Raw genomic sequence first — 72,089 nt, 5'->3', positions numbered from 1 at the left:
TATAGATACACTGGAACATGTTCTTTTGAGGAATTCGTCTAAATCGTTAAGGTAAATAGAAAATAAAATCGGAGAAAGGTTGTCTCCCCGACGGACTCCACATAAGCTTGGGAAAATAGGAGACAGTTGCCCATTGATATAAACGCATGATTTTATATCATTATACATGTTTTTATGACTGTGAGAAGTTTACCCTGTAAACCAGTTTGTATTAGCTTATGCCACAAACCAGCTCGCCAGACAGAGTCAAATGCGGCAGAAAAATCAATAAATGAGCAAAACAGTTTCTTTTTATGTTTTGTATACCCACACAAATGTATAATCATGTTGTTAATACTGAATATGTTCGAACTTGTATAAAGTGGAATAATGATTTGCATGCCGAATTTAGGCAAAATATAATTACAAAATTACCTGTAACATTTTATCTGTATTTGTTAAACTTATGAAAATATTCGGAAAAAGTATCGTTCGAAAACCTACTATTTAAAACCAAGTGTTGTCAAATTCATTGAACTTTTACAAACAGTTAATACTAATGTTCTCCTACTGTATTTATTCATGAAGCATTTGTTATACGTTCAAATATTTTTAACAATATAGTGCAATAATAGAAATGGATTCAAATTGTTATTTGTTGGATGAATAACGTAGCAATCCAACGTCTTTTGATATTGTTATTGATGCATGCATATGTCTATTAATTTTCTTTTTCATTTCTATACTTAATATGCAATTAATTGATTAGAAATGATTATGTCACGTGATATTTAATGTAAATTAAACTTATCATGTTACTAGAAACAATATGTTAACGTTACCTAACAAATATATTTGAAATCTGTAAAAATATAATGGAAAGGAGAGTGTATAGGATTTCGCACTTTTTCTCAGTAATCTGATCGGCTGGCTAATCACGGTTACCATTTACAATATCATAATAAAAGTTATATTTCACAAGATATTTTTAAAATAACAACAACAAACAACATGTTCTAATAGAAGAGTATATAACTTCACTTCAATTAAATCTTTTAACTACACTTTTATATCTATCAGGTCATGCCTTTTTAACTTGGTCAGCAGTTTCCCTCTTTTTCTGTTTTGCCAGCTATCTGGTAATTTAAGCCTTTTAGTACGGGCTGAAACCGATGACCCATATTCTATTTTTAACCGATCAGATTGTTTCAAGTGTTTGAAATAACATGTGCGCGAAATTTATTATCCGATATCAAATTTGATTAATTACGCGTTCATTTTGAAACCATATCATTGTAATTGCGTCATTATGCAGCTTATTTTTACTTCTTTCAAACACAAAACATTTTTTTGGACTAGGGCACTTGTGGCCTAGTTCATAGCCATTACCGCGATGTCTGCATTTTCATCTGGGGGTTCACTGACGTAATGTATTCATACGCTGTATTTTGATTGGATTGCCGTTAGCAAACTTGAATAATCAAATTAGTACCGGAACTGATTACAATGAAAAAAAATCCAATAAAAATAGTTCTCCTAACAATTTAAGCTAACCGTATGTTCTTTTAATGAAGCACAATAAAGTCATACGTAGCGAGTGAGTTAATAGGGTTAACTACATGAATGTTCTTGCATACGGTCAGATTACATAGTATGAACATATTGGAAAAGTACGCATCGAAATTTTCCCGTTCAATGCTCTGTATTGATAGATTGGTACCCTCTTTCTCTTTATCCGAAAAGAAACCAGTATCAGATAACCGCGGTGCCCATCGCGCATTCGAAATGTCTTGTGAATTCATACGTAAAGCGACTAAAGTGTGCGGTCTAAGTAGAAAACAATCAGGAAAGTTTGTTTAAAAAGTATTGTTAATATCCTTTTTATAGAATGTTGGTATTTATTTATAAAAACGATATCCATTGTTAAAAAAAATCGAAGTCGGTCCCTGTTCTTTTTTTTGGACATAATTTGCATGTTTCCGTGATATTTTCTTTTCGATACAAAGTTTATTTTTTAACTAATCATTGCATGGCACTAAGCACTTTTTCAAACAAAACATGATTTTTGGTATTTATTGTTCAATTTAATGTTAACTAAAACCCATATGCCGCGTACCTGTATAACTTTATATTTTTGAGGAAAAGTAAATCAGGGTACCAGTCTACTGTATTGACCTCATTAACTCTGATCAGAGCGGCCGAATGATTCAGATATGTATGTTATCACTACTTCCGGATGTTGATGATGTGAATTTCATACGTGTTTTATTGAAGAAATTTATCAATAAAGCCGCCATTGAATGATTACCACCATCAAACGGATTTATTTTCATCTTACCGTGGGTAGCATTTTTAATTTGACACAAAAATTTTCAAGCAACACAAGTTCGTTTGATAAAATCAAGTGATTTCAATTTTGCAAAATGGAGATAAAAATATCAAATATGCGCATACTTATTTATGAAGATTCATTCAACATGAAGCCAAATGTATTCATATGTGCACAGCATCAGGCTTATGAATAAGATGATTGTTTACCTATGTGCATAGAAAAGTCTTGGAGCTACTCTCAGTGTAAGTACATTTTGTTCAATGACATTGTGATAAACCATCGCTGTAGGTAAAACAATCTTGCCTGCTCAATTTTGATTTCCTCTCGTATAATGCACCAGTCCATTGTTACCACGGCCCCTTGGGGATATACCGGGTGATGGGGAAGTGCTGTGTTTAAACCTTACAGGTGTCCTCGTAGCTAAAGAACTTCAGCGAACACATTATATATTACCTTTTTGGACTTGTTCAATGTGTTTTAAACATAAATTTTTTATCTACATTAAAGTTATGGAAGCCTGAACTAGTGTCCTCGCAATGCCGGGAGATTGCGGTGGTTATGTCTTCCCGCAAATTATATCAGGGAATTGCTCTTACCTTAGATCCCCGGGGTGCGGGGTTATTCACGGGATTTGACCACTAGTTCGTTCCCGCAGGGCAGGGATTTTACCGGGGACTGGCTGGACCGAAAGTCTAAAGTACCTGCAGTTCACTGTGGGGGGGGGGGGGGGGTGTACAATTGACTGATGCATACTTTACAAGTTCTTTTTCTGAAGACGCTTTGTGCTCACTTTTTGTTTTCTAGCCAAGAATAAAAATCAATAATCAGTCAGATATACAGTATGGTGATACATTGTTGTTGATATATCAATATAATTTTGTGAAATATTTGAGGGAAAGGTATTTGGTTATATAATTTACAAGTGTAACTTTTGAGTTTTATTTAACTATGCCGTGCCGAATATTGTGGAGATAGAATTGAATTAATTTGTATTAATAAGTTGACTTGTGGCGTTTAGGGAACAAAATTAAAATCAAAATATTCAATAAAGTTCCATTATCACCCATTTATGTTGTGGAATAGTGAAGTAATGAAGATTTAACCTCACAACAGTCTTTCTCAAATACTGTCCAGGCTTTTTTATGCTTAAGAATAACTAACCTGGCAATGTAAGAACAGAAATCGTCTTGGCATGAGATTGGATCACAAGGATCATTATGCACCAGTCAATTGAAACCACGGCTCCCACATCCGGGGGTTACCGGGGATAGCCATGTTCTTACCTTTCAGTAGGCCCGGCAGTGCCGGGTCTTCCCGGAAAATACAGTGTGGATGGGGCTTAACCTATTAACCTAATGTCCCTTGGGTGCGGGTGCATTTGGTGGGGACTTAACCACTAGATTATCTCCGCAGGGCCCGGAATTCCCCGCTATTCCCGGACCGGGGGGGGGGGGGGGGCATGGTTACAATTGACTGATGCATTAGCTTGTGTATTCAGATTCAGGGTTTTGGTACGCGGTTGAAAAATTAACTAATTGTCTAATTGCATATTAAAAGTTAAGAATATATATTTATTTATATAAGTTATACATTATAATCCAAATCAAAGATACATTGTACAATCCAACGCAAGAAATGTTTGTTTATTAAAGTAAATAAAGCAATCCCCATACCAAGGAACTGCAGTATTGCTTAACCAGCTTAATCGACATTATGAGTTCAAATTACTGCAATTATAGGCACATCTAGTTTTCAGAATTATTCAAACTCTGATTTAGCAACCTAAAAAATTTGTGAAAGTATTTGCCAAATGTACTGCAACACCTGATACATGTTGCCTACAAATCCAACAAATTCTTTGCATTCCAAATGTCCTGGACCAGTACTATTCAATTTGAAGTGCCTGAAAAGAAAGCTTCTTGATTCTACATTCAACATCTTCTTTCTGTATGACATATTGGGCCAGGGAATCATGAACCTACAACCTTTTGCAACTATTGAGATAGGGAGCTATCAGGACAATGACAGAGGACAATATATGAATGGTCAACTGCTGCATTTATTGAGTTATCTAATGCATACAAATTAAGACGGATAAAATAATTCTCATTTTTAATTCTACTTCCTTAGCATCTTGTATGTAGTCTGACATGTAGTTGTCTTTTACAATGATTGTTCAAAGTTACAATGGCCCTGTGGGTTAAAGATGCTCTGTCCATGGGGTGACAGGTTTTGTACATAATAGGGTTATAAGTACTGCATACAATGATTGTTCAAAGTTACAATGGCCCTGTGGGTTAAAGATGCTCTGTCCATGGGGTGACAGGTTTTGTACATAATAGGGTTATAAGTACTGCATACAATGATTGTTCAAAGTTACAATGGCCCTGTGGGTTAAAGATGCTCTGTCCATGGGGTGACAGGTTTTGTACATAATAGGGTTATAAGTACTGCATACAATGATTGTTCAAAGTTACAATGGCCCTGTGGGTTAAAGATGCTCTGTCCATGGGGTGACAGGTTTTGTACATAATAGGGTTATAAGTACTGCATACAATGATTGTTCAAAGTTACAATGGCCCTGTGGGTTAAAGATGCTCTGTCCATGGGGTAACAGGTTTTGTACATAATAGGGTTATAAGTACTGCGTTTTGATCCAGGAGGTTGTATTCGACTCAAGTAGGTTTTTGCAGATTCGGTTTTCACAAGGCACAGCCGAGTAAAATCAAAATCTACAAAAACTACCAGAATCGAATATGACATTCCGCCATATCCGGATCAAAACGCAGTACTAATAATCCTTTTATCATATACATTACTGATTAGATCACTTAGAAGCCACATCTTTGCATAATAAATTGCATTTTAAGGATGCACTCACTGGTCAATTTAATATTGCGCAACATACTTGTTATGACGTGATGTCACAAGAGTGGTGTATGGCCGTAATGCACTGGAGCGGAATATTGGTTAAAGTATTTTGTGATACGTATTGCATGTGGATTGATGATGGGTATATGATAAAGAATATGATTATGATTGGTATTTCATTCTCACAAGCAGTGTGATGAACTGCTGACACCATGTTATGAAATTTGATGGTCAATGTATATAATGAATATCGTTTATCAAGTATGAAATATTGAAATGTCTTTTAAATACATTGTATTTAAAAGACATTTCAATAGTTCATACTTGATAAACGATATTCATCTCATCTTAGTCTACTCAACTTGCTTTGTACAAAAGTCTGCAACAGTAATAAGAATAGCATGAGACAGAAGGCAGTGCATAATATTTATCAACAGCACTAAGTTATCATGGTAACATTTTATATTAATTGAATACAAAGCACTAATTAAGAGTGAGAAAATAATTCTTCACTTTTTAAATAAAAACTACTTCATAATGGCATTGTGTATGCAGTCTGACGTACGTGTACAATGTAGATGTCTTTTACAAAGAGTGTTCAAAGTATGGCCCTGTGGTTTAAAGCTCCCCTGAAAAAGAGGTGACAGGTTTTCTATATAGTATATAATTACATCATTGAAAATCTTCTCTGAAACTGCAAATAACAGACCTTTGTTATAAAAGAATTGACCAAATTAAAAAGTATGTGTACTTTGGTTAACATACGCCAAACACGTAAATTAATTTGTACAAGTCTGATTAAACGACTTTAAGAAATTTAAAAGAACTATGACTTTATCTGATTTAACGCTTAAGCCCCCCCCCCCCTCACTATACACACATTTAATGAGATTTTTCAAATTTCCTTTGCAGCTTGCAAGCAATTTAAGTCAAAATTTTAAGTTAGCCCATTACACAGTGACCCCTTGTGATGTGAGCCGATTTTTTTAAATGCTTATAACATGGTTGTCAACATTTCCCTAAATGAGGCCCTAGTCCATCAGTGCTTTCAGCACTTTGATTATAAATCTTCATTACAGCGCTATTTTAACAGTTACTCATCCATAACACAGCGCTGTAGCTATTAGAGCAGGTTATCAGAATTAGGTTGTTGGCCACCGCAGTTCTAACAGCGCAGGGGTTTCTACGCCGAAGAGCGCTTTAATTCGTAAGATGTTATTATGTCGATTTCACGATGGCAGATTCCGATGTACGGTTATAAAGGTATTTGAGGCTTACAGCCTAACAAAACTGTGAGTTGAAATTTAGCTATTCAAAATCAAGTCGTACCAAAATATGGATAAGATCATAAAATAAAATGAAACCCTAAACCTTTTCTTTAAAAACAATGATAACAAACGTTTAAGAAAATAAAAGTTAATGAGTGAAATTATAAGTATTGAAGTGTTAAAAAATATGATTATTAGTATATAAAACATTCGGTTAGTGCACGTGTACACTTCAAAGACCAAATGTTTTTACACCGATAAACCGCAATACTAAATAAACAGTCAATCTTTTTATACACAGGCAAAACCCAACATAAAACAAACTGTCACAATGCACGGGAATGATATGATAACTCTAAAGCTTTAAATCTAAATTCTCGATACGAATTGAACAGGGTTTTTTTAAAACAGATGTCGCGGTTTTGCTTTTCAGTGAAATTTGTTTTTTAGTGAAATATCATGTGTCTTTTACTGATATTATTTTCACTGCACAAGCGGCTCCGTGCCCGACAACAAACAATGATTAAGGCATTTCGATTTTCATACATTTATCAGGTATAATATTATGCAAGCTTGCTTAAAATGCCAGGATAATTTAAAACGTATATTCAAAAGCATGTTTAATCACTAAATCACTTTACCCTTAATCACTGTTTATACTGAAACGGCTCTTTGTTTTTTAGTTGCGAATCTGCATGAGCCATGAGTTTCACAGGTAATTTCAGTGAGAGATATTTCAAACCTTAAATCATTTTATCCGACGATACTTGAAATTGGTATCTCGAGTTACAATTGTTAATTTTCCTTTAAATATAAATCATGCTTGGAATGAGAGTTTCATATATATATGTATATTATTACAAACATCGTTAAAAATTAGAATCTTACGATTTAGGATAGAAATAACTAGCGATTTCTGATTGGCGAGTGTCCTTTAAATGTTTTTGTCATAAGGCCCCTGCTGTTCAAATAACACGTTTGGAAAAACTCCATTTCTTGCCGTTTACAAATATGACAAACATACATTTCCTTAAAATTCAGTTCAAACCCTATTGTTAAAAGAATAAACAATACAAAAGTAATGACTCATTTCCCTTAAAAAAACTCATGTTGAAGATTAAATCGTTAGTTGTTAAGAGAATCCATGTTGCATCAGACTAGTAGGCATCATTGTATTAAACCGGTTATCCGATTAAATCAATCGGGAACTGTAATTATTGACTATAGTCGGTACGAAGTTCAAACACTGCAATATTGCATGCTAAAGTGATTTCGAGTTGTTGGCTTATATCTACTATTTCGTGATTTGGCATTTTTTACCAAAACAAATGAGCCAAGAAGAGTGCGCTTAATATGAAAATGCATGACTGACGGGGCAAAAAAATGCGCCGTATTATTTGATCGCATTATCGCCCCTTTACTTGGCACATTGACGCCTTCGCTACTTGTCGCATTATCGCCCCTTCACTTGGCACATTGACGCCTTCGCTACTTGTCGCATTTTCGCCCTTTCATTATCGCATTATCGCCTCGGTAAGTGGCGGATTGGAAATTTGAAGTATAACAACAATAATTTTTGTGCATTACTCACACTTAAACAAAATATCAACCTGAAATAGCATTCTCAATCTTAAATAGAGGGCATCATTGACCAAATCCTAAGCTTTCATTAGACTAAGCTTTCAGTTATATAACGTACGTTAAACACTTAGAGCCGAAAACACGAAATGGCAAAAAACAGCCAAAATACTTTGATCACGTTTGATCACGCGAGACAACTTTTGTATTTGTGCTTCAGATATTTTTTCTCTCTATAAAAGTTAAATGAATTAGTTTTTATTTATCAATTTGTAATTAAAATCGCGTTTTGTCTGTAGACGAACTATTTTCATGTCTACGCAAAAAATCCATTTCAATATATTAACGTCTCGAAAAGGAAACAAAACTAAAATGACATTTCCAGATGTTTCCGTTGACTTCCCTAAGTGGCACAAGGGTTGTTTCCAATTTTTTTTTAATTTCCTTCATTCCATAGAACTACGAAAATATCCTGCACTAATAGTTTTTTGGAAGAAGCAGAAAATATATATGTCGTTACGGTTATTACTTGATTCCATGGAATTGGATGCATTTCTTAGTCCATCCTTCATATTAATGAATACTATTCAAGCGTTACCAAATTAACTTGATACACTTAAACCCATAAGTGGAAGTATCGGCCAGGGATGGCGAACGACAGTATTTGTACTAGCGAATATTCTGGAAAGGAGAAGAAATATGATACAGTGATAACGGTTAATTCAATTAATTGTATGTTGACGAGTCTCAATTTTCATGTGACGATTATTAGCCTCAAAACATTTCTGTATACAGTCTTTTTAGAAACAAAGTTCAAGACAGTTAAAGACATGATGTTATTCTGAACTTTGATGCACTAACAACCATGGATATTCCTAGTGTAGAACCAACGTTCGGATACAGCCCAATAAATGACGTCTATGTAATAACTCCGGCGTTAGGATCCCACAGGAAACGCTAACCACACCCCTAACGGTTAGTAAACGGTGTGTTATAAAAACTATTATATAAAAATTGGAAATGAAAATTGCCTTTAATTTTGTTTCACAAAATGGCGGACATGACGATGGCGTTTTGTGATACGCCATTTTCAACACATGACTTAAACCAGTTCTCAGAAAACTTAGCTTATTAAGCTTATTTGGTGAACAGACTGAGACGGATATGTTTGAATTTAACACACAACATGTCCCTAGTAAATAAGCATTGGATGTAACTAAATTTTAGTTAGATATACTTGCAAACATGGCCGCGATAAATCCAAAACATAGGCAATAGTGTCACTATTACTTGTATTACGTATTCAAAGTTTAATTTATTCGTTTAAATTTAAATATTAACGTCAGCTTGTTTAAACTAAATAATGTACGTAGGTACATGGACTCTTCTGAACAGTTGGGCGAGAGGCCTCTCCTCAGTAGGTATCCAAATGGGAATGATAATGACAGTTGCATTATAAATTGAACGCCCCTCGAATGATTACGTACAACATCCATCGCTGACATATAATGCCATCTGTGTCAAGAACCATCCATCCCGATACTTTTTAAGATTCTACAACATGAATTGATAAACACAAATTTATATGAATGAGCTCAAAGTTATATAATTTGAACTTAACTTACATTATAACCAATAAGAAAAGAACAGCATTATCCAAATCCTGCATACACACACGACTTGAATCTATATAAATATATTGCTGCAGCTTAAACACGTTCAAAGGCGCCTGACAGAAGGATGTGATAACAAAATCCGATGAAAGTGCCTTTTAAATGACCCGGTGATCTCTTATTGGAACAAATATCCTCTGAGAGCATTTTATTTAAGATTGTGTGTTTAAGCCTTCTTCGCAGTAGGTTGTTTGTTGTTGAATTGCAATTCAATTGCAGAAACATGGAAGGCCCTGTCAGTATCTCCGGCCTACGACAGCGGTGCAATTTGAATGTAATCTCTTTTAAAATGTTTAATATAATTAAATACATCTTTCGTCGAAAGCACTTAACTTGTTTGTCAGAATGCGTTCTTACTCCTCTCAAAATCATCACATCAAAAGTACAAAGAAAATAACATGGACAAGCCAAGTAGTCAATCTTTACAACAAGTATCTTATACTGGAACAGAAATACCAGACATGGACAAGCCAAGTAGTCAATATTTACAACAAATATCTTACACTGGAACAGAAATACCAGACATGGACAAGCCAAGTAGTCAATCCTTACAACAAATATCTTACACTGGAACAGAAATACCAGACACGGACAAGCCAAGTAGTCAATCCTTACAACAAGTATCTTACACTGGAACAGAAATACCAGACACGGACAAGCCAAGTAGTCAATCCTTACAACAAGTATCTTATACTGGAACAGAAATACCAGACATGGACAAGCCAAGTAGTCAATCCTTACAACAAATATCTTACACTGGAACAGAAGTACCAGACATGGACAAGCCAAGTAGTCAATTCTTACAACAAGTATCTTACACTGGAACAGAAGTACCAGACATGGACAAGCCAAGTAGTCAATTCTAACAACAAGTATCTTATACTGGAACAGAAATACCAGACATGGACAAGCCAAGTAGTCAATCCTTACAACAAGTATCTTACACTGGAACAGAAATACCAGATATGGACAAGCCAAGTAATCAATCTTTACAACAAGTATCTTACACTGGAACAGAAATACCAGACACGGACAAGCCAAGTAGTCAATCCTTACAACAAGTATCTTATACTGGAACAGAAATACCAGACATGGACAAGCCAAGTAGTCAATCTTTACAACAAGTATCTTACACTGGAACAAAAATACCAGACACGGACAAGCCAAGTAGTAAATCTTTACAACAAATATCTTATACTGGAACAGAAATACCAGACATGGACAAGCCAAGTAGTCAATCTTTACAAAAAATATCTTACACTGGAACAGAAATATCAGACATGGACAAGCCAAGTAGTCAATCTTTACAACAAGTATCTTACACTGGAACAGAAATACCAGACATGGACAAGCCAAGTAGTCAATCTTTACAACAAGTATCTTACACTGGAACAGAAATACCAGACATGGACAAGCCAAGTAGTCAATCCTTACAAGAAATATCTTACACTGGAACAGAAATACCAGACATGGACAAGCCAAGTAGTCAATCCTTACAACAAGTATCTTACACTGGAACAGAAATACCAGACATGGACAAGCCAAGTAGTCAATCCTTACAACAAGTATCTTATACTGGAACAGAAATACCAGACATGGACAAGCCAAGTAGTCAATCCTTACAACAAGTATCTTATACTGGAACAGAAATACCAGACATGGACAAGCCAAGTAGTCAATCCTTACAACAAATATCATACACTGGAACAGAAATACCATACATGGACAAGCCAAGTAGTCAATCCTTACAACAAGAATCTTACACTGGAACAGAAGTACCAGACATGGACAAGCCAAGTAGTCAATCCTTACAACAGGTATCTTACACTGGAACAGAAATACCATACAAGGACAAGCCAAGTAGTCAATCCTTACAACAAGTATCTTACACTGGAACAGAAATACCAGACATGGACAAGCCAAGTAGTCAATCCTTACAACAAGTATCTTACACTGGAACAGAAATACCAGACATGGACAAGCCAAGTAGTCAATCCTTGCAACAAGTATCTTACACTGGAACAGAAATACCATACATGGACAAGCCAAGTAGTCAATCCTTACAACAAATATCTTACACTGGAACAGAACTACCATACATGGACAAGCCAAGTAGTCAATCTTTACAACAATTATCTTATACTGGAACAGAAATACCAGACATGGACAAGCCAAGTAGTCAATTTTTACAACAAGTATCTTATACGGGAACAGAAATACCATACACGGCCAAGCCAAGTAGTCTATCTTTACAACAAGTATCATACACTGGAACGGAAATACCAGACACGGACAAGCCAAGTAGTCAATCCTTACAACAAATATCTTACACTGGAACAGAAATACCAGACATGGACAAGCCAAGTAGTCAATCCTTACAACAAATATCTTACACTGGAACAGAAATACCAGACATGGACAAGCCAGGTAGTCAATCTTTACAACAAATATCTTACACTGGAACAGAAATACCAGACATGGACAAGCCAAGTAGTAAATCTTTACAACAAATATCTTACACTGGAACAGAAATATCAGACATGGACAAGCCAAGTAGTCAATCCTTACAACAAGTATCCTACACTGGAACAGAAATACCAGACATGGACAAGCCAAGTAGTCAATCCTTACAACAAGTATCTTACACTGGAACAGAAATACCAGACATGGACAAGCCAAGTAGTCAATCCTTACAACAAGTATCTTACACTGGAACAGAAATACCAGACATGGAGAAGCCAAGTAGTCAATCCTTACAACAAATATCTTACACTGGAACAGAAATACCAGACATGGACAAGCCAAGTAGTCAATCCTTACAACAAGTATCTTACACTGGAACAGACATACCAGACATGGACAAGCCAAGTAGTCAATCCTTACAACAAGTATCTTACACTGGAACAGACATACCAGACATGGACAAGCCAAGTAGTCAATCCTTACAACAAGTATCTTACACTGGAACAGAACTACCATACATGGACAAGCCAAGTAGTCAATCCTTACAACAAATATCTTACACTGGAACAGAAATACCAGACATGGACAAGCCAAGTAGTCAATCCTTACAACAAATATCTTACACTGGAACAGAAATACCAGACATGGACAAGCCAAGTGGTCAATCCTTACAACAAGTATCTTACACTGGAACAGAACTACCAGACATGGACAAGCCAAGTAGTCAAAACAGAAATACCAGACATGGACAAGCCAAGTAGTCAATCCTTACAACAAGTATCTTACACTGGAACAGAAATACCAGACATGGACAAGCCAAGTAGTCAATCCTTACAACAAGTATCTTACACTGGAACAGAAATACCAGACATGGACACGCCAAGTAGTCAATCCTTACAACAAGTATCTTACACTGGAACAGAAATACCAGACATGGACAAGCCAAGTAGTCAATCCTTACAACAAATATTTTATACTGGAACAGAAATACCAGACATGGACAAGCCAAGTAGTCAATCCTTACAACAAATATTTTATACTGGAACAGAAATACCAGACATGGACAAGCCAGGTAGTCAATCTTTACAACAAGTATTTTATACTGGAACAGAAATACCAGACATGGACAAGCCAAGTAGTCAATCCTTACAACAAGTATTTTATACTGGAACAGAAATACCAGACATGGACAAGCCAGGTAGTCAATCTTTACAAAAAATATCTTACACTGGAACAGAACTACCATACATGGACAAGCCAAGTAGTCAATCCTTACAACAAATATCTTACACTGGAACAGAAATACCATACATGGACAAGCCAAGCAGTCAATCCTTACAACAAGTATCTTACACTGGAACAGAACTACCATACATGGACAAGCCAAGTAGTCAATCCTTACAACAAATATCTTACACTGGAACAGAAATACCATACATGGACAAGCCAAGTAGTCAATCCTTACAACAAATATCTTACACTGGAACAGAACTACCATACATGGGCAAGCCAAGTAGTCAATCCTTACAACAAATATCTTACACTGGAACAGAACTACCATACATGGGCAAGCCAAGTAGTCAATCTTTACAACAAATATCTTATACTGGAACGGAAATACCAGACATGGACAAGCCAAGTAGTAAATCTTTACAACAAATATCTTATACTGGAACAGAAATACCATACATGGACAAGCCAAGTAGTCAATCCTTACAACAAGTATCTTACACTGGAACAGAAATACCAGACATGGACAAGCCAAGTAGTCAATCCTTACAACAAATATCTTACACTGGAACAGAAATACCAGACATGGACAAGCCAAGTAGTCAATCCTTACAACAAGTATCTTATACTGGAACAGAAATACCAGACATGGACAAGCCAAGTAGTCAATCCTTACAACAAGTATCTTACACTGGAACAGAAATACCAGACATGGACAAGCCAAGTAGTCAATCTTTACAACAAGTATCTTACACTGGAACAGAACTACCATACATGGACAAGCCAAGTAGTCAATCTTTACAAAAAGTATCTTACACTGGAACAGAAATACCATACATGGACAAGCCAAGTAGTCAATCTTTACAACAAGTATCTTACACTGGAACAGAAATACCATACATGGACAAGCCAAGTAGTCAATCTTTACAACAAGTATCTTACACTGGAACAGAAATACCATACATGGACAAGCCAAGTAGTCAATCCTTGCAACAAGTATCTTACACTGGAACAGAAATACCAGACATGGACAAGCCAGGTAGTCAATCTTTACAACAAGTATCTTACACTGTGTGTTTAAATGTTTAAACATGCTATTTTAAAATAATTGAAATAAAATAAATCATTACATAATGAATTAAGTCCATGGCTCACTTCTTTATAAAAACCGTATTCGTCAGTAATGAATTTAATATAGACAAAGTATTAACAATTGTTGGCTCATCACTTTGGAGTTGCTATTTGATGTGTGAATAATCCCGGTTACTCTTGTTGGGTTAGCGAAGTTATCAACAAGTGAAAAGTTAGTTCTTACTTAAACCAAAGGTCAACGTAGGGTCAACGCGCATGAGTTGTTTATCTCTAAATTTCTATTGGTCAATCAAATTCTCGCTATTCAAATATTGATCCCTGAGATAAGAGCGTTCTTTTAAATCAAGTTACTGTCGATACTAGGTGTATTAAAGATTATAGAATTAATTGTAATGTTAGTTTAAAAAACAACCTACTACCCTGCTTATTCAAGGAACATGAGCTGTACGCTCCATCCACCAACATTTGCATAAAACGAATTTTGTAATTATTGTTTGATGATAATAATAGCTATCTGCTGATGTGTTGTTCGAATATTTCAGTTATGTCATTACCATCGCTCTAACCACATTAGAAGTCGCAAGACGAAAACATCGCAGTACTCCGGCGAGGTTCCCATGGACTATACGAACAAATGTGCAATTCTCATGATATCTTGCTATTGTGAAAAGGTTTTGTACGTTGACCACATCGACAATCCCCGTTTTACTTGGTATGCCATACTTGTATTTGTAAGCGTTCGGCAGCACATTGTTATCCAAATTTATCATTAACATTGCTTTACTGTGACGAAATACACTTACATTTGCTAAAGAATGAATACTTGTGACTGATATTTGATACTGATTTACATACTTGCTGAAGAGAACTAACTTGTCTTTTATTGCTGCATTAAGTGATTGCAGTACAATAAGGCGAAAACAAATCTTTGTTTCCAGTAACCGACCGACCCTGTTTTCCCTCCCGACCCTTCACTTTTTGCGTGTTCTCCGCTTTCAGACAAAATTGCGATGAATGCAGGATGTTTCAGTATTAATGTCGTGTTATTTTCATTCGGGGGAATAGGCGCTTATAAGTGGAAAAAACGTCTATTTTACAAATCTTTTACATGCGTCTTTTAACACAGACCTCAAAACAAACGAGGATCGCGTCAGTGTTGGGAATCAAACTTTTAAAATGTTCAAATGGCGAGCGTTCGTTTTTAACGTTATGCAATTAAATTGAGCAACGGAGAGGACGTTTGTTGTCAATGTGGGCACACTGCGGTGTGATTGATACCACTTTGAAAGCCAAATTCAAATCAGTGTTTCCCATTTGTGAGAACTGCCTGGATAATGGAAAACATCCGATTACTCAATACCCATACGGAAAATGATTGCTGTTGAACACAGTTAGACGATTCATATACATTATATGTGGAAATGACACCGACAATAGAAATGTGAACTTTGGTTTTGCAGAGAATGAAAACAGAACTTCTGTACTGATTCTGTATTATGTTTATACACCAGAAAATACTTAAACCTATAGAAATACTTTCAAACTGTCATGATCGAATAACAGATCAGGTTATTGTGTAATCGATGGTGTAATTCTCGCATGTATTATGTTTATACACCAGAAAATACTTAAACTTATAGAAATACTTTCAAACTGTCATGATCGAATAACAGATCAGGTTATTGTGTAATCGATGGTGTAATTCTCGCATGTATTATGTAAAAGAAATGCCCTGGTAATAAACCACATTTTCTAAGATTTTCAAATGAAATTTGGAACACAGGTTACTACATAATTAAATGCACTAATTTGGTCAGTGTTATTATATTGCTTTTATCATTACTGAAGTACGCCATTTTCCGAGCTTAAAACCAGAAATAAGCATCGGTATTCTTTCCATATTATACTTCTTTGAAAATCTTGTAATTAAGTTTACGAGAACTCTGGAATAATTTTCTTTGACCCATCAACAATTCTTTAGAAGTAGTAAATAACATTGAAAGTAGGCCTCTGTGCAATTTTATACAATTACTCCACAGTATTTAAATGGACTCCTCTTATCGAAAAAAAAACGTTTGCTAGGGAGAAACTACTTAAATTGCAGTTAATGATAATAAAGGTCTTTTTACCAATGATCGCTCAAATAAATATATCCATTGGACATGCACACATGTTATTAACTTTTGTTTTGAATAACTCTTTCCTATAGGCATTCCAATGGGTGCTAATTATTCACCTTTACTTGCTGCCCTCTTTTTATACTACTTTGCAAGTGAATAAATGTTGAAAATATCTAAGTCTTGAGATCTTGCCCTTGTTGCAATATTCAATGAACCTTTTAGATATACTGACGATATTCCGGGTTTGGATAATCCGGTATTTACAAATAACATTTACTCGATATATCCTTCACAATTGCAATTTAATAAATCTTATAAATCCAATCTTAAAGCATCCTATTTAGATCTGGAACTCGAAGTTAGGGAAGATAAATTGAATATCAATTTTTACGATAAACGTGATGATTATAATTTCAAAATAATCTATCACCCTTCGTCAGATGGAGATGTTCCTAGTTCACCACCATATGGTGATTTTATTGCATATTCGCTAGAATATGCACAGGTGTAAAAACAATCAGCTCCCGCAGTAAGCTTATAACGGAAAAACCTTTGAAACAGTGATTCAGATATCATAAATTAAGGAAACCTTTGAAAAACTCCAAATTTGTTAATGGTCATTATAATACTATATCTTAGTACAATAGTAGTCTTAAATCACTGATTGATAACAGTATCGCTCATTCCAATTTTTATGGTGTTTTTTTTTAAAGAAAATACGAAAAATTAAAATGTTTCCAACATCTAGCTGGGCAGATACTCTATGAATTGCTTGGATCTTATTTAAGCCGTTGATATAATGGCAATACTTTAAAAGGAATTGCCTTCTGGTTTTTGAGGATGAATTCCTTATAAAAAATACAAATAAAAAGTTGAATATGGTGTCCTTAATTGATTAACTTTTCAATCCTTTGACTTTAATTTCAAAATTGCAGATTCGTGTTATCTTTAAAACCGTTTTTTTTTTTTCGTTCCTTTGGCTCGTTCGGAATGTGCCAGCGTGTGACGTCATTGTTTTCATAATATTACATAGGGAAATCATTTGGAAGAAGATTTTAGCACATAAATATATTTTAATTTTTAAATGTATGCTTTTCAGCATGAAACTCTATGATGACACAGTTTTAAACCTTTTATTTGCTAAAAAAAAGCTGACTGTGTGGAATTTTTATATTTTCAAACAATAACTGCATTATATCTTTGAAAAGTTTTTGCATTAAGTTCTCTGAATTGTATTCCTTCGTCTGCAGATATAATCGGGATCCCTAATCATAGAAGTACTTGGGGTTTGCCTTTAATTTTATCATTATTTGATTATTAATCAGTTACCTTAAGTTCATGCATACTTTGATAATATTTACCATTCAGGTGTTTACTTTATTCGGGATTGTTGGGTTAAGTGTGGGTTAAATGTGAGGCTGAGCACACAAACTGGTTTAAACCCCTAGTAAATTTACATTTCACTGACCGTTTCAAGGCGGTACCTAACAATCCCTGATAAACGTTTAATCGAATATGATACAGTATTTAATTATACTTTCTTTGATACAAAATCCGACTTCATTGTGTTTATATCTGAAGAAAAATCTGTACTATTTTGAATTGTAAAGAAAGAATTAGACCTTTATACAATATATTACCACTGATAATTGAGTTTTTGTTATGCGTTTGTGCCCACACACTGGATTGTCTAGTAATTTTCTAAATAAATGTGAATTTCTTCATGTGAACATGTTAAATTTTAACCATTTTATACTTAAAGATTTATACAATAGTGAAATACCCTGATATAGGTATTGGGGTTTGGTACAGATTGAAGAAAAAAATGCCTACCTTCCCACCCCATTTTTTGAGATGTTAGCGGAAACAAACAATTACTTTTATATTATATTAAAGGGCGCCGACTAATAATGGGACAAGCACTTTATCGTAAATGTCTTGAATATGAACAAGGACAAGACCAGTCAACTAGAGACGGGCAAGAGCTCATACATTCCTGTCTCTGTGTTAATCGACTTTACTCGGACATTTTGTAGATGTGTTTCTTATGTGAATTACTAGGAAACAAATACACCTCAAAGTCCAGAGAAAAACGGTGAATGCATGGACTTGTTAAACAAACTTGCATAGACACATTTAAAATGAATTGTTTCGAATTCATGCGTGTTCTTGTGTGTTTGGTTCATTTTTGTTTGTTTTGGCCTACAAACTCATACTAAGTTCTTGTCCGCTGGGCTCTTCCATGTATATTTCACTGCATTATAAGCTGCAGTTTTATCTTCGTGAAAATAAGGAATACATTCTCGCATTAATATTGAGAATTATACAGCACGGGTTCTCTTTAAATCCCCAAACACATAGACTCGTATTTACTTAAAACAATCGATTTCTCTTCAAAGATTGTAGATGGCAATTTGTAAGACGTTTTAATGTCAGGTACAGTGACAAGGCATAAGCTACTTGAACGATCTCCAATATGCTGTGACTGAACGGCCGCAACAGTGTTAAAAAAATACCTTTGCTCATTTAATGTTACATTTTGGCGAATAATGTTTTTCGCAGGGACATCGAATTGGCACCGAAAGCATCAAGTGTAACCCAATATTTAGCCTATCCGCATGGTTGATGTCCCCTGCAACTTTCCAAGAATGAGGAACTCCAATATTGACCTATGAATTTGGATTTGACCTATGAATAGCGATTGAATCCGTTCAGTTACTACTGAAAATAGCAACAGCTTTTTCAGATTGAAATTGTACACGTTTGTCACGATTAATGACAGCGATTGGCGGTATATGTATGTGTTACTTGGATTGTATGAGAAAGTTAATATCACAGTACAACTTGCTATGAGAGTCGGGTTTATATATTCTACATGATGTTTTTCATGAATCTCCATGTACCTCCTCGGACATGTTTGTGCATAAAGGTGAGTGATTTTTTCTGGTTATTATATACAGCTGATGTTAGAATAACCTGTTGAATGCCTTTAAATATTGAAATTCGCGAGTGTGGATTATTGCAACATACTTATAATTGATTGTCATTAGAACTTGCGTATTTGTTTACCCGACTTAGATATAGTCCGTTCAAAATGGTACAAATCATAACATTTTATAGATACTGGCTACTCATTAATCGCTTATCATTGATAAAGATTGCAAACTCGGAGTTGACCAATTTAAATGACAGGTAATGTATAGTTAAAGGCGTACAATTTGCAATAAGATTAATAAGGCGATTGGATAGCAAAGATAGTAACATTGCTGCCTCGTAATATGGGGGTCAGTTATCGGCATTCTTTTATAAAATGAAACTTATATGTATTTTTTCGAGGTTTTACATTTATCCAAGGCAGAGAAAGTGGGTTATACTGTTTCATGTGGAATATACCTGACAGTTATGTGCAATTAGATTTCTCGAAGGTTCGTATAATGACCATAGTTTATAATATTTATGCTAGTATTTTTGGTGCAGTAGATGTATACTTTAAGAGTGTCTGTTATATATAATCCGAAAAAGATCATCAATGCTAAACCCACAATTGAAGCAAATGCATTTGAATAAAATGCCATATACGTAAATAATTTATGTTTGTTAGCTGATTCTGATATGTGAAGTGCACAAAATCAAGCTCAAAATTACATTACCACATTCAAACACCCGGCATTATTTCAATTACTGGTAAATCAATATAATACAAGCATCTTTATTACACTCAATTAATACATACATGACAACACGAGGACAAACAGAATGGACAACAGTGTCAACAAGAGCTTAATAATACTAATACGAAGTAGGATGACTTTGTCTCGAGAGGTGGACGTTAAAATGGTTGTGTATTTTTAAGTCGTATATGTGAATAAAAAAATCCTCTTACCATGGAAAGAGGGAGATATTATTTATTTTAGATAAAAACTTTTACAGAATAAAACGAATATACAAGAAGTTGAAACGTCAGTCAAACTATGTTCAAGAACTTAAGTAGTTCTCACATTTGTTACAGTTTTTTCATCACATGCTATTATAGTAAAAATACCAAAACAATGACCCGCCTGTTCCACCTGCTCTAGTGTGAGCCGAATACCACAAAGCAATGTCACTTCCCGCGCTATATGCAGAAATGTTGTACACGGAATGAATATAAACAACAAGCCAATTCGATTGCTTTCATTACTGAGATGATATCCTGTAAGAATATCAATAGAACACTATACTTTATCGAAATTTGCTTTTTATATGATGACGTCCTATCCGATAAGAAGACGTCATGATGTCATTTCCAGTTTAAACACCTCCGTTACTGGGTGTCTTTAAAAAGTATTTTTACGAAATCAAGATGAAATATCATGCTTTCGTTTTCAGATCAAAATATTATACTTTATTGTATGCCTATCAAATTCCTTTTCCATATCCAACCGTGAAAATACAGCACGCCGTATCAAAAAATCCGTATCATGATACTGTCGTTTTCTGATTCCGTATCATGCGAGTACCGTGTGTAATATCGGAACTACTTCCGCGTTGCTAAAATAGCGTGACCAAAAAAGTTGGTAAAACCTGTCAGATTTTAAATACATTAGATTAACTAACTTTACTCGCTCCAGAAGCATGTTAATTTTCAGGAACATGGTTCGCATGTTCTTCAAAGAACCATGAGGATAAGCACGCAGAAGAGAACACTTCCAATCTATCTAGACAGCTACTTCACACATGCTTCAGTGAACTAGTTGTTTGCCATTTCGAACTTCGTAAATTGTTGCATTTTCCATGTTTATTTTCATAAATATGAGCAGCTCGCCAATACAAAGAAGAAGGCGAATTCGCGTCATCGACAGGCAGGTATATTATAAATGGAATATTACGATTAACGGTTTTCTGGTGACCTGTATCACGTCTCGTTCGGTGAGTAAACATGTGTCCGTCTCCACCTGCGGTCTCGACAGATACGTGTTTACACACCGAATTCGACGTGATACCGGTCACCAGAAAAACGTCCTATCATAATATCCCCTATGTCTTCAAATCCATCTTCATTATAAATACAAAATGAGAAATAAATTACTTGAAACAAGAAATATCTTTAAAAATAAAAATAGATAATCTGCGATCAATTCAAGAGTGTAAGGGAGGGAAGTATAACCTTAAAGTGACACTCTTATTCCAAATTAATACATACACATGCATAACAAACATAAATTTTGAGTGATAAAACTACTCACTAAATAATGCATTTACGGAAATTATTAATTACTGATAACAAGATTGTGACCGTGTATTCAAAAGCTGAAAAATCAAAATTATTAAATGATTGATGAATGCTAAAAGACTTACAGTTATCGATTATCGTGTCATAAGGTAGAAATACCATGTTTTCTGTACCTTTCTTTCAAAATAGAACTCGGTATCCTTCATAAGAACCATTGTTTTCGACATTTATTCATCCTTTATGGAATATTTAAACATATTGTATTAATTGTGGTAAACCTTACTTTGTAGTAAGAGTGCATCTTTAACGTGTAGATATTGTTTCATTCGAATATGTTGAATATTTGAATGTTTTAAGTATTTCTGAGGTCGAAAAAAGTTTAGTTTTTGCACATTTTTCTTACACAATAATATGGCAGAATAATATCAATTGATAAACATGTTTTACATGCTAAGGCCACACCAAATTGATGTGACCTACATTTTGATCGCCAACCGGATTTTTTCAGGCAATATTTTTTTTAAAGGCTGAAAAATAATTAATTATTATTTTTCTACGCTAGAAACGTGTTTTTGTAAAGGGAAGTTACCGATGCGTGGTGTTTTTATAGTGTATATCGATCGGTTTAGCATGGGCTTTGATAAATTCAATCAAAATGGCGGCTTCAAGTATAAACAATGTGGTTCAAATTTTGGAAATTAAATCTTATTTTTGACAATAAATATGTTTAGAGCATGCTTGAAGTCATTGTTCACCGTCTCATGCACTAAAGGATCATTAATTAAAGCAATAAAACTGTGTATCTGAGACTGGTAGCTATTATATTGCGTTGTTAGAGACTCGTTTTGGATGGAAATCGGAATGATCAACTAAGTATTATTTAATTCAAGTCATAATACAAGTGACCAAAATTTTACCTTGTTACGACGATGCTGAAGATGACAGCTCAACTTAACAGGAACATGAGTCAAATATAATTTCACCAATAGCGATATAAACACTGGTCTGGATTGACCAAAACAAAGGTAAGCCTAAGTTTATCACCTTAAATTTTGTTTTCATTTTCAGCATTATCCCAGATTTTAATGCACCAGTCAATTGTACCCACTGCCCCCGCCCCGGGTATACCGGGGACAACGGGGGCAATGGGTCGTGTTTTTACCTTTCAGGTGGCCCCGCAGTGCCAAGTGAATGCGATGGTTTTGTCTTCACACTGAAGCGGGGATTGGGCCTAACCTAGGTATCCCGGGGGCATTTGGCGGGGATTTTACCAACAGTTTGTCCCTGCAGGTCAGGTATTTTACCCGGTGTTGGATGGACCGGAAGACGAAGTCCCCGCTTTTCTGGACTTAGGGAGGCCATATACAATTGGCTGGTGCATAAAAACATCTAAATGACCATAAAAGTACTCTGAACGTACCCTTGTTCTTTTTTTTATGATAAGTACATGCCATTGCATTTCCTTTGATAATAAAACAAAACTTAGTGTAAAGATTTAAATGTATATGGAGTATGATGTTTGATGATGCCTCAAATCAAAAATCAATCCTAAGTATGTCTAAATACAGTTACAGATGATGTTAAAGTGATTCAGGTAGATTAATATAAGTCGTTTTAAACTTTTTAGTAAAAGCAGGGTTATTTTTTATTATGAATGATCGCCATATTAATATAGGTTTTAATTATATTAGAAATTTGATGTATCCATATAATGTTTGTACTAAACACGGATGATTAATAGCATGTATTCCGACATTTTCCCAATGTCCATTAGAGGTTCAGTTCAAGATTGCATTTAAATGGGTTTAAGGGCAATCATATTGAACAGTCTTTCTTATTTATATTGATAATAAGAAAACAATATATTTCGCTCTTCGGTCGATTCGGGTTTAATGAAAACTAACAAAATTGTATACATTTTTTCGCTCGCTCGCTCCAATTTTTTTGGCAAAAAAACGAGGAACGAAACATTAATTTGGTGTGGCCTAAACATAATTACTCTGGCAGGGTATGAGTCAAGTTTCTTTTCAATATAAAGTACCTTTAAATATTTGCACATCCATGTAGACGTTGATACAATGGCAATAAATTTGACTGATCACAATGATGAAATATAATTTCCTACGTTTGAGTAAAACGAATTAGAAGGAAATTAATTTCCCTTGTTTATAATGTAATAACCGCCAGGTGGCGATTGATAAGCACGAGGAATTCGTGCGAATATGAATGTAAAGGCATTCAGCTTTGGGGAACCGATCCGTTCACATCGATTCAATTGATTGTTACATTTTACAAGAAAATATTTATTGTGAAAGGTTTTCAACTACTATGCAAATTCATCATATGAATGATACATATGTTTTTCATTTTTCTTCAAAGAATATAATCATGTAATATACATTTGTGTAACTTGATAAAGTACGTATACATGAATCATAAAATTATATGTTTTCTATACATCTTTGTTAAGGAGCTTATGGGTGATGATGCCCGACATCTAGTGGTACGAGACAAATCCTGTAAATCTGGATGACAAACGGGCAGAGGTTTCTGAGTTTTCCCCAGAAGGAGGGTTTTATCTCAGTTTTTCCTCGGCCGGTCGACCACGTCTGTAAGCTCCATTTTTGTCAAGCATGTTGTTAATAAGGCATACTTTGCTCATGTTGAAAGTTCATGCTGTATGTGTAAATCGCTTTCCCAAGTGCTTCACTCACTGTGACTTCAAAAATAATACCATTGAAAAGTATTGATTTTGTTGTTTTCTATAGGAGGTTATAGAATGGTATTCAGGGAAAGGCATTAATCTCCTCCCTAGAGTGTCAAAAATAGCTGTGTGAAGTTAGCTAAACATACGACATTGGACATTGGACATTCAAAATCGAATGTTGTGCTGGCACGACATTGGACATTGGACATTCAAAAGTGAAAGCCGTGCTAGCACGACATTGGACATTGGACATTCAAAATCGAATGTTGTGCTGGCACGACATTGGACATTGGACATTCAAAAGTGAAAGTCGTGCTAGCACGACATTGGACATTGGACATTCAAAATCGAATGTTGTGCTGGCACGACATTGGACATTGAACATTCAAAATCGAATGTTGTGATAGCACGACATTGGACATTGGACATTCAAAAGTGAAAGTCGTGCTAGCACGACATTGGACATTGGACATTCAAAATCGAATGTTGTGCTGGCACGACATTGGACATTGGACATTCAAAAGTGAAAGTCGTGCTAGCACGACATTGGACATTCAAAATCGAATGTTGTGCTGGCACGACATTGGACATTGGACATTCAAAAGTGAAAGTCGTGCTAGCACGACATTGGACATTCAAAATCGAATGTTGTGCTGGCACGACGTTGGACATTGGACATTCAAAATCGAATGTTGTGCTGGCACGACATTGGACATTGGACATTCAAAAGCGAAAGTCGTGCTAGCACGACATTGGACATTGGACATTCAAAATCGAATGTTGTGCTGGCACGACATTGGACATTGGACATTCAAAATCGAATGTTGTGCTGGCACGACATTGGACATTGGACATTCAAAATCGAATGTTGTGCTGGCACGACATTGGACATTGGACATTCAAAAGTGAAAGTCGTGCTAGCACGACATTGGACATTGGACATTCAAAATCGAATGTTGTGCTGGCACGACATTGGACATTGGACATTCAAAAGTGAAAGTCGTGCTAGCACGACATTGGACATTGGACATTCAAAATCGAATGTTGTGCCAGCACGACATTGGACATTGGACATTCAAAATCGAATGTTGTGCCAGCACGACATTGGACATTGGACATTCAAAAGTGAAAGTCGTGCAAGCAGTTAGCACATTTAAATCAATGTATGACATGTTTGATGAATGAATGTTTTTTTTACTGACTTTAAATTAATTTTGATTGCATGCATTATTCGGATTTTTTGTTTGTTTGAGATATTGTCTTAAAATTATTTGAAAAGGGTCAGAGATCACAAAGCAATGAACCATTATAAAATTTATTAACACCAAGAGTGCATTGTCATGACGATTCCATCGCAATATTTGAAACTTAAGCATGATTCAGATATATATGATCTCACATATGCAGAGAAAGATTCAAATGAATATACTTATGAATGGTCGTGGATTATATGTAGACAAACAGTGATAATGCTTTCAAAATGGCATATTTTTAATAAGCTTAATTGTTTACACACCACTGCTACACATCTAGTACCATTTATAAAGGAAGTGAAGATAATTATATCCACAGTATATAATGACATATGGAAAATATAGACATGCATTGATGATTCCTACAAGTATAAATGTAATCGTCCGTACATCTTTTTTATCTGGTTTTACGTAAACACAAAAAATATTGTCAATGAGTCGATAAAGTAACCTATTCCTGCCTGTCGACTTGTTTTTTTATCGACTCAGTTAGTCGAACATGCTACGTCGTCTTCATTTGGTAAAGTTTATATGAAATAATTGTGTTCGATAAACCTTTTTGATAAGTCGACAGAATTACACAAAGCGTTTTATAATCAATCGCATCGACATTAAAGAATTCAAAATGACGTCTTCATCACATACGACATAAGTTCTTATAGGTTTTACAGAATATACAATTTATACATGTAAAATGTGACACCAGCGCCATTGGACATGGTATCTTGGGCAGAACTGACAATGGTTGAAAGGGTTGAAAGGAAACAAAGCGCAAATAATTATATGAACCCAACAAATGTGCCCTTCAGTGTGTGTTTATCTACAGAGCTTTAGAATAATTATATTACATTAATGAATGTGTCTGCATTTACATGGGAATATGTATGTATATCAATCGAAAGGATTGTTTTAATACAACTCTCAATAACAATGTTGCGGACTTTCAAATACAAGTTTCTTTGTTAAATATGTATTAGGTACCTCAAAGGTATAATATTGTCGGACATGGATGTGACTTAAGGCAACATACACACAGCTAAACTTGTCAATGCATAAACCATTGGCGATAATGCTACATTTTGATGCATGGGGATCCCATATAATTTTGGTATTATTTGACAGATAATTAATGAGTAAAAATGACCTATGTCCAACAATTATTATTTGTATACTGGTTGTCGTTTCATTATATTTTTTCTCTTAATACTTACCACTTCCATTGGATGCCTAAATAATATTTGGTCACTATGAATAGACAGATATACGTTATTATAAACCATATTTTAAAAAATAAAAGCCAAGTTGAATGTCGTTATTTAACACAATAATTTGAATGGACAAATTAGAATTGCAGCCTTATCACCAGTCCAAGATTTCGGATATATATATTTCTGCCACCTCAGAAAAGTAGATTCAAAAATTTGTCCATGCGTGAAATTCTTATCTTCCCAACGGGCAAAGATAAACAAGTACCCGTATGGAACTCTTTTTTATTGCCTTCACTTTGCTGCATCCAGAACTATTTAAAGAACGATTTGACTATTAACATAATCTTAATCACTGCGCGAATATCTATGACAACCAGGAATTGTCATAAATCTATGCGCACATTATTTTCACTACGCACAAAAAAGTTCAAGCGATAAAATACATTTTTACATTATTTTGTTTAACTGCGGTGAGAGAGAAAAACATCTACCATAGTCGCTCGTGTAAGATAGGTTCATACCAACCCTCGCACAGGGTGTTCTGCGGAAACAGGTAAACCTCGTTTCCGCAAAAGACCCTACGCTCGGGTTGGGCTGAACCCATCTTACACTCTCGGCCATGGAAGATACTAATAGGCTACATAATGTGATTCTTGAGAAAAAAAATAAACTTGAGTGCTTCTACTCTTGACAAAAAATAGAGTGAGACGGTGTCCAAGTGTGCAGGTCGTGTGGTAATGGACCTAGCTGTCCGACCAGCCCGTCATACCACACGTTTCAAAAGGTTTTTGATTGAAGTACTGCACAATAGTGCGTCTCTCTGTGCATCGTGACTCCTGCAAGTTGATATATTTTGTCCAATGTCCAATGTCGTGCCAGCACAACATTCGATTTTGAATGTCCAATGTCGTGCTAGCACGACTTTCACTTTTGAATGTCCAATGTCCAATGTCGTGCCAGCACAACATTCGATTTTGAATGTCCAATGTCCAATGTCGTGCCAGCACAACATTCGATTTTGAATGTCCAATGTCGTGCTAGCACGACTTTCACTTTTGAATGTCCAATGTCCAATGTCGTGCCAGCACAACATTCGATTTTGAATGTCCAATGTCCAATGTCGTGCCAGCACAACATTCGATTTTGAATGTCCAATGTCCAATGTCGTGCTAGTACGACTTTCACTTTTGAATGTCCAATGTCCAATGTCGTGCCAGCACAACATTCGATTTTGAATGTCCAATGTCGTGCTAGCACGACTTTCACTTTTGAATGTCCAATGTCCAATGTCGTGCCAGCACAACATTCGATTTTGAATGTCCAATGTCCAATGTCGTGCCAGCACAACATTCGATTTTGAATGTCCAATGTCCAATGTCGTGCTAGCACGACTTTCACTTTTCAATGTCCAATGTCCAATGTCGTGCCAGCACAACATTCGATTTTGAATTTCCAATGTCCAATGTCGTGCCAGCACAACATTCGATTTTGAATGTCCAATGTCGTGCTAGCACGACTTTCACTTTTGAATGTCCAATGTCCAATGTCGTGCCAGCACAACATTCGATTTTGAATGTCCAATGTCCAATGTCGTGCTAGCACGACTTTCACTTTTGAATGTCCAATGTCCAAAGTCGTGCCAGCACAACATTCGATTTTGAATGTCCAATGTCCAATGTCGTGCCAGCACAACATTCGATTTTGAATGTCCAATGTCCAATGTCGTGCTAGCACGACTTTCACTTTTGAATGTCCAATGTCCAATGTCGTGCCAGCACAACATTCGATTTTGAATTTCCAGTGTCCAATGTCGTGCCAGCACAACATTCGATTTTGAATGTCCAATGTCGTGCTAGCACGACTTTCACTTTTGAATGTCCAATGTCCAATGTCGTGCCAGCACAACATTCGATTTTGAATGTCCAATGGCCAATGTCGTGCTAGCACGACTTTCACTTTTGAATGTCCAATGTCCAATGTCGTGCCAGCACAACATTCGATTTTGAATGTCCAATGTCTAATGTCGTGCTAGCACGACTTTCACTTTTGAATGTCCAATGTCCAATGTCGTGCCAGCACAACATTCGATTTTGAATGTCCAATGTCCAATGTCGTGCCAGCACAACATTCGATTTTGAATGTCCAATGTCCAATGTCGTGCTAGCACGACTTTCACTTTTGAATGTCTAATGTCCAATGTCGTGCCAGCACAACATTCGATTTTGAATGTCCAATGTCCAATGTCGTGCCAGCACAACATTCGATTTTGAATGTCCAATGTCGTGCTAGCACGACTTTCACTTTTGAATGTCCAATGTCCAATGTCGTGCCAGCACAACATTCGATTTTGAATGTCCAATGTCCAATTTCGTGCCAGCACAACATTCGATTTTGAATGTCCAATGTCCAATGTCGTGCTGGCACAACATTCGATTTTGAATGTCCAATGTCCAATGTCGTGCCAGCACAACATTCGATTTTGAATGTCCAATGTCCAATGTCGTGCTAGCACGACTTTCACTTTTGAATGTCCAATGTCGTGCCAGCACAACATTCGATTTTGAATGTCCAATGTCCAATGTCGTGCCAGCACAACATTCGATTTTGAATGTCCAATGTCCAATGTCGTATGTTTAGCTAACTTCACACAGCTGTCAAAAATGTAGTTGGGTAAACAGTAGCTTATTGACTTATGGATTTTAGTAGTGTCTAGAAAATTCCAAAATAAGAAAGACAATATTTAATGCTATGAAGCGTTAGTAAACAAAGTATATTCGAGTACAAAATAACACAATTTATGAATGACATTGGTTCAGTTTGTCTAAAAAATAAACACGAATGAACAGTTTAATATAGTGTTCCGCTATAACTAGATTCTATAAGAAAATGGTAGTAATTATATGTAATATCTAACATTTAAAAAACAAAACTCACATTAATTTTCATTTTACCATGTCATGTAATTTGTTTTTTCTAAAACAACGAATCAAAAAAGACACGAATACTTCAGATGTTTAAAAAAACAAGAGCTAATTACGTAAGGACATCATCTTTGTAATTTGCATTGCAATATTGGCCATCTCAAAAAACGGAAGCTTGTCAAAGAAAAACATATTAAGAATCCTACATGGCCATTTCCTTAAAGGAATTAAAACCCTGCAATGGACTTGTCATAAAAACGCAAAAATGCTGTTAAAGATACTCAGAGGTGAACTTTTAATGTTCATGAAATGTTCGTACGCACTTACACCTTGTTGTTTTCTTGTTTACAGCGATAAATCAACAATTGAAAGTCGTTCTTGGTTTTAAATGTCATTAACAAAACATTATTGATACCCTTAAATTGTTTCGGAATGATAAAATAAATGTTAAATAAATATTAGATGGCTAATGGGGTCAAATTTCGACACGACCAACAGTTTTTCCTCAAATTTACTATCGCACCATCAGCCATCTAATATTTATATACATGCTGACTTTGCCTTATAAGCACTAACGTTAGTATAACGTTAAAGCTACTTCTTTAAATATCTCGATACAAAAACAAATTGTTGCCAAATGTTGTTATATTATCACATGCAAACAAAGCTGTAAATCAATAAAACACATTGCTCTTGCAAGAAGCAGTTTCAAACTAAATAGCCTTCCTACAAGTATATGTGAGCCTACAGACTTCAGCCCGAGCGGAAGTTATTTCGGATAACACGTCAAGTCTGACAACGTGTTTTTTTAAGCTGGGATACATTCTATTTATCCCTCATTTTAATACCTTAAAAACCAGGTTAGAGGCTTTATTTTAAAATGTGTATGGTCAAGTCTGCAATCGCTCGGAAATATTTAGAATCGTCAAAGAAGTCTTTAAATCATAGAATTGTATTGGAAAATGTAATGTTAGCGTGTAACCTAAACTGTGCTATCATATTTGCTTTTCATTTGACACACATGGATATATAATATTTTAACCATCCCTTCCTAAAAGACGTTTAGGAAGATGCGATGGAGATTTTGTTAAATTCAGACATTCAGACATGTAGCAGGATAATGTTCATATTGTTAGAACATTCACACAGTTTTTAATAGGAGCCGGTTAATGTCTTTACAAAGACAATAAGTGAAGTATTTACAAAAGCTAAGGAAAACCAGAAGTTATGTATCGCAATTTATGGCTATCTGGTGTATTTTTCTTTTGTCTCGTTTTCAGAATTTATTTAATTTACTCTTAGAGCCTCTGACTAGTTTGTCCTAGACATAAATCCTTGAAACATAGTTATAATTTCTGGAGATCTTTCTTGATGGGTTAACGAACTGTTGAGAGTGGTCAATGTTTGGAAACATAAATTCACCCCAGGTTAAGAAGAAAACGTTTTAAAAGGTTCCATAGGATAGTTGGTTTTTTTTTATAAATTGATGACGACGCCAAGCAATTATTTAAAAAACATTCGGTCACAATATATAACATTGTGCTCAGGTGAGCGGATTTTGCGATTATGAACCGCAGCAACGTCGACCTTAGCGGCTCTGTCAAACGTCAACGTAAGATGACTGACAATAATAATTTTATTACGTCGGCAGGCTGTCACACGATAACGTCGACCGACACGGTTCTGAAGACTGTATGACGATAACGTTGAACGACGCAGTTCCGAAAACTGTCAAACGATATCGTCGACCGACGCGGCTTTGAAAGCTGTAAATAGGTAACGTCGCCGGACGCGGCTCTGAGGACTTAAGGTATATGACCACGTTCCTCCGAAAAATATGAATGTCGGCCGATTTTAATGAAACTTGGAACAAACAAGCGTCAATAACTATACTTTAACGAGGTGTATTTATTTAGTTTTTAAATCCCGTTGTTTGTTGATTTACAGCGCCACGTCCGAAGGACTCCACGCGTACTTTGACCAACCCAATTGTGTTCATATCCCCGATAATTACATCAACCCCGCAATTCATTCCTTATATTTACACCAAAAGTTCATTATTTCATTCAAGAAGTGTTAAAAAAAATCTTCATTTCATTTACGAAAACCTTTCAGTAATCCGTTCTTACCCATTCTGTAAATAGAACGACCCGACTATAACCGGAAACATTTTTTTTTCAAATGACGTCACAATAACGCGGGAAAAGATCAACCACTTGAATCACTTTTAAACGTAAAATTGAAACACTTCTGGTACCAATATATTTAAAATATAATAAACTAACACTTTTAAAAATGTTGATCTATATTTTACGGGACCTGCAGACACAATACAACCAATAACAAGATCAATAGCTTTCATGTATATTGTTATGCAATGAATTACGATCCGAACATATCCGAAGATGTTGCATTCATCGATTGATGAACGCAATTGCCGAAAGGCAGTTCAATTAAGGAATGGAAATTGAGGTGTAAATATAACACGATAATGTCGACCGACGCGGCTCTGAAGACTTAACACGATAATGTCGACCGACGAAGCTCTGAAAACTTAACACGATAATGACGACCGACGCAGCTCTGACGACTTAACACGATAATGTCGACCTACACGGCTCTGAAGACTGTAAAACGATAATGTCGACCGACGCGGCTCTGAAGACTTAACACGATAATGTCGACCGACACGGCTCTGAAGATTGTAAGACGATAATGTCGACCGACGCAACTCTGAAGACTTAACACGATAATGTCGACCGACGCGGTTCTGAAGACTTAACACCATAATGTCGACCTACACGGCTTTGAAGACTGTAAAACGATAATGTAGACCGACGCGGCTCTGAAGACTTAACACGGTGACGTCGACCGACGCGGCTCTGAAGACTGTAAGACGATAATGTCGACCGACGCGACTCTGAAGACTTAACACGATAATGTCGACCGACGCGGTTCTGAAGACTTAACACGATAATGTCGACCGACACAACTCTGAAGACTGTAAGACGATAATGTCGACCGACGCGATTCTGAAGACTTAACACGATTATGTCGACCGACGCAGCTCTGAAGACTTAACACGATAATGTCGACCGACGCGGCTCTGAAGACTTAACACGATAATTTTGACCGACGCGGTTCTGAAGACTGTAAGACGATAATGTCGACCGACGCGGCTATGAAGACTGTAAGACTATAATGTTGACCGGCGCGGCTATGAAGACTGTAAGACTATAATGTTGCCTGACGCGGTTCTGAAGAGTTTTCACGATAATGTCGACCGACGCGGCTCTGAAGACTGTAAGACGATAATGTCGACTGAGGCGGCTATGAAGAGTTTACACGATAATGTCGACCGACGCGGCTCTGAAGGCTGTAAGACGATAACGTCGTCTGACGCGGCTCTGAAGAGTTACACGATAATGTCGACCGACGCGGCTCTGAAGAGTTTACACGATTATGTAGTCCGATGCGGCTCTGAAGACTGTAAGACGATAATGTCGACCGACGCGGCCCTGAAGAGTTTACACGATAATGTCGACCGACGCGGCTCTGAAGAGTTTACACGATAATGTCGACCGACGCGGCTCTGAAGAGTTTACACGATAATGTCGACCGACGCGGCTCTGAAGAGTTTACACGATAATGTAGACCGACGCGGCTCTGAAGAGTTTACACGATAATGTAGACCGATGCGGCTCTGAAGGCTGTAAGACGATAATGCCGACCGACGCGACTCTGAGGAGTTTACACGATAACGTCGACCGATGCGGCTCTGAAGAGTTTACAGGATAATGTAGACCGATGCGGATCTGAAGATTGTAAGATGATAATGTAGACCGATGCGGATCTGAAGATTGTAAGATGGTAATGTCGACCGACGCAGATCTGAAGACTTATCACCATACTGTTGACTGTCGCGGATCTGAAGACTTAACACGATAATGTCGACCGACGCGGCTATGAAAACTGTAACACGAGGTTCTGAAGTCTGTATTGATGACTGTAACGAGATAAGTTCTTTGAATGGTCAACAGAATCAGACTTCGTTGACAGGATATTGTAATGCGCAGTTTAATTATCGTTGTTCTGATTATATCGTGTATTTATTAGTGATTAAATGCGCGTAGCCATATTTTTGGATAGGTTGATTACAAAAAGGTAAGGTATCGAGTGCTGCTTTGGATGAACGTGATGATATATTACAAAGTTTAAACCCTCACAAGTGCCAAAAATCGTATTCGAGAAGATGAACGCAAAAGAAAACATGTTCATGTTGCAATTTTCTATATAGAAAGTTGAACCATCCGTCTCAGATATTACATTTGGGATTTCCACACCCATCGATTATAATTAATATTCGTGTTACTAAAATAAAATGATTTCTGTCATGCTTTTCGATGAAATGTGGAGTTTATCGGAGAAATAACATCAGTGAAAATATCAATATGATAATGATTTGATATTTGACAAAGGCAGCATGAGTTTTAAGTTCGAACATTTGCTTTCATACAACACAAATTACAGACAAAACATAAAGACATAAATGCGATGAATGTCATCGATCAATTTATTTTTGAAATGTTATTCTTTGTAATACAAACTTCACAAAACATTACAGATTAACTGATGATTGTTTACCCCACCCACGCCTCAAGATTTGTCAACAACCTAGCGCGGTCTTCGCTGCTTACCTGGACAACCTGTCTTCCGGGTAACTAGACTCTGACAGTAAGGGGTGACTAAATATAAGCATTAAAGAATCATGATTTATGTATCCCACTCCTGAAAATACGTGTTTCTATGACACGCGTGTGATAAAATACGACATTACACTGAAATGAACAAATGTCCTCTCTCTGTATCATGAGTATGTCTGTATCATGTGTATGTTTATATCATGTGTATGTCTGTATCATGTGTATGTCTGTATCATGTGTATGTCTATATCATGTGTATGTCTATATCATGTGTATGTCTGTATCATGTGTATGTTTATATCATGTGTATGTTTATATCATGTGTATGTCTATATCATGTGTATGTCTGTATCATGTGTATGTCTGTATCATGTGTATGTCTATATCATGTGTATGTCTATATCATGTGTATGTTTATATCATGTGTATGTTTATATCATGTGTATGTCTATATCATGTGTATGTCTGTATCATGTGTATGTCTGTATCATGTGTATGTCTGTATCATGTGTATGTCTGTATCATGTGTATGTTTATATCATGTGTATGTCTGTATCATGTGTATGTCTATATCATGTGTATGTCTGTATCATGTGTATGTCTGTATCATGTGTATGTTTATATCATGTGTATGTCTGTATCATGTGTATGTCTATATCATGTGTATGTCTATATCATGTGTATGTCTGTATCATGTGTATGTCTGTATCATGTGTATGTCTGTATTATGTGTATGTCTATATCATGTGTATATCATGTGTATGTCTGTATCATGTGTATGTCTATATCATGTGTATGTCTATATCATGTGTATGTCTGTATCATGTGTTTGTCTGTATCATGTGTATGTCTATATCATGTGTATGTCTATATCATGTGTATGTTTATATCATGTGTATGTCTGTATCATGTGTATGTCTGTATCATGTGTATGTCTATATCATGTGTATGTCTGTATCATGTGTATGTCTATATCATGTGTATGTCTGTATCATGTGTATGTTTATATCATGTGTATGTCTGTATCATGTGTATGTCTGTATCATGTGTATGTCTATATCATGTGTATGTCTATATCATGTGTATGTCTGTATCATGTGTATGTCTGTTTCATGTGTATGTCTATATCATGTGTATGTCTGTATCATGTGTATGTCTGTATCATGTGTATGTTTATATCATGTGTATGTCTGTATCATGTGTATGTCTGTATCATGTGTATGTCTGTATCATGTGTATGTCTATATCATGTGTATGTCTATATCATGTGTATGTCTGTATCATGTGTATGTCTATATCATGTGTATGTCTATATCATGTGTATGTCTGTATCATGTGTATGTCTATATCATGTGTATGTCTATATCATGTGTATGTCTGTATCATGTGTATGTCTGTATCATGTGTATGTCTATATCATGTGTATGTCTATATCATGTGTATGTCTATATCATGTGTATGTCTGTATCATGTGTATGTTTATATCATGTGTATGTCTGTATCATGTGTATGTCTGTATCATGTGTATGTTTATATCATGTGTATGTCTGTATCATGTGTATGTCTTTAACATTGAATAACACCTTAAAATTCCCCATGTCGCATTAAATCTTATTATTAATAGTTTTAAGCCGTTGTAATTCACATGAGAACGAACGAGTTCATAACAAAAACTATATTAAATCATATGTTAAGGGCATCATCATTTTCATATATTTCATAATGTTTTCACAACAAAACATATGCCATGACAGACTGACTTCCTTACTAAAATAACTGTTTATTGTGTGTCATAAAACAATACCAGTGATTCTACAAAACAATATAAATGTCGTTGTTTTCTCGTTTATCTTCTTCTGGGTCTGATAAATGACATTGTCAACAAATATCTAGTTTATAATCGTAACAAGTAACATTCGTCAATACATTCAGGAAAAGAAGCACAAACTAAATGATATAAACAAAAGTTTCGGTTACTTAAAGACACAATTAATCAGCATAATATGAAGTTGAATAGTATTAAATCATTTCATATTAAACCATTGCATTAATCAAAATAAACCCTAATATTTGACACATGGGAGGGAACGCACGCTTTATTTCCCCAGCTGGTCAACTTATCCACAAAGGCTGACCTCGTTCTTTCTTCTTCGTTGATTGGTCGATACTCGCGAAGGTATCTACAGTTTTTAAGAAGTTGTAAAGATGTTGTGTTTGCTGCGGGGACTACTTTCCGTGCTGGTTTTGTAACGTCCTGCTCCGGTTGGTGAACTTTAAATAGGAGACCGCTGGAGCATGCAAAATAACATTTTTGGCACAACCGTTTCATATCACAAGTTTCCTCCGCGCATTGAAACCTCAACTCTCAATACGTATCACTGATTGAGGAAACAAACAATCGTACATTAGGGAAAATAATTTGCCATAAAGCCTAGACAATTTGTAATCAGTTATGAATGAATGTAATTTACTTTATACAAAACATGCATTTTGAAATATCACTGCGAAAAGGTCAACTGTGACAAACATCTGAACATTTTCAAAACATTTTATGAACCTAATCAAACATTATTCTTAGAACTATTAACTCTTAAATCATTATTTCGCTCGTTCACCGTTTTCAGATTTTAGAGACACAATATTCATTGCATAAAATATTACAAATCAATCTCATTCAATTAATTGTTCCACACGTACACTAGCTGTTTATATTGGTATGGCCTCAATCTCCCTAGTTTTGTTTTTGCAAGTTATCATTATGCATTGTAACGCAAGATCGAATAGCAGAAAGGTCAACATGATATTGAATCTTACTCCTCCATCTGCATACAAATTGTACGTAAATAAGTTGCATGACATGATGTAAAGATTATACTTTCCCTATGACTTGCTATTTTTTATTCTCTCTCAAAAATGCTCTCTCAAAATGGACATTTGTGGTTTATGTAACTTTATCGGTTAGATAAACAATTATACCAGTCCTTAGCTGCTTAAAATATTAAAATTAACAAAGGAAACCTAACAGTATCATACCCAAGCGTCTTCCTGTTTGAGAGGTCGGATGCAGTGGATGTGACGGGTGGGGATCGAGCCGGCGGACTACCGGGGAGGGCCGGGAACTTGGCAGAATGACGCTCTGGAGAGAAGAAAGGTACGTAGAAAACTAAAATAGCAATTAATAGAAGTAAAGTGAAATTATTCCTTCTGTTATTGCATTGCTACCTAGAACCTCATTCGAAATGTAGTAGAGAAATGGAATATATTTGTTCTACTTTCAGTCACATAATTAAAATGATCTGTTATAAGCTATACACAATGTTCAACTATACAACTATAACATCATTCAAATATTACATATTGCTTATAGTATATTTGTTTAACTTGGAAATAACCAAGAGGGCCAAAATGACCCTATGTTGCTCACCTGATCGGACAAATGATACTAAAGTTATTAATCGGATAACATACTGGACGCATCCCGCCCGTTCGTCACAGGTTAAATCATTATACGTCCAGTCACTATAGACATAAAGTGAAAACTAGCCCCAGCCGTGGCGGTCATGTCTTTATGTATCACAATCGGGTGAAGGAATTTGATATATGGTCACCTAAGAACCATTTCTGTTAAATTATCTTGAAATTGGTCAATGGTTTCTGAAGAGAAGATTTTCAAAGTTTTCCATTTAGACAAAGTGACATGTAACCATGTTTGTTCATAAATCAACATGGGGTGAAGGACTTTGACAAGAGGATCATCTTATGACTATTTCTGTTAAATTATGTTAAAAGCAGGCTATATCCCTCGACTTTAAAACCAACATTCCATTTACTGAGTATGTATATATTTTCTCATTGCGGTGTATATAAAAACATATATTATATGACATTTATAATGTATATTGGTATCAATTAAAACTGCTGTGTATATGTTATGCCCTCCATTTAGGGAGAAAACAAAAGATCTATCATCGTATTCTGAGGAGAAGTTTTCCATAAAGACACATAAAAGGAGCCCCGACCCCTGGCGGCCATGTTTCTTTACGAATAAGCATGGGGTGAATTCATTTGATAGAGGGTCACATATGAAACATTTCTATAAATTTATTTTAATATCAGGCCATTGGATTTGAAGAATAATACTTTTTCCCTTTTCGGTTGCCATGGCTACCAGAGTTCTGCATGGACCAACTTTTATTAAAGGAATCTGGAAGAGGGTCAACCAAGTAACATTCCTTTGTAGTTGGGAGTGAAAATGTCCCAGTGGTTTATGAGAAGTTGTTTAAAGAAAAACGTTGACGACGAACGGACGGACAATTACCATATCACAATAGCTCACCTTTTGCACTTTCTGCTCAGGTGATGTGAAACGAAGAAATTAAAATGTTATTTAAACACTTCATAAATAAATAAAAGAAAATTTCCTATGGAGGCTCCAAAAGACTTTTCTAGATAATTTAAAGGGAAGAAAAAAAAAACCCTGAAAATATCATTGTCTTGGAAAAAGTTAGTACATGTACTTGAAAACACATTCACATGTTATTAGTGTTTCTGTAAAATAGACGATAGAAAAATGAGTAATGTCAATTGCTTTCATTCGCGAGACCCCTTCTCCAATATATTTTGTTTTGGGCCAATTTTGCAAGTTTTAGTATTAACAAGAGAACTAATTAATCATCGATAGACGTCAGTAAAGTTCATAATACTGCTAAGAAATTGCGGAAAATCCCTCTTAAATAAAACCAATCTACAGCAATTGAATTTAAATAAAACATATCACCAGTATTATTGTAAAAAAACACAATAATCTCAATGTCTATGACAATAGTATACGTCTTGCCGCAACAATAATGATGGCACGCGTATGGATACGGTGTTATTTCTGCCTTACGAAAATAAATATACATAAAAGAATCGGTTTACATACTAACATGATTGCATATTAGCTCGTCCTTTAAGCGAAGGAAAGAAGAATGGAGTAACGGCCAAAGCCATGGTATCGTTTGGAAGTTGAATTGTTGCCAAAGGCTTGGTGTCGTTTGGAAGTGGAATTGTTGCCAAATGCTTGGTGTCGTTTGGAAGTGGAGTTGTTGCCAAAGGCTTGGTGTCGTTTGTTTAAGGCTTGGTGTCGTTTGGAAATGGAGTTGTTGCCAAGGGCTTGGTATCTTTTGGAAGTGGAAATCTTGCCAAAGGCTTGGTGTCGTTTGGAAGTGGAGTTGTTGCCAAAGGCTTGTTATCGTTTTCCAAGGGCTTGGTGGCGTTTGGAAATGGAATTGTTGCCAAAGGCTTGGTGTCGTTTGGAAGTGGAGTTGTTGCCAAACGTTTGGTGTCGTTTGCCAAAGGCTTGGTGTCATTTGGAAGTGGAATTGTTGCCAAAGGCTTGGTGTCGTTTGCCAAAGGCTTGGTGTCATTTGGAAGTGGAATTGTTGCCAAAGGCTTGGTGTCGTTTGCCAAGGGTTTGGTGTCGTTTGGAAATGGAATTGTTGCCAAAGGCTTGGTGTCGTTTGGAAGTGGAGTTGTTGCAAAAGGCTTCGTGTCGTTTGCCAAGGGCTTGGTGTCGTTTTGAGATGGAATTGTTGCCAAAGGCTTGGTGTCGTTTGGAAGTGGAGTTGTTGCCAAATGATTGGTGTCGTTTGCCAAGCGCTTGGTGTCGTTTGGAAGTGTTTGTTGCATAAGCCTTGGTGTCGTTTGGAAGTGGAGTTGTTGCCAAAGTCATGATGTCGTTTGGAAGTGGAGTTATTGCCAAAGGCTTCGTGTCGTTTGGAAGTGGAGTTGTTGCCAAAGGCTTGGTGTCGTTTGGAAATGGAGTTGTTGCCAAAGGCTTGGTGTCGTTTGGAAGTGGAGTTATTGCCAAAGGCTTCGTGTCGTTTGGAAGTGGAGTTGTTGCCAAAGGCTTGGTGTCGTTTGGAAGTGGAGTTGTTGCCAAAGGCTTGGTGTCGTTTGGAAGTGGAGTTATTGCCAAAGGCTTCGTGTCGTTTGGAAGTGGAGTTGTTGCCAAAGGCTTGGTGTCGTTTGGAAAGGAATTGTTTCCAAAGGCTTGGTGTCGTTTGGAAGTGGAGTTATTGCCAAAGTCTTGGTGTCGTATGGAAGTGGAGTTGTTGCCAAAGGCTTGGTGTCGTTTGGAAGTGTAGTTGTTGCCAAAGGCTTGGTGTCGTTTGCCAAAGGCTTGGTGTCGTTGGGAAGTGGAGGTATTGCCAAAGCCGTGATGTCGTTTGGAAGTGGAGTTATTGTCAAAGGCTTGGTGTCGTTTGGAAGTGGAGTTATTGCCAAAGGCTTGGTGTCGTTTGGAAATGGAGTTATTGCCAAAGTATTGGTGTCGTTTGGAAGTGGAGTTGTTGTCAAAGACAGGGTGTCGTTTGTCAAAGGCTTGGTGTCATTTGGAAGTTGAATTATTGCTAAAGCCGTGGTGTCGTTTGGAAGTGGTGTTTGTTGCCAAAGCCTTGGTGTCGTTTGGAATTGGGATTTGTTGCCAAATTCTTGGTGTCGTTTAGAGGGGTTGTTGCTAAAGCCTTGGTGTCGTTTGGAAGTCGGGTTTGTTGCCAAAGTCTTGGTGTCGTTTGGAAGTGGAGTTGTTGCCAAAAACTTGGTGTCGTTTGGAATTGGAATTATTGCTAAAGTATTGGTGTCGTTTGGAAGTGGTGTTGTTGCCAATGCCGTGGTGTCGTTTGGAAGTGGAGTTGTTGCCAAAGGCTTGGTGTCGTTTGGAAGTGGAATTGTTGCCAAATGCTTGGTGTCGTTTGGAAGTGGAGTTGTTGCCAAAGGCTTGGTGTCGTTTGTTTAAGGCTTGGTGTCGTTTGGAAATGGAGTTGTTGCCAAGGGCTTGGTATCTTTTGGAAGTGGAAATCTTGCCAAAGGCTTGGTGTCGTTTGGAAGTGGAGTTGTTGCCAAAGGCTTGTTATCGTTTTCCAAGGGCTTGGTGGCGTTTGGAAATGGAATTGTTGCCAAAGGCTTGGTGTCGTTTGGAAGTGGAGTTGTTGCCAAACGTTTGGTGTCGTTTGCCAAAGGCTTGGTGTCATTTGGAAGTGGAATTGTTGCCAAAGGCTTGGTGTCGTTTGCCAAAGGCTTGGTGTCATTTGGAAGTGGAATTGTTGCCAAAGGCTTGGTGTCGTTTGCCAAGGGTTTGGTGTCGTTTGGAAATGGAATTGTTGCCAAAGGCTTGGTGTCGTTTGGAAGTGGAGTTGTTGCAAAAGGCTTCGTGTCGTTTGCCAAGGGCTTGGTGTCGTTTTGAGATGGAATTGTTGCCAAAGGCTTGGTGTCGTTTGGAAGTGGAGTTGTTGCCAAATGATTGGTGTCGTTTGCCAAGCGCTTGGTGTCGTTTGGAAGTGTTTGTTGCATAAGCCTTGGTGTCGTTTGGAAGTGGAGTTGTTGCCAAAGTCATGGTGTCGTTTGGAAGTGGAGTTATTGCCAAAGGCTTCGTGTCGTTTGGAAGTGGAGTTGTTGCCAAAGGCTTGGTGTCGTTTGGAAATGGAGTTGTTGCCAAAGGCTTGGTGTCGTTTGGAAGTGGAGTTATTGCCAAAGGTTTCGTGTCGTTTGGAAGTGGAATTGTTGCCAAAGGCTTGGTGACGTTTGGAAATGGAGTTGTTGCCAAAGGCTTGGTGTCGTTTGGAAGTGGAGTTATTGCCAAAGGCTTCGTGTCGTTTGGAAGTGGAGTTGTTGCCAAAGGCTTGGTGTCGTTTGGAAAGGGATTTGTTTCCAAAGGCTTGGTGTCGTTTGGAAGTGGAGTTATTGCCAAAGTCTTGGTGTCGTATGGAAGTGGAGTTGTTGCCAAAGGCTTGGTGTCGTTAGGAAGTGGAGTTGTTGCCAAAGGCTTGGTGTCGTTTGCCAAAGGCTTGGTGTCGTTGGGAAGTGGAGGTATTGCCAAAGCCGTGATGTCGTTTGGAAGTGGAGTTATTGTCAAAGGCTTGGTGTCGTTTGGAAGTGGAGTTATTGCCAAAGGCTTGGTGTCGTTTGGAAATGGAGTTATTGCCAAAGTATTGGTGTCGTTTGGAAGTGGAGTTGTTGTCAAAGACAGGGTGTCGTTTGTCAAAGGCTTGGTGTCATTTGGAAGTTGAATTATTGCTAAAGCCGTGGTGTCGTTTGGAAGTGGTGTTTGTTGCCAAAGCCTTGGTGTCGTTTGGAATTGGGATTTGTTGCCAAATTCTTGGTGTCGTTTAGAGGGGTTGTTGCTAAAGCCTTGGTGTCGTTTGGAAGTCGGGTTTGTTGCCAAAGTCTTGGTGTCGTTTGGAAGTGGAGTTGTTGCCAAAAACTTGGTGTCGTTTGGAATTGGAATTATTGCTAAAGTATTGGTGTCGTTTGGAAGTGGTGTTGTTGCCAATGCCGTGGTGTCGTTTGGAAGTGGAGTTGTTGCCAAAGGCTTGGAGTCGTTAGGAAGTGGAGCTGTTGCCAAAGGCTTGGTGTCGTTTGGAAGTGGAGTTGTTGCCAAAGGCTTGGTGTCGTTTGGAAATGGCGTTGTTGCCAAAGGATTGGTTTCGTTTGGAAGTGGAGTTGTTGCCAAAGGCTTGGTGTCGTTTGGAAGTGGAGTTATTGTCAAAGGCTTGGTGTCGTTTGGAAGTGGAGTTATTGCCAAAGTATTGGTGTCGTTTGGAAGTGGAGTTGTTGCCAAAGCCGTGGTGTTGTTTGGAAGTGAGGTTATTGCCAAAGTAGTGTTGTCGTTCGGAAGTGAGGTTGTTTCCAAAGTCATGGTGTCGTTTGGAAGTGGAGTTATTGCCAAAGGCTTCGTGTCGTTTGGAAGTGGAGTTGTTGCAAAAGGCTTCGTGTCGTTTGGAAAGGGAGTTGTTACCAAAGGCTTGGTGTCGTTTGGAAGTGGAGTTGTGGCCAAAGGCTTGGTGTCGTTTTGAAATGGAGTTGTTGCCAAAGGCTTGGTGTCGTTTGGAAGTGGAGTTATTGCCAAAGTCTTGGTGTCGTTTGGAAGTGGAGTTGTTGCCAAAAGCTTGGTGTCGTTTGGAAGTGGAGTTGTTGTCAAAGGCCTGGTGTCGTTTGGAAGTGGAGTTATTGCCAAAGACTTGTTGTCGTTTGGAATGGGAGTTGTTGCCAAAGCCGTGGTGTTGTTTGGAAGTGAGGTTATTGACAAAGTATTGGTGTCGTTCGGAAGTGAGGTTGTTGCCAAAGTCATGGTGTTGTTTGGAAGTGGAGTTATTGCCAAAGTCTTGGTGTCGTATGGAAGTGGAGTTGTTGCCAAAGGCTTGGTGTCGTTTGGAAAGGTAGTTGTTGCCAAAGGCTTGGTGTCGTTTGGAAGTGGAGTTATTGCCAAAGTCTTGGTGTCGTATGGAAGTGGAGTTGTTGCCAAAGGCTTGTTGTCGTATGGAAGTGGAGTTGTTGCCAAAGGCTTGGTGTCGTTTGCCAAAGGCTTGGTGTCGTTGGGAAGTGGAGTTATTGCCAAAGCCGTGGTGTCGTTTGAAAGTGGAGTTATTTCCAAAGGCTTGGTGTCGTTTGGAAGTGGAGTTATTGCCAAAGGCTTGGTGTCGTTTGGAAGTGGAGTTATTGTCAAAGGCTTGGTGTTGTTTGGAAGTTGAGTTGTTGTCAAAGGCTTGGTGTCGTTTGTCAAAGGCTTGTTGTCGTTTGGAAGTGGAATTATTGCCAAAGCCGTGGTGTCGTTTGGAAGTGGGGTTTGTTGCCAAAGCCTTGGTGTCGTTTGGAAGTGGAGTTATTGTCAAAGCCTTGTGGTCGTTTGGAACTGGAGTTATTGCCAAAGCCGTGGTGTCGTTTGGAACTGGAGTTATTGCCAAAGCCGTAGTGTTGTTTGGAATTGGGATTTGTTGCCAAAGTTTTGGTGTCGTTTAGAGGGGTTGTTGCCAAAGTCTTGGTGTCGTTTGGAAGTGGAGTTATTGTCAAAGCCTTGTGGTCGTTTGGAACTGGAGTTATTGCCAAAGCCGTAGTGTTGTTTGGAATTGGGATTTGTTGCCAAAGTTTTGGTGTCGTTTAGAGGGGTTTGTTGCCAAAGCCTTGGTGTCGTTTGGAAGTGGAGTTATTGTCAAAGCCTTGTGGTCGTTTGGAACTGGAGTTATTGCCAAAGCCGTGGTGTCGTTTGGAACTTGAGTTATTGCCAAAGCCGTAGTGTTGTTTGGAATTGGGATTTGTTGCCAAAGTTTTGGTGTCGTTTAGAGGGGTTGTTGCCAAAGTCTTGGTGTCGTTTGGAAGTGGGGTTCGTTGTCAAAGTATTGGTGTCGTTTGGAAGTGGGGTTGTTGCTAAAGCCTTGGTGTCGTTCGGAAGTGGAGTTGTTACTTAATTCTTAGTGTCGTTTGGAAGTGGAGTTGTCGCCAAAGTCTTGGTATTGTTTGGAAGTGGAGTTGTTGCTAAAGTCTTGGTGTCGTTTGAAAGTGGAATTGTTGCCAAAAAATTGTTGTCGTTCGGAAATGGAATTATTGCTAAAGTCTTGGTGTCGTTTGGAAGTGGTGTTGTTGCCAAAGCCATGGTATCGTTTAGAAGTGGAGTTGTTGCCAAAGGCTTGGAGTCGCTAGGAAGTGGAGTTGTTGCCAAAGGCTTGGTGTCGTTAGGAAGTGGAGTTGTTGCCAAAGGCTTGGTGTCGTTAGGAAGTGGAGTTGTTGCCAAAGGCTTGGTGTCATTTGGAAGTGGAGTTGTTGCCAAAGGCTTCGTGTCGTTTGGAAGTGGTGTTGTTGCCAAAGGCTTGGTGTCGTTAGGAAGTGGAGTTGTTGCCAAAGGCTTGGTGTCGTTTGGAAGTGGAGTTGTTGCCAAAGGCTTGGTGTCGTTTGGAAGTGGAGTTGTTGCGAAAGGCTTGATGTCGTTTGGAAGTGGAGTTGTTGCCAAAGGCTTGATGTCGTTTGGAAGTGGTGTTGTTGCCAAAGGCTCCGTGTCGTTTGGAAGTGGTGTTGTTGCCAAAGTCTTGGTGTCGTTAGGAAGTGGAGTTGTTGCCAAAGGCTTGGTGTCGTTTGGAAGTGGTGTTGTTGCCAAAGGCTTGGTGTCGTTAGGAAGTGGAGTTGTTGCCAAAGGCTTGATGTCGTTTGGAAGTGGAGTTGTTGCCAAAGGCTTGGTGTCGTATGGAAGTGGAGTTGTTGCCAAAGGCTTGGTGTCGTTTGCCAAAGGCTTGGTGTCGTTGGGAAGTGGAGTTATTGCCAAAGCCGTGGTGTCGTTTGGAAGTGGAGTTATTGCCAAAGGCTTGGTGTCGTTTGGAAGTGGAGTTGTTGCCAAAGGCTTGGTGTCGTTTGGAAGTGGAGTTATTGTCAAAGGCTTGGTGTTGTTTGGAAGTTGAGTTGTTGTCAAAGGCTTGGTGTCGTTTGTCAAAGGCTTGTTGTCGTTTGGAAGTGGAATTATTGCCAAAGCCGTGGTATCGTTTGGAACTGGGGTTTGTTGCCAAAGCCTTTGTGTCGTTTGGAAGTGGAGTTATTGTCAAAGCCTTGTGGTCGTTTGGAACTGGAGTTATTGCCAAAGCCGTGGTGTCGTTTGGAACTGGAGTTATTGCCAAAGCCGTAGTGTTATTTGGAATTGGGATTTGTTGCCAAAGTCTTGGTGTCGTTTAGAGGGGTTGTTGCCAAAGCCTTGGTGTCGTTTGGAAGTGGGGTTCGTTGTCAAAGTATTGGTGTCGTTTGGAAGTGGGGTTGTTGCTAAAGCCTTGGTGTCGTTTGGAAGTGGGGTTGTTGCAAAAGTCTTGGTGTCGTTCGGAAGTGGAGTTGTTACTTAATTCTTAGTGTCGTTTGGAAGTGGAGTTGTCGCCAAAGTCTTGGTATTGTTTGGAAGTGGAGTTGTTGCTAAAGTCTTGGTGTCGTTTGAAAGTGGAATTGTTGCCAAAAAATTGTTGTCGTTCGGAAATGGAATTATTGCTAAAGTCTTGGTGTCGTTTGGAAGTGGTGTTGTTGCCAAAGCCATGGTATCGTTTGGAAGTGGAGTTGTTGCCAAAGGCTTGGTGTCGCTAGGAAGTGGAGTTGTTGCCAAAGGCTTGGTGTCGTTAGGAAGTGGAGTTGTTGCCAAAGGCTTGGTGTCGTTAGGAAGTGGAGTTGTTGCCAAAGGCTTGGTTTCGTTTGGAAGTGGAGTTGTTGCCAAAGGCTTGGTGTCGTTTGGAAGTGGTGTTGTTGCCAAAGGCTTGGTTTCGTTAGGAAGTGGAGTTGTTGCCAAAGGCCTGATGTCGTTTGGAAGTGGAGTTGTTGCCAAAGGCTTGGTGTCGTTTGGAAGTGGAGTTGTTGCGAAAGGCTTGATGTCGTTTGGAAGTGGAGTTGTTGCCAAAGGCTTGGTGTCGTTTGGAAGTGGTGTTGTTGCCAAAGGCTTCGTGTCGTTTGGAAGTGGTGTTGTTGCCAAAGGCTTGGTGTCGTTAGGAAGTGGAGTTGTTGCCAAAGGCTTTGTGTCGTTTGGAAGTGGTGTTGTTGCCAAAGGCTTGGTGTCGTTAGGAAGTGGAGTTGTTGCCAAAGGCTTGATGTCGTTTGGAAGTGGAGTTGTTGCCAAAGGCTTGGTGTCGTTTGGAAGTGGAGTTGTTGCCAAAGGCTTTGTGTCGTTCGGAAGTAGGGATGTTGCCAAAGGCTTGGTGTCGTTTGAAAGTGGAGTTGTTGCAAAAGGCTTGATATTAAAACGAAACCTAATAAGCAGGTTTCCGTGTACATTTCGAACATGTATAGCAAGGTTGGGGGCAAGTGTTGACGTTTGTTCCGGTGTGATTTTGTTTTCATGTAAGGTTTAATAATGCTCCGACTGTAATAAAGACATTGTTGGCTAGCCATGACTCGCCCATTATTTTACTCTCCATACTTATCAGAAGCAGAATGGATCACACGTTTGTATCCGACAATGCCATAAAAGATATTATAAGAACAAATATTATGTCATAAATATGGACATGCTGAACACTAAGATTTGTGACTTGTTTTTACCTATTTAATGTCATTACGCTCTAACTTATATTGTTGCAGCATTCGTGACGCTCAGTGTGACCTGTCGAGGTAACGTATCTAGTTTGAACATTTTCTGGACATGTTTTATATTCACACAATAGTAACAGTGTTACCGGTGTAACATGTAGACTAATAAACCACGGCTTAACTATTCAAATTTCAACGTCTCTTGCATGTATTCACTCTCCATTCCTTTCAAATATTTACATTGCAACCTCCATTCCTTAAATGAACGGCCTTTCGGCAATTGCGAATATATTCCGATGAACGCAACATCCTCGGATATTTTCGGTTTGCGAATCATCGCTGTTTTTGGTTAAGGTCAGGTTGATCTATTGACAGTTTTATTAAATGTAACTGAGTGTCTTTTTAACAATTCTGGGAAGAAATAATGAACTAATGGTGTAAATAGAAGTAATGAATTACGTTAATCATGTCATTATCGGGAAAATTAACGTAGTTGTGATGGTTGAAGTACGCGGGAGTCCTTCAATTTAACCAGCCCAACCAAGTGCATATCCCGATCATGACATCAAGCAAGCAATTCGTATGTCTTATGACGTTGTGTGCCCATTTAACCTTCTGCCTCAATAAAAGGTCATCCATATTTGATTGGTTAATGGACCCGTAGTTTTCATTGCATTATTACATATTAAATTAAACAATCTTGCAATCGGTACCATGCTTTGGGGGCAATATGTATTTAAGACGCCGGAACGAATACTTAGACACGCCCTCGACAGGTAAACATGATAATGAAACATCATTTATAGTCCCAAAGGTGAAAGCAACAAGAATGTAACTGCTTCGTTATTAAATGTTTCTAGAGCCTTTTAGCTTTCAACACTAGAGATGAGTATACTTGTCCTCTTTCCAGCCGAAGTCCAGGATGGCCTGCAAGAATAACCTCTGTTTGGAGCAATGACCAAATAGCATATGAGTGAAGCCACATACTGACACATGTACAATATAGCATATGAGTGAAGCCACATACTGACACATGTACAATACAACGTCATGGCCATATTCAATCACCAACTTCGAGCTAAAGTGGGTTTACAAATATAATTTATTGTTTGGATTAAACAGTAAAAATAGTTATACAAAATACTGATTGTTATTACCGGAATTTTATTGAATATTGCATTGGCGGGAAAAGGGGTAGTGTGAGGGTAGTGTGCGTGTCTATGTGCATGTGTGCATGCGTGCGTTCGTGTGTGTGGGTGTGTGTGTGTGTGCGCGCGCAAGTGCGCGTGAGCGCGTTTGCGTGTTTTACGTGGAGATAGCGGGGGTAATGAAGATGGTGGGGATTGTTGGCGAGCTTTAAAAATATTGTTTATTCACACCAGTAACTGTTTTTAAGTATGTCCTCCCGAAATTTCCCTCTTAAAACAAATTCATTGGCGGAAGAATTCTACCTCCTAGCAAGCAGCAATAACTTCAACATAACCATTATGTACAAACTCCTGTTTCCACTGTCTTAAGCCTAACTTGCAGTTGTTTTCTTGACGGCAAGCTTATCGATAGGTAGAAGTTGAGGAATTCATTTTTTTGCACTACAACGTGCTATATGGTGAACTTTGACTTTTCCACTATTCAGGGAAATTAAAACCGCGACATGTTGAAATTTAAGGCTTCATTTCAAATTGTTTAGGTTTCTGTCAGGTCTACAAGACAACAGCGTAATTATTGATGAAAAATCTGAAACTAATATTTGCGTTCAAAAAAGTGTGTGCGATATTACATTCTGACCAATAGGAAGGCATTTTTCTTAAAAAAATCGCCGTACATTTATTTTGGTAATTTAGCTACTATTTTAATCAGGTGGATCTGCTGATTTCAATGGAAGTTGCGCCGGTAGATAAAACTATATTTTAGAAAACTTATAATGTTAATGTTTGTTAATGTAATGTTAATGCATAATCGCCCAGTTCTACTGGTAGAATGTTCGATTTGGGATCGAAGGTCGCGGGTTCAATTTCCGGCCACGTCACACCAAAAGACGTTACAGTAGAGTATAGTACCAGTAGCTTTCTTTCATGAAGCTTGGCAGTAAATGTGTAGTTCGGAGATGGTGAACTCAGTACTGCTTTAACCAGGAAAGTTATACACCATGTATCCAGTGTGTGTATACCACGTGATAAATTACGTCATATATGCTATGTCGGAAGGCAGCATTTAGCTTAAAATGAACACTTAAATCAAAGATAACTTTTCTTTTACACCACCATTTTAAATGAAACAAAGGGCAGTCTATGCAGCTTAAAGAGCCCCGCATTTGTTTTATTACCGAAGTTTGATAAAGTCATTAGTTTCATCAAACACTTCGACAAACCTGTTTCCAAAATCATGTTTTGACAGTGCTCCGTCAGACGGCCATATTGTGAAAAGGTTTGTCGAAGTGTTTAAAGAAATTAAACTCGCAGTCAAACTCTGGTAAAGGCCGAAGGCAGGGCTCCGTAAGCGTCGTAGGCTGCGCTTTGTTTCATATAAAATTGTGAAGAAATAGTGAAGTAATCTTTGTTTAAAGTCGTTTTTCAAATCAAAATATTGCCTTCCGACGTAGCATTTATGACGCAATTTATCACGTGGTTTACACACACTGTGTATCGGTCATTCACAAGCACATGAAAAACTTAACCGGTTGTTCCTCTCTCTATTTCTTCATCTATTTTAATATCTGGATTTTACTGGTAATGGCAGACACTTCTATATCAAGCACTTAAAACGTTTAAAAATCACTTTAAATCTAGACGGAATTATGTCGTTTCGACAAATCTGAATTTTTGTGTTGCCAATTTACCAATTAAATACAAAATATTTGTCAGAAGCAAACCGTCGCACTGAAAAGAGAACAGTACTCAATAAATACGAAAGGCCCAATGATTAAGTCATTCTGGCAAACCTTCAAGAGTAATCTCAATAATCTACTCATAGAGGAAACATTCATTTTCTTTTGTCTATTGATAATAATAGAAGATATGTTTTAGACATCTGACGTGGGGTTTTAATGAAGGAGACGATCGCAAAAAATATAAAATGCTAATATTAGGGGAATTACAAGGCATGTTTTACTGGCCGTTCTTAGGCACCAGTCCCACCAAGTGCTGATATATGTGTTGATATATGCGTTGATATATGTGTTGATATGAAGCTATTGAGGCGTGTGTGGTGTTGTAGATTTGAGTCACTTTTTCGGTGTCGTTTTGGCTCTTACCTTGTGCGTCTAAACAGGGGTTTGTAATACTAGCTTTACATGTTTATTTATAACTAATGTCTTATTTCTGTATCAACCACAGAATGTATTCTGCGGAGAAAAGTCAACTTGTATAAACTAAACTACTTGTTTATCTGGCAAATACGTGCAACCACACCTACCTTTATCAAACACGTCAATGAACCTCTTCATCTTGATGTTTTGTTTCAGGATGGAGTCACGCTCCTGTTTTAAGAGCTTGTCCCGAAAGTGTTGCTCTTTGAGGGACGGAACCTCGTGGACGGCGGGCCGGGCGGTCCCGAATGGCCGGATCCTGCCGCTCTTTGTCCGTTCGTACTTCTGCACGGGATCGCTGGTGACCATTTCATGGATCCGTTGCTAGAATGTGCGACAAGTATATACAAGCTTAAACTTATATCATCTTAGTGAAACAAGTTTTAGTGTATTAGAATATAACGTCGTGAACATTCTCATGTTCAAAGAGGTAGGAAATTGTAAAGCCTGCACAAACCATTCTAAGAATGCATTAAAATTAAACTCTACATGTTAAATTACTAAGTTAGTAAAAACTTTAAGCATAAACATTTAGTAAAAGTTAGTAAGACGGACAATGCTATTATCTAGACATTTAGTTTGCAAAACTATCAAATATACGACGAATACAAACTGAGATAGCAGCAAGTGCAAACAATCAACTTACTTGTTCTCTTTCCCTCTCAGTCTTCTGTGCGAGTAGAACTCGGTTCAGATGCGAGCGCGGCTTTCTGCGAGGTGTTTGCGGATCTTGGTAATGGGAGGGTGTGTTTGGGGGTGGAGGTAGTACATCCCTTCCATGGCCGTCTGCCTTCCGCCCGAACACAGCGATATTCACTTCCGGGTACATGCTAGGAAGAGTAGTGGATTGTGTGTTATCTTTTGTTATCTCTCTTTCGCTGCTTCGACGAAGATCATCGGATTGCTTGCTTCGTAAATCGTTTGCTATGTCAGCGTTTGATCTTGTCGAGGTGACTGAAGCAGTATCCTCGAAACCGCTGTCAGTATTGTGACGTCGTTTTTCGCTCCGCGCGCTGTGGGACGGACGCTCCTTTATCGATGATTTAATGAAAAAACTGCGTTCCTTAAACTTAAGAGAGAATGGATTTACAAAGAGATTGTTCGCAACCGGTAAATCTGGCGTTATATTTGTCACTGAGGGAAATGTTTGTTCTTGTGATTTACTGTGTGCTTGCTTACGACGTAGGGCTGTTTTATATTTTGTCAATGTCAAAGAGTAATTCCCGGGCGAAATTGTTTTATCTCTCTCGAATAGAATCGCGTCGTTTTCTTCCTCTGAAGAGTACTCTGACTCGCTTGAACTATCGTACCAAGTTTCGGACTCAAATCCGTATGCAAAGTCTGTATCAGTTAAGTTGTCTTCACTTTCCGAACCAACATTTCCACTGTTTGACTTGGCGGAATCGTCTCTACTGACTGTCCCCGGTAATTTGATAATCAACTTCCGGCGAGGGGTTGAGGGCGTCGATGGGGAAGACGGACGATGTGGACGTTTCTTTTTCTTTCTCAGGTGCGACTCTTTCTTTCGCTGTGGTTGCAATTGTTTATCCTGCATTTAGAAAACAAGGAACGCTAGCATTGATAAGGTTCGCTATGAATTTCAATTTCGCTTAATAACTTAAAGGCTAGGTCAGTTTGTTTTCATCTAAGATTATTTAAGTGCTATGTTCCGCTGTAAATGCTAGGTGCAGATCAATAATCATTTTAAAAATAAAAATAAAATACTGAACAATGGCGTTATGTTACAATCGCGTCTGGTGAACATATTCGATTAAAGAGGATCGTTCACAGAAGATGGCGTTATGTTACAATCGCGTCTGGTGAACATATTCGATTAAAGAGGATCGTTCACAGATTTATGTTGGCAGCGACTATTTTCATCCTTGGAATTGAGTCTATCACTAGAAAAAATTAAAACCGATATTTTTCAAAGCTTAAACACATTAATTTTCAACCACGTTACTTACGTTTTCGGAAAAAGAGCATTTTCTGTCTAATTTAGATGTATTTATTAGCCTTTTGAACATTTGATGTTGTTTTACGATTTTTTATGTATATCCCTATAAAAAGTGAATGCGTCCGTATAACTGATCATTTTTACCACAAAGTTTACATTTATAATGTTCTCTAAATTGTTTTACCGATGTTTGCGTCTCTTTGTCGAACGTCTGTAGTATCGGACGATTGATAACTGACCCATGCGCTCCGGCGACGTCCGGCAGTAGCGGCACGCGCTCGTTGACGTCAAATATGTTACGCTTTGAGTGACTTCTGTTCAGGAAGCTGAGATGACGCCTCGTTAGGCGTGGATTAGCATCTGAATTACAAATGGAATAAAGTAATGCAGATTTCAGGCGATCTTTTGAAAATTTCTAAATAAATTTATGTGACAGTTTCGGTCAGACTAGGTTTTAAATGACAGACAAACGAACGGTCAAGTGTGTGTTTTTTTCTATTTAATGATGATAAGCAACCGAAAACTGAAAGAAATTTAGAAAAATAGGTACGCGTTATCATTAATATGTATTATACGGTAAATCGAAACAATTTTAAAGATTACGTCTGCTCGTTCGAAACAAAGACATACCCGTTCCGATTAATGTGTAACATTAGTATTATTTTTTAAATATGCGGCAATTCTAATAATTTGACCTTGAAATGCGTTTGATATAAACATCAACATAGTTACTGCTTTGTTTTAATAAAATTCCATGTTCTTTTTTTTTTACTATTGAACCTTATCACTCTTGATATGCATAGAAGCATGAGTTTCATATCCTTATTCGAACTGTAAGTGCCATAATCCAACACAGGAAATTTGGAAATTGTAAAAATCACACTGTGTAGTCTTAACTGAATATTCACTCCCGTTTAATTTCTTAAGGACAGTTTATGATAAATGTCAGTACATATTTGAACGGTTTGCCATATCTGTAAAAACCTTTTAAGGATGATTTTGTTCTCATGATCTTTAAACAATAGAGAAGTTTACTTATCAAATCTGAATGCTTTCTACTGATGTTCATAGCAAAACACACTTATTGATATGCATAAAATATTTCAAGATAGTTTAATGTTGAGTGAAGACCTTTTGTTGGCACTTAAAAAGAAAATCATGTAATAAAAGAAGATACTGTGGCTCTTCAAACTGATACCATTCAGCTCATTATCTATCCGCGTCTAATGTAAACACTTAAAAATAAGATAAATACAGAATACTATGGGTGCTGAATTTTAACAATTCGTGTTTTTTTTGCATAACGGCGAAACGGTGAAAATGCGAAAATGCACTAGCTGTCGGGAAGAAAATGTGACATAGCGCAAAGATGCAAGGCAAAATGCGACAATGCGCCATATGGCGGGGCGAAAATGCTACAAATGGCGGGACGAAAATGTGACAATGCATTAAGTTGCGGTATGAAAATGCGACAAAGCGCCATATGGCGGGGCGAAAATGCTACAAATGGTGGGACGAAAATGTGAAAATGCGTTAAGTTGCGGAACGAAAATGCGACAAAGCGAAAATCTGCGAGGCGAAAATGCGACAAAGCGCCATATGGCGGGGCCAAAATGCTACAAATGGTGGGACGAAACTGCGTCAATGCGCCAAGAAGCGGGGTTAAAATGCAACAATGCACCAAATTGCGGGACAATAATGCGACAATCACCAAGTGGCGGAGTGAAAATTCGACCAGGCGTGAAAGGCGGGGCGCAAATGGTACAATGTACCAAGTCGCGGGGTAAATATGCGACAATGCGCCAAAGTCGGGATAGAAATGCGCCGCCTCGCATGTTCTCCCCGCCACTTAGCGTTTTGTTGCATGTTCGCCCTTCCACTTCCGAAAACACGGAATAGCAGAAATTAGCCAAAATACAAAACATAAATGACAGAGCATAAAGGATGAGAGTACGTTTCATCTTGAGACACTGAGATATATAGTGCGAGATAATAGCTTTATACCCCGTTCAAACATAGACGCTAGTTCTACTACGATGGAAAAGTGGCCGGTGCTGGCCTAGAGCGGGCCAATCGGGACCTATCGTGGGCCAAAAAGAGGTTGTCCATGAGCGTGGTTTGGTCGGAGTGGGATCGTGGACGGGTTGTGGCCAACGAAAGGCAAAGTCTTATTAAGATCGAAACTGCAACGCCGTTATTGCCCTAGCAGCGTGGTAGCATCGTGTTGAGATCTGTGGTAGTAATAAAAACGCAGCACCGTCGGCAACTATTACTACATGTACGTTTTTACCACTCGTTGAATATTTTAGCATTAGACCTGGGGCCAAGGCCACCACAGTCAACCCAGAGAAGCTTGTAATCAGCATCGGCCAGCGCTAGCACCACCACAGAGAAGAAGCCCTTGCAATTATGGACCCAAGAGCCACTGTTTAGAGGACATCTGATGGCCACATGCTTGCCATCCAGTGAACCACATGCCTTTTGAATAGTCCATATGTTCTTGAAGTCCTCTGATATGAGGCTCCATTAATCAATTACTCAGTAGTTGCACACTTGATCACCTAATCCTTATACTCCTTAATAATTGTATGGCAAACCTCATGACCATTCTGAAGTTATACATGAGTGTGGGGTAACTCGTCTCCTGAAGAGAGATGTCTGGTGGTGATGGCCAGCTTCATGTCTGGTTTAGGAGCATTTCGCCAGCCTGTATCATTCTTCTGGATCCTAGGACCAACTCTTTGGAGGAGATACTCGAACATCTCTGGTTGCATCGTCATGCAATTGAAAAAGGAGATGGTGTCTCCCATTCTGAGTTCTCCTAACAGTCTTTCATTATGCACAAACTGGATTATCCTGTCTGCAGCCAGCCACAGTCTTACCCAGATCTTCTTAGTCTCCTCCTACTCCTCCTCCTCCTCCTCCTCCTCCTCCTCCTCTGTATTACCTCTACCAATGGATTTCAACTAACTCTGTTCAGCATTAGGTCCGGGGCAGGGAGTCAGCAACACTTTTGATGCAGAAGCATCGCAGTACAGTAGTGCTATAGTCTTTAATTTGCCAAATTGGTGGATTTCGACAGCGATATGCCATGATTTGATTAACTTATCAGATTAGGGATACCGGGTGATCGGCATGGTCTCCGTAAGCTCGCAGATTAGTGTGAAGAAGGTATTTGGGTAGTATAGGGACATTTAAATCATGACTACTAGTATTTTCTTTTCAACAAATTGTGTTAACTGTAATTGTCGTGAGGATTGTCCGTGACAAGTACCCATTTCTGATTCTAACTTAGACGCTATCACACAATTACAAAACAAATCTACGACACTTATTCCGAATAATTCAATAAAAGAAACGTGTAGGGAATACAAGCAATATGTTTATCAATGAGTTTGGAAACAGTAAAAAAGCAATTCAAATAGATAAAAATTTACAATTTCTCTCGCCTTATTTCTTTTGCACTGAATTAAAGCAAACTAATCTCATCAAAACAAAATGGATCTGACACGACAATGCCTGCAGGAAGAGCATTGCGTGAAGCAAGACGTGCGTTGAGTCGGTGGAAAGGGACTCGACTGTGTAGAGAAATGTGTGTCCCATTTTCCCATACTACCTGCTAACAGGCATTGTAAAATAGTCATACAACTGTTTCCTAACAATATATGTGATCTGATATATTCTACGATGTATTGACTGAAATGCAACCTGTAAATGGGATTTTAATCTGTGTTTATGTTCAATCTGTATTTTTCGATTTTTTACTAAATATAACTTAAAATAACATAATTAGGACACGCAAATCGTAGTACCAAGCCAACTATTTTAGACGCATATCGTATGGTGAGGCCGAATAATAGTTACTGTACCCACACTCTCAGTTGTTGAAAGTATACACGTTCGCTCCAGTTCGAATGATTAATTTCCTTCACGAGGGATGTGGATGAAGAAGATGTTCGTACCATGTTGTCAAGCAACTTTCAATTACTAGCTAAAGTGAAAAGCGTTGTTATTTATCTGCACGATAGTTATAACATGGTTCGACATTGTACCATGGTATTCACCGTCGACCTGCTACTGTTCCAATATGCATGGAATCAATAAATAGACGAAAACAAATGAGACCCTGTCAATCATGGAACAATGCACTGATAGAGGTTGCATGATAGCTCCATAAACGAAAGTCTAAGCTCGAACTTAATTATTTAAGGTGTATCACTGGTGCCCCCCACGTATTATATGACGCTGAATTTCAGCTAGACTCTGGTTTTTTTGTTGTTGTTGGTTCATGTCTTACTAAGAAAATGACTCTTTTTCAATAAACTGTATGCATATTTGTATTTCGCCATGCCTGTTCACCATGAGATTATCCCAGATTAATAACTATTCGAAAAACTTTGAACATTTTAAGATAAAATTATAATCTTTCCACACTTAAATGACTAGTGAATGTTAACACTATTAACATTGACCTCCATTTGTTCTAATTGTCGTTACATACCGCTGATATCGTCGACCTCCATGTCAACTTCCGTTTCCTCAGGTATCGTTTCCATGCGAGGTCCCTGTGATGCCGACAATGTCCTCGGTCCATCCCCATCCATTGCCTCGCTCCTGTATTCCGCGCTATCTACTTCGTCTTCATCTGACTCGTAAAATGTCTCATTTACAACTGCTTTGTTATCATCTTCAAAGCTATTTTCTCTACTCAACGTAAATCCAGTTTCTCTATTTTGATCAAGATAATCAATCTGAAGACCCTTAAATGACTTATGTCCGTTTTCTTGGTGTGTTTCTGCTTCATTGTAACTAAGCGGAGTCGCCTGATGAAGAGTTGACCCCTTGTACAATTTCCTTCTTACTCTGACTTTACCTTCTCCGTTGACAAATTCATCCTGACTTTGTTCTGTTGGTGTGACATTTTTTGGCTCGTTATATTCATGATCATGTCCATGTATAAAATGTTTATTCCCCGACACTCTCAAGAAGTCGACATTCCCTTTCAGCGGTGTCTCCGCTGGAATCTCGCCTCTCTGGATCTTATTTATTCTCACATTCTCCTTAAACTTCTGCATGACTTTCATTATCATCATATTTGTTCGAATATCCTGGAGTTTGGTACGAATCTTTTCTTGATCTTGTGCATATTGACGACGTTTCGATCGTCTTGACTCCCTTTTCAAGTGTTTATAGGATTTAAATATCTTCTCTTGTTCTCTACTGACTGATCCTAAGTTAAATAATTGCTCTTTAAACCAAATATCTAATTGGCGTCCCATTTGACAGACGTTATAACGCAAATTATGTCTAACATTCGGCTCTAATTCGCTCCTCCGCATAAAACGAAGACGATAAAGATCATCGGCTTGGCCTTTTGTCACTTCGAAAGGAAATTTCACTTTTTTACGGTTCCTCATTATGTGATTTTATGTAATGATCAATTATATTATTCTCCAATATCCTATTGTGTACGAATATGAAATGTTAATTCGTGTATTTTCTCCCTTGCCTATTGTTCTCCTGTATGGTTGTAGCAGTGAATAAAATTATCTAAAGACACTTCTACTTGCTATATAAGCGTCAAAGTAGTATATGGAACGTTTTCATTTTCAATAAAACTGTCAATGGCTAAGATAAATGAGTAAGTTACTGGTCAGATTATCATAGACATTTACGTTTATCCAAGCATCTTAGTCTCAGTTCATACAGTCCACTGGTTTAAACGTGTGGTTTTTGTTTCAAAATAGTGACACAAACGAACACAAGTGCCAGTGTATTCAAGCAAGATAAAGTGGAAACTGGCTTAAAACTTGATAAATCACTTTATTTCGAGTGTCCGTATTAGAAGAATCCGTAATTTGTTATTCATATTTTCACTTATGTGATAAAGATAAACACTGGTATTGTCAACATTCTTCTCGTGATATTAAAATATTTACAATTCTTATGAATCTCAACAGAGAATCGAGAAAGTTAGTTTCTTTTGGGGAAAGTAATATAGACTTGTATCAATAGTTTATGTCAACAATTTTCTTAAATAAGCCCATACACACATTTAAGTGCAGTTCATTATTCCATTGAAATAACAAATTGTTATTTACCTAATATGTGTTTGCAGAAATAAAATCATACATTAGATCCAGATCTTACTATAGATATGAAACATACAGTAAGTTGGCACCTGGATCAACAGCTACAACTAATTAAACTATTATTATTATTATTATTATTATTATTATTATTATTATTATTATTATTATTTTTATTATTATTATTATTATTATTATTATTATTGTTATTGTTATTATTATTATTATTATTATTATTATTATTATTATTAGAATATGCTTGAGTTTCAAACGATAAATAAGAATGAATGCAGTCATTTTCTGAACCCAAATTAGTTTTTAATTCAATCGACTTTATATGTTCACGATAACATGACTGTTGTTGATTTATAAAACTGTGAATGATATGTTTGTCTTAGACGAATTTAATTCCTTGCTAGACTGTTCATTAAATAGTGATTAAAGAAAAAAAATCATAAACAACTACCATCAAAATTACTTCAGTCTGAACAATAAGCGTTGTATGATAATAAGAGTTTAAATTACGAACCGCAAATTTTCATATTTTAGTATTGAATAACTTAATAAGATTTGGAACCATGGCTACTTATGACATTCTGTGGTTGTTGTTCTCGGTATATTATTTGATATATACATGTACATACGTATTTATTGCAGTGTGCTGAGAGGCGTGGGGAATGTTATCGTCGGATTTGTAACCCCCGATACACTACTGCTTTATGCTTCGTTGTGTGCCGTGGGCGAGTTGGCTAGGAAACTCTCGAAATCATGAATCATAAAGAGGCAGTTATATTTGTTCCGCAAAAAAACAATGCGGAAATATGCACAGACAAATCTGTACCGAATTCAAAAGACCTGCGTAGATCACTCGCTCTTGGAGACAACTGATATTATAGAGTTTTGTTGAGTGTTCAAATGTAACATGTGATTTAGTTTAATAGTAAATAGTAGTATAAACTAACATAATATTTTGATGTTTTATTTTCTATTAAGTTAAAAAATGTTCCACGCTGTTTGTGAATATGTTTTAGTATACATGTGCATTTCTTTAGGACATATAGTAAAATAGCCTGGGCAATATTTTCGACCCCGCACTATCACCCACTGTCTCGCAGTGTTAACCCCTGACGTCATACAGTTTATAAAACGCTACAAGTACGCCACCATGTTTGATTTTTATCGAATATTTTAAAATTCTACAGCTTTTATATTACAGCAACAATGCTTTAGGTCATGGACTTTATATATACGAGAAAAAATTATAAGCGCATTTTTTATTCAGATACAGCAAAAAAAAAATGACCTACAGTTACAAAACTTTTCAGAATAGTATCCGGCCTAGACAAAAGCGTAGTATTTTCAGATTGTGGATTACTTACATTCCAAAAATTGTTTATTGACTGAAATCTGTACAGCATGGAAATGTCATCCTTGCATGCGACTATAAGGGTCAGTTTTCAACGTTGACAAATGACCCGACTACAGTGGGGGTGATAATGAATGTTGGTCTTAATGAGCTGAAATTGATGTAGTCAATCGGATTGTGCGGTATATATAACCAACTTATACATAACTGCATTCAATGAGGTATGACCATAGAATCTTCATATTTTTTAACAACTCGGGGGTCATTTTTCACGCAACTAATGGTCATTAATGAACGGCCGGGGTCAATATTTAACGGTGTCAAAATTAACGGTTTCACCGGCGATAAAGGTTTTTATGCATTTGTAATTAACTCTTTATCATAAGATGGAAACAACTTAAAAAGGACTATCAAACATGGAATGCTGAAGTTTAAATATGCGTATTATATAAGAAATTTAGAAGTTTAATCATTTCTCATAATGGCTAATCTTTGATCTTTTTTCATTATATAAGATCACAATATAAGCGGTTTGCCTTGTTACTGCAGTTGCTATCACAATAATGTTTTAACTGTAAAATATAAGTTGTCGTTAAAAAGCCGAGTTCTGACCATGAACATTCGTAAAGCTCTAGCTTTAGGAGTCCCAGTCTAGACCAACTTACTTTATTCATTATGAATATCGAATAAGTGATATCGTATTCATGAATTCATGTAAGCCCTTGCAATACAATGAGAAAGAGGTGTTCAAACTGATTTGTTTACTTACAGCAATTAGCACAATGTCGTATATAAGAGGTATTAAATATTTTGATGGGAAATGCAAGTCCTAAACAAACAGTTTTGAAAAACCCTATTATATACAAATTTGGAGAGCCCGTACTATCACAAGTTCATGACCTTCAGCTGATATGCAGGATACTCTAATGTTAGGAAATTCTCTTAATGCTTGGTTCTTATATATGATTTACATGGTCTATAGGTACAGTATTAAAACAGGGAATAATCACATATTTATAAACAGGTACTGGGATTGCAATTAACATAAATCTCAATATGAAATGCACTAGACTGAGTACCGTATGATTTATCGCATTTTCCTTGCGAACACTTCATCAAACTGTTCATGTCTTATAAAGTCTACATATTTGTATCACAATTAATACCTAATGTCTCTTGCAATGTAACTACTTGAAAGTTAATAGTGCACACCTATCTACATGAACGGACCTCCTACACGACATTGCTCTTGTTTTTGTAACAAATGAACCTTCAATAAAGTATTCCCTACAGGAGGTGAAAACAATTAAAACAAAGTAAAAAAACAACATTGACTCAATTGTGACATTCTGTAATTTGATTTTGTCATACACATTTCATGTTTATAAAATATTGAAACAAAACTATAAGGAGCGAATGAAAATGTCGTTATAAGACTATATTTTTTTGGCAGAGCACAAATGAACGACAATAAGATTTTAAAGGAGGCTTGTTTTAATCAAAATAGAAAAAAAAACGGGTTGACGGGTCAGAGAACAGAAAAGCTCTGGCCTGAAGTTTAAATGTTATCACTCAGTCTGATAACCAGATGTACATACCTTTATCAATTTGATAATCAGGTCACATGTGATTCAGCAGCTGATGTCCCATTTATACATGTAACAGTTCATGATTCTAGTGTCATACCCTTTGTACTTGATTTGAAGGTATTGTTCTTTATTTTATATAAGATAATAGAATAAAAAAATGGCTCGCCTTTTGGCTTGTGTTCTGGCTTTCCTGTGTGCTGGTTTTATACAGGTTGATGCAAGAGCATGTGTATTCAAAGATGCGTCAACGGGGAAAACATACGACTTCACGCAGCTAATTAATCCGTAAGTTAATTATTATTGTTTTTGTTAAGCTATCTTTAAATATACTTTGTCGCATTGTACTGAATTGCTCTTGCACAATAAATACAATGCATAATTGTGTACAAAACCTGCACAAGAAATTTGTACACAAACCTGATTACACATACTCACATGTATTTTGTTCGAAAACAAAACCTACAGAATGATAGTATACACAAACCCCGTACACTGACATATTGCACAGACCCCGTACACGGACATTTTGCACAGACGCCGTACACTGACATATTGCACAGATCCCTTACACTGACATATTGCACATACCCAGTACACTTACATATTGCACAAACGCCGTACACTGACATATTGCACAGACCCCGTACACTGACATATTGCACATACCCCGTACACTGACATATTGTACAGACCATGTACACTGACATATTGCACAGACGCCGTACACTGACATATTGCACAGACCCTGTACAATGACATATTGCACATACCCCGTACACTGACATATTGCACAGACCCCGTACACTGACATATTGCACATACCCCGTACACTGACATATTGCACATACCCCGTACACTGACATATTGCACATACCCCGTACACTGACATATTGCACATACCCCGTACACTGACATATTGCACACACGCCGTACACTGACATATTGCACATACCTCGTACACTGACATATTGCACAGACGCTGTACACTGACATATTGCACAGACCCTGTACACTGACATGGTGCAGAGACCCTGAACACTGACATAGTGCATAGACCCGGTTCACTGACATAAGGCATAGACCCTGCACAATGACCGAGTGCATAGATTCAGTAAAATGACATATTGCACATACCCTGTACACTGACATATTGCACAGACCCTGTACACTGACATGGTGCAGAGACCCTGAACACTGACATAGTGCATAGACCCGGTTCACTGACATAAGGCATAGACTCTGTACAATGACATAGTGCACAGACCCTGTACAATGACATAGTGCACAGACCCCGTACAATGACACATTGAATAAACCCTGTACAATGAAGAAGGATAATTTGCACATAGTTGCACAAGGTTAGATTGCACAGACCCTGCACAGGGACAGTTTTAACACATCTGTTACAAAACTTACAGTTTGGACAACAGAATGGATAGGGGCTGGATTGCACAAGGCTATCGCTCCTAACACCTGCCCAATGATAGTTGAAACGAAGCCCCAATAATAGTTTGCACAAACCTTTTTAATATATTTTACTCAAATTCAGTTGAAAAAAAGTTTGAACAAAAACTGCACAAGTATATCTGACACAAAACCCGTGGAAAACAATTTTGCATAACATTTGCACGAGGATAATATGCTCAAAAACTTCACAAAAAAGTTAGCACAAACCATGTACAAGACCATTTGCACACAATATTAACTAAGAACTGCATGTTGCACAAAGCCGTTTCACAAAACTAGCATAAGGATAGTTTGCACAAAATCTTTAGAAGAAAGTTTGCAAAAGGATTTTGTGCACAGATCCTGTACAGGAATACTTTGCACATAGCATGCACAATGATAATGTCTCTTAATGTCCCTATTCAGCAATCACGTTTATGTAAAGAATCCCATTTCAGGGCTGGTTACTACATGTTCAAGCAACAGATCTGGGAGATTGGTGGTTTCAGCCTTGACTCTCTGGTCGCGGACACACAGGTGAACGCCACCTTCTACGTACAGGTGTGCCAAAACATTCTTACACCTCCGCCAACATGCAAGGACGTAGGCGCCATATACTCGGTAGGGATACGTTAAGCATGGCTTTATTTTGAATATTTTTGGTTTTTGATATCGTATTTGCACTTGTCAAGATGTACAAAACGGTCATAGTTGCTGGTGTGTCATCAATTTAACCGATCTTACAAGCATTTAAATCTGTTCTGACGCAAACACTTATATGTTGACTGCCAAGCATTCTTATAGTAATCATAGTATGTGTCTTAGCTGACAGTTTAGCACTGGCAGCCTAAATAGCAAACAATAATAGACGGTGCATAGGCATTGTCGTAAGTGTGTTGTCCTGTCTTGTTTAGGTGTGTTGCCTGTTGGCTTTTATTTTATTAAGAACAGTTAGCGTCTGGTGTTTGTGCTTTTGCTTGTTGTCTCGATAGAGGATAATAGTATTATGTTATATCTGGATCTCGATATGTGTTTCATCTGACAATGTTTCTTGAGACGCGTGTGAAAAGATGCATGTCAAACATTACTTTTCTTTAAAAGCGCTATTGCTCTTAAAAACGTTGCCTAAGATAACAACTGTTCAAATAAACAAGTTGTGATGTCAATGCTAGTGCGAAGTCATTTATATTTTCAGAACAAAATATTTCGAATGCAGAAATGTCTGTGTACAACTCTCAAGATTCAGTGCAAGCATTCACGTCTTATTGTAATACTAGAACCTTATATGATAAAATAAGAGGCATGCTAAACAATATATTTTATTGCCACAGTTAACGGCCGATGGAGCGTGTACCCTATAGGCATAGGAATTCATGTTTGGGTGGTTCTCTATACCATAAGTGTGTAATTGCCATATATAACAGCCAATGAAGCGTGTACCCTATAGGCATAGGAATTCATGTTTGGGTGGTTCTCTATACCATAAGTGTGTAATTGCCATATATAACAGCCAATGAAGCGTGTACCCTATAGGCATAGGAATTTATGTTTGGGTGGTTCTCTATACCATAAGTGTGTAATTGCCATATATAACAGCCAATGAAGCGTGTACCCTATAGGCATAGGAATTCATGTTTGGGTGGTTCTCTATACCATAAGTGTGTAATTGCCATATATAACAGCCAATGAAGCGTGTACCCTATAGGCATAGTAATTCATGTTTGGGTGGTTCTCTATACCATAAGTGTGTAATTGCCATATATAACAGCCAATGAAGCGTGTACCCTATAGCAATAGGAATTCATGTTTGGGTGGCCCTCAGAACTAAAAGTGTTTAATTGCCACATATAACAGCCGACGGAACGTGTCCCTTTAGCCATAGGAATTCATTTTCGGTTTGCTTTTTATACAATAATTGTATATTTGCCACATTTAACAGCCGATGGAACGTGTGTACACCCAATAGGCATAGGAATTCATGTTTGGGTGGATTTCTATACCATATTTGCTTAATTGCCACAGATGGAAAGTGTACCCTATACCCATTTGAATTCATGTTTGGGTGGCTCTTTTAACCATTATTGTATAATTGCCACAGTTAACAGCCGATGGAAAGTGTACCTTATAGCCATTTGAATTCATGTTTGGGTGGCTCTTTTAGCCATTATTGTATCATTGCCACAGTTAACAGCCGATGGAAAGTGTACCCTATAGCCATTTAAATTCATGTTTGGGTGTTGTTTTTAACCATTATTGCATTATTGCCACAGATAACAGCCGATGGAACGTGTACGTCCTGGGGAGACGCTAACGTATCCGTGTTTGTTCCAAATCCATACAAAGACGGTGAGTTTGTTTGAAAGACCATATTACTCACTTGAATGAATTTTGTGAAGGGTTGGTATACCTCAAGGTTGTAGTTTGGCATATACAATTACATTATGTCATGCTTTCAACAGCATGAATATTTATTGATTGAATATCATTTGGTGTGATAATTAACAAGAGGCCCATAAGGGCCTATGCTCTGATGGCATGGCTCTTGTGGTCATTTTTAATCCAGAGTATGTATGTATGTATGGGTAAAAGGCAACAGACATAGTTCAGGTTTGTGTTTGGGTTACCTGAAAACGTTACACGTTCAACATCAGAGGACAGAAAGTACTGTAAGCAGATTAGTTGCATGAACTATTTTAATATGTGCCAAGTAAAGGTCATCTGACAAAAAAATGCTTTCAAAACTGTACTCATGGTCAAAATTTCTGTAGTTTTGTTGGTCAAAAGGTCAAAGTCAAGGACATCCGAGAACAACATTGATGCTCATTTGCCAAACTGTAGACATGGTCTAAATATCATTGCTGAAGCTTTAAGAATAAAAAAGGTCAAAAGGGGTGGGGCCAGCTTTGGCCCCAGGGGCATATTTTGAGCCTGGTTGTGCCATATTCAAAATAGCAAGTGTCTGCAAAGCTGGTTTCGACAAAAAAAAATCAAACATTCCCAATTTAAGTATACCATACCTGTGAACCCCGGGGGATGGCCAGTAATGACCATGTTTTGTTTGAACAAACATTCACAAGCAATTGTGCTGAGATGGATGCACGAACTCACAAACAGATTTTCAAACCTTTCCAAATTTAAGTTTACCAAACCTGTGAACCCTGGGCGTGGCCAGTAATGACCCCAGGTGCATAACTTGAACAAACATTCACAACCAATTTTGTTAAGATGAATGCGCGAACTACAGACACTTAGAGCTTAAAAAGGCCTTTGGGCTTTCAACAAGAACAAGGCAGAGTAATTCACAAAATCAACTGCAGAACCAAAAAGCAAATTGTCTCCCTTAATCCTAGACTTGACTGTACATGTACGTGTAAACTTGGCTAAAAATAGAATTCGCTCATGCAGACCTGGCTAAAACTAGGTTCTAGCTTAAAATAGCATTTCTTTAAAACTTTAAAGGCCCATAATCTAGGCATGCATGGGCAGATATGGCTGGTTTTCGAAAGGAACCGAGCTAAAAATGAATAAACTATTCCATTAACGTTTTGATCACCCCTCGTACGTGTGTCTTATTCCGAAATAGTATAGATTTTCAACAAATGTTGCATACTGCTTTGTTTGTGTTTTCTTTAATATATCGCCCCTTTTCTATTAAAATGCACTATATAGTCTTGAAATGGAAGAAATTCTACGAAGCAAAACAAACGCAATTATAAACACAAGGAATCCTTGTATTTGAGTTGAAGTTTAGGTGCATGTCACAGTCGTTACATAGACCATATGTATATATGTAATCTAACTGAAATGTAACCGTAAAGTTCATGCAAGTATCCATTAATGGTCAGGGTCCGTATTACAGAAGCATCTTAAGAAATTTTTAACATATTTCAACTTAGTGTAAAATTTGGAATTGTTACATTTGGGATGATTTCTGTAAAAAACTAGTTATTTAAAATTGAGTTTTTATTGTTAAAAACTTAAGTGTCCATATTTAATTGCTGAATATACAATTAGCATAACACTTTCTTCAAATTAAATAAATCAGTTAAGGAAATTGTTAAATTTAAGGAAAAGGTAAAATTTTAACTTGCTGAAGATGCTTCTGTAATATGGCCCCAGGTGCGCTTGCGAGACTTTTTATTTTTATCCCAATCGTGTAACTTCACGCAGTTAAAGGTCGACTACATTAATGACATGATTACATGTCGTGCATTATGCGAGCTTCCAGTAACTATGTTGTACTACTATTTGCAATATTTGCATTTGGACAAGAAACACACATTTACTCAAGAGTTGATATTTTACAATCTAAGAGAGAGTACCCTTTACATCTTATGCACCAGTCTATTGTAACCCCCCCCCCCCCCCAGGTCCGGGGATATACAGGGGATAGCCGGGGATATGGGCCGTGTTTTTACCTTTCAAGTGGCACCGCAGTGCCGGGTGAATGCCGTGGTTTTTTCTTTGCGCCAAAGATGGCCGGTAATGGGCCTTACTTAGAGTCCCTGGGGTGCGGGGGCATTTGGAGGGGATTTTACCAGCAGTTTGTTCCCGCAGGACGGGGATCTTACCCGGGCTTGGCTGGACCGTAAGTCAAAGTCCCAGCTATTCCCCGGACCTGGGGGGGGGGGGGGGGGCGGAGCGTGGTTACAATTGACTGGTGCATTAACTGTACGTATGATAAACCAGAGTGCATTATCATCCTGTTTCGTAGGTGTTCACCTGAAGATGTACCATGGTTCAACAATTGATCATCTTTCAAACAACGCTGCAAGTATCTACTTCGTCTGTAACCAAGGAAACCGCGCAGGCGCAGAAGCTCCAACTTTTGAGCATGTCAAGGCCGCGATCAACCAAGCCCATTTCAAATTCTTCACCCATCTAGCTTGTTAAAAATGAATTTAATGTTAAATTAACTTGAACACATTTGGTATGAACTGATATTAAAATATTTGACAAATGAACCGCGTCAAGCAATAAAATCATAGAATGAATAGTATCTTGTTATTGTGTAGCAGGTAAATTACAATGTATAGTATTTGAAGCATTAGCAGTGCGAAACCTGAGATACAACTATTTTAACACTAAGACAATAATTATATTTGTTTCTTATCTCATAAAAGTCAAATAAAAATTCACCATTACAAATACAGGGTCACGCCAGGTTTAAATAACAAATCCTGCAGGCGATGGTCGGTAATAATTTCTGAAACATCATGGGTTAAACTAGAGTGAATATCAATACTGTATGATATCTTCCTATCAGAGCCTCCATTATCTTGACCCTCATTTATCTGATAAATACATAATTACAGCGCGGAAATAGCCGAACAAGAAAAAACTCATACTCGGACTGCAGCACGACCAATCCATTTGTATGGTTTCGACGTCATTCTGCTAAACATAGAGCGCATTGAGACAAAATCAAAGCGCGAGGCGCTGAAAGACTATCTGCGGGAAAATATGGGAATGGGTGAAGAGCACATAAATAAAAGTGAAAAATGTTCCGACAGCGCTTGTGCCCACACTGGGCGAAGAAACAAACATATCTATATCTTTATGGCGTCTTGTGTCATTTTGTTTTTGTAAATGTCACTTCAATCGTCGTAATCCACCATCCCCATGTATTTAGTGTTACAATGCATGCCCCATTTCAATCGTTTCTAAAGGTTTTTCGTTGCTTTGATTAGATATCATATGATAGGAAAATACAATACATTATATATATATATATATATATATATATATATATATATATATATATATATATATATATATATATATATATATATATATATATATATATCATTTCCTTTCATTAACATACACGTTTTGTTTAAGGAAAATCTTTTTTTACAAACAACTTCAGCAATAATTCCATTCAAAATGCACAGCTTTATATCAATTCAGTCGACTTATCCCCATGTATTTGAAGTTACAGTAAATGCTCTTTTTAATCGCGTCTAAAGGTTTTTCGGTGCTTTGATTAGATAGCATACATTAGACAAATTTTATGAAATAACACGTATTAATTCTTTAAGGAAAATGATTTTATTTTTACGAGCAACTTGAGCAATTATTGGCGCCGCTCTGAAGAGCGCGCCTATTATGGAATGGGAATTTATTTTAGTTAGTGGTAGGAGCGGTTTTTAAATTGATTGACAGTTGGGTTTTACTGTTATTTTATTATGATTAAAAAATGCAAATGGATGGCGATTGCATGGGTGTTAAAAATGCTATTTGTGGTTGAATAGATTGTCTTCAATTTATCTTCAAAACATTATATTTGAAGAACGACAAATAAGTTTAATAACTGTTCCCGTTTCGTTTACGTTTTCCGATTGGTTAACTGTAATATCATGTGCCGGAAATGTAAATATTCGGAGGAGTTCCGAATGAAATGTAAAATGTGTGGACCGGTAATTATGTGAATGGGAATAATTATGTTTTATGTTGTTTTGTTATGTTTACTGCATTAATAAACAATGAGGTAAGCTGTTTTCTTTAATTTAATCGATATCGGATTAAATGTTCACCTAACTTTATTTTTTAATGTGTTGAAGGTGACATTAGTAAAATTGTATTACGATTGCCCCCGAGTTGTTTTATTTTTAGAACACTACACATATCCGGATGTTGCTATTTTTAAAACCAGAAGGTATTTCCCCGCTATTCATAGGTCAATAATGGAATTTCTACATAGTCGATTAATAGTTGGAAACTCGGTTTTGTCATGAATATACGTTTAAAATAAGTAAACACTAAAAGTGCACACTGACAGTTGATTACGATACATCTAACAATTTGAGTCATTACAGTAAAACATGGATTATAAGTGAATTATACGCGTAAGAGAAGATTTTCTGTCGAAAAAACTAATGTCAACAATCAGCATGGAATTGGGATATTCGTATCAAAGGGCTATTCATGTAAGTATCCTTGAGAAGTTGTGTAAGTTTATGTGTTCAAAAATGTTTGTTTTTTAATTTCTTTGGAATTCTTAAATCATTTTTATTTGCTAAACGTTAAGACAGCGTTTTAATATTTCTACATGTACTATAAATATACATGTTACATACGTTACATCTACTTATAATGCACCAGTCAATTGTAGCCAAAGCCCCACCAGGTCCGAGGAATAGCTGGGACTTTGACTTTCTGTCCAGCCAACCCCGGGTAAAATCCTTGCCATATGCCCCGTACCCCAGGGAGCCTAGGTAAGGCATATTCCCTGCTATATCTGGCTCAAAGACAAAACCACCGTATTCACCCGGCACTGCGAGGCCACCTGAAAGTTAAAAACACAGCCCATTTCCCCGGCATATCCCCGGCATATCCCCAGACCTGGAGGGCCGTGGTTACAATTGACTGGTGCATTATGTACATGTTACATATTTTTAAATGTACTTATGTACATCATTTATGTATATGATATGAGTATGTAATCTTTTATTTGATTGTTTTATCTTAGAAAAAAATTAGACTTAAAAATACCCATTATTTGTTTACAAACTGCATATTTTCAAAATAAACCTGTATTAAAAGATGTACATGGTTTCGGGCTGGAAGCCACAACAGCTTGGACACAAGCGACATTCATTTGCTTGGTGTAGGTCTCGTTGAACGCCATACTGTTGTGAATCATTATCAATTATATGCACAACATCTACACATTTGTGCCTACCAACCCTTACTCTTGGCTAAAAAGGAAATTAGTGCAGAATGCATAATTAATACATGTGCATTTGTATTTTACGGTTGTAGTTTCTGTTGGTTGATAATCAGAAGTCTAATTTCTTTCAGGCAGGAAAAGGACTGAATATTACTATTATATGAAGAATTCCAGCCTGCATTAAATACTTTGTTGGATCATTGAGACAGATTTGACATCCATGTCTATCCACATCTGATAGAGATGATGTGAGTATTTCATATAAAACATATTTGAGTTGGTGTTTGTTGTTTTATAAACTCACTGTTTTCAATAATCCAGTGGTTGTGGTGGTGGTGGTGATGGTGGTGGTGATGATGAATTTTATTGATAAATTTAGTAATTTTCTTTATATTATATACATGTATGTATCAGCTTATTGTTGTTGTTTTTAAATAATGTTGAGAAATATTGAACTGTTTATATTTTATTTTGTATATGTATGGCAGTATTATTATCTATACAAATTAGTTAGAAAGTACTTTTTTTTTCTTTTACAGCACTAAACATTTAAGATGGGTAAAGACCTGTTAAATCAGCATTGACTCAGCATTGAGTAATTTTCATCTGTGCAGACACTACAAGTACAAACGCATGGGAACAAACCAAACTTCAAATGTTGAAGAGTGAAGAATTATTGTGAAAAATTCTAAATGTTAGAATACCATTGACTAAATAAAACAAATATACATCGATAACCAGCAGAGACTGTTTACATGTGATAATATTAAAAAGACATTAGTTGAGAACTTTCACTCTGACATTTTTGGAGGGGCATTACCGCCTACTTAGTGTTCTTGTTTCTTTACATATTTTAATTTAAAAGTACATTCATTGTTTTTAAATCGGAATTCTGAGTTAGTATCATAAGTAAAATTCATTTATTTGAATGATTACATTTTATGAATAAGTCCAATTGAGCTTTTTACAAGAAAAAGGTTGATTTTTAAGCGTTTTATTAGTTATAAAAATGTATAGTTACATGACATTATGTATATTTTCTTCAAAACTGAACGGTAAACTATCATAAATTGTCTTTTGAATTGTTCATTAGACATCATAGAAAATATTTAAATGATTTCAACAGGTTGTCTTATTATTAACTATTTTTTATAAAACTGCTATATATTTTCAAACATCGAAATACTGCTCTGATCCGAAGACTCACAAGATCAATCAAAATGATTTTTTTCCATGTGTATCAATAATATGTTCGGTT

General features: G+C 37.2%; 2 protein-coding genes across 3 annotated transcripts; one reads left to right on the top strand and one right to left on the bottom strand.

Moving 5' to 3' along the window:
- Positions 1-36,699: 36,699 nt before the first annotated feature.
- LOC128228024 (uncharacterized) lies at positions 36,700-57,909 on the bottom strand. Of its 2 annotated transcripts, none has more exons than XM_052939049.1 (7): positions 57,171-57,909; positions 52,854-53,029; positions 51,359-52,261; positions 50,820-51,036; positions 48,304-48,350; positions 37,644-37,746; positions 36,700-36,898 (listed from the first exon to the last, which is right to left on the bottom strand). In XM_052939049.1, the coding sequence occupies exons 1-7, from the start codon at positions 57,760-57,762 to the stop codon at positions 36,837-36,839; spliced, it is 2,100 nt and encodes a 699-aa protein (XP_052795009.1). In that variant the 5' UTR covers positions 57,763-57,909; the 3' UTR covers positions 36,700-36,836. The 2 variants fall into 2 exon arrangements, with proteins under 2 accessions (XP_052795009.1, XP_052795010.1); XM_052939050.1 differs by having other exon boundaries at positions 48,304-48,335.
- A 3,961-nt stretch (positions 57,910-61,870) lies between these two features.
- On the top strand, positions 61,871-68,052 carry LOC128226009 (uncharacterized). Its single transcript, XM_052935904.1, has 4 exons — positions 61,871-61,998; positions 63,618-63,780; positions 65,430-65,505; positions 67,874-68,052. The coding sequence occupies exons 1-4, from the start codon at positions 61,871-61,873 to the stop codon at positions 68,050-68,052; spliced, it is 546 nt and encodes a 181-aa protein (XP_052791864.1).
- Positions 68,053-72,089: the final 4,037 nt, after the last annotated feature.

The sequence above is a fragment of the Mya arenaria genome, chromosome 3 (assembly GCF_026914265.1).
Source record: "Mya arenaria isolate MELC-2E11 chromosome 3, ASM2691426v1".
Lineage (NCBI taxonomy): Eukaryota > Metazoa > Mollusca > Bivalvia > Myida > Myidae > Mya > Mya arenaria.
This window is presented reverse-complemented; position numbering and strand designations above follow the sequence as displayed.

Coding starts and splice junctions, on each gene's coding strand:
- LOC128226009 (XM_052935904.1), top strand. CDS start 61,871: ATGGCTCGCCTTTTGGCTTGTGTTCTGGCTTTCCTGTGTGCTGGTTTT. Junction 61,999..63,617: donor TTCACGCAGCTAATTAATCC/GTAAGTTAATTA, acceptor ATCCCATTTCAG/GGCTGGTTACTACATGTTCA. Junction 63,781..65,429: donor ACGTAGGCGCCATATACTCG/GTAGGGATACGT, acceptor TTATTGCCACAG/ATAACAGCCGATGGAACGTG.
- LOC128228024 (XM_052939049.1), bottom strand. CDS start 57,762: ATGATGATAATGAAAGTCATGCAGAAGTTTAAGGAGAATGTGAGAATA. Junction 53,030..57,170: donor GGAGGTCGACGATATCAGCG/GTATGTAACGAC, acceptor TTTGTAATTCAG/ATGCTAATCCACGCCTAACG. Junction 37,747..48,303: donor TTCGGCTGGAAAGAGGACAA/GTATACTCATCT, acceptor TCTTCTCTCCAG/AGCGTCATTCTGCCAAGTTC.